Consider the following 57,389-nt stretch of genomic DNA (forward strand, 5'->3'; position numbering starts at 1 on the left):
AAACATTAATAACAAAATAAAACCATATTTTAGTTTCTAATTTTGGCTTTACCTTTTTAATAAGTTTTGGTATATTAAAACACTGAACACTACTTGATCATAATCATATTGTTTATGTTCAACATATGTAATTCATTAAAAGAAATTTTTTTGTTATTTATAATGTCAACACAAGTAAAATATGAATAAAATATATTTATGTCTTGCCTTTAGAATATTTATGGCTTTTAAGAACTTTCATCATTATAAAGTATAAATGTGATATACTAAATTAATTTAAATATATTTTACATTCTGATCAAAATTTTAAAACATATTCTAAATAATTAGCATATTATGTAAATTATTTACTGAATTAAATACCATAATTCAAATATTGAATAAAGTTATCAAGAATTGTAATATTTTATTATTTATTAAGTATTATTTTAAGGAATATACTTAGGGGAAAAGTGTACCGTGTACAATACAATTTTGTTTATACTTGTGAAAAATGATTATTTCATAATTAAACAAATTAATTTGAATTGTGCATTATGATTATTTTAAAAACTAACCATAATATTTAAATTAGTAAAAAACATAAGCTTTTATATATACATTAAAATTATACTGTTTTTATATTTTAATTTAAAATTAAAAAAAATATCAATATTAAAATAAAATTTATATATTTATAATTACAATATTATTTTTAATCAAAACATTCAAATTATTATATTTATATTATATATTAATTATGAGCATCCTATAATAACTTACTAATTTAGAGTAATAAGATGATGCATATTCCAACACTTTTTAATTTAGTAAATTTGTTAATGGAACTATACCCTAATACCCTATATTATAACATAATCAAACAATTTTATAATTATTATACTAATACAACTACAGAAATCTCAGACTACTAAAACGTATTAATATTGAGTCTCATACTTATTCTAAAATGTATAGGTGTTTCTACTAATTAAAAAAAAAAAAAAAAAAAATAATAATTAAATAGTCTGAACAGAGCCTTACATGCAGTAATGACTAATGCGATATTTATTTTGTCTGTTTGCCTACATGCATCTTGGTATATTATAGTTTAAGCATTATAATATAAGCTAAAACCAATAATGTTAACCTAATAACTTTAATTCAATATTAAAAATGTTAACAAATTACTACTGTGTTACAATATCTGAGAAATCAGTTATCAACAAAGGAAAAAAAATGTTTATTTTGGAACTCATTTAAGTTTTATTCGGTATATGTAAAAATATAACTTATAGGCATTTTATGTTCAATATTTATTTTAGCATTTATAAGTTATACAATGTATTTTATATTAATTTATATTGTAAGAAAAACAGCAATGTAGGAAATAATGTCTAAAATATATTATCATATAACCTATTACTAGTTATTTATTTTAAAGTTAAATTTATGTCGACCAATTATTTATCTTTTGAAAAATGATGGACCCTTTTTTAATTGTATAATATACCTACTGTCTTCCATTATTTTTTTATATGTAAATATCCAGTTAAAATATTTAATTTATAATTATACTTATAATTTAATAGATAGCCTGTGATGTTTCATTTCATTGAACAAACATGCCTAATTTTTTAACTATCTTATTTAAATGGTAAACACATTTGAATAATGTGTAAACTTAGTAGTATTGATGAGTTATACAACATACCTAATATGATCGATAAATGGTATATTATAATAATATATATTTATGCACATATCTAATCACTAATCTGTATAATTAATTGAAAATAAAATGGTGTTACAAATAATTATAAATATATGGCATTGTTAACTCAGTTATTAAACTATACAAATTTTTAAAAATAAAATAACTATCATAGCCAGTGGATGTCGTGTTTGTATCATACATATTATTTAAGTGTTCCTCTAATTTGGTTGAAAATATCATATTTTCGCGATTAAATCGAAGTTCAGGATTTTTCACAAAGGTTAGTGATTTCTATTTGTATAAATATTATAGTTTATTATTCATTCTAAGTATGTTTTCTCATTACCTAGAACACCAATTATGATAATGAAATGGCCTTACTTAGTAAAATATGTCTACATCCATTATTCTCATAATTGTTAAGTAGAAATATTTAGAAATTCTTTATTTTCTATTTTCATAATTAACTAATCATTTTATATTTTTAGAAAATATCAATGAAACTGATTTGTACATTTTAAATATTAATTTGCATTTAATAAATAATGAATAAATTGTGATTGTGATGTACTAAAACCTTTATAGCTTATTAGTTAATTTAAATTATTTGTGAAAAATACATTTTTGCCTAAAGAAACTAATCAATTAGGTTTAATAAAGTAAATTACTTTGATGCATTATAACATAATGTCATAATAAGGTGTACACTTCTTATTATTACTATACATTAAATACATTAAGTTAATGTTTACCTATTTCATAAATTTAAAAAGCAATACAATTTTTTATGTAAAAATTATTTATTGATTTTGCATCTCACAATAAGTGCTAAAAAAATCCTATTCATTTTATAAACCTTTATTTTGAAAACAAATCACCAGTATAATACAATTTCAATTATTATGACAGTATTGATGTAAATATAACAGAACTAAAATAATAAAACAATTCAGCTCAATGAAAATAATGAAACTTATTTTAATATTAATTTCATTTGGTATTTTTTAGGTATATTTTTATTTAATTTAATGAAAATGCTTTAAGAAAACACCATACCTGAATTGACAATATTATTTCATGATAATTGTATGTTAGTAACTCAGGTTTAGCTTTGTTGTAGTGGTTTTTATTATAATAAGTAATATTTAAGTTATCGTTCCAATTAATCTATTATTAAATTTAAAATTGAGAACATTATCTTTGTTTAAACATTAATTTTTCACAATATTTTAATTTTTAAATTACAATATTTTACACATTAATAACTTGCTAAAAATTAGTTCATTTTTTTTAAATAATAGCCAATAGGTCATTTCATTTTAATATTTATGTTAACAAATCTGAATCTGAACAGCTATACATGAACTTTTCATAAAATATATGTAACTCACTTGTAAAACAGACAAAATATGGGCGTGGCTTCCTCTTAATTAAATTATTTACTATAATACTACTCAATTTATTTCAATAGCATAACAACTTTATAATAACAATAGCTTTATATACATTAAAACAATTAATAAACAACTGTTTCATTTAAAACAAAATGGTACATATTTTTACTTAAATAACTATTACAGTAAATTATATATGATATTATTTAAGCAAACTATCGTATTACATAAATATTGTATTCAAAAAATATATACATAATTATTTGTTTATTATATTATCAAACCATTAACTGTAAATTATTTTCTTTATAAAATGTTTGTTTTTGTTATGGAGATCTCATGTATAATTTAAATTGATTGTAATGAATTTAAATCAATTTTGATAATAAAGTAAATCATATTCCTGTGTCCAAGTTTATTGAACAGATTATTTTCCTTGGTAATAAAATGTGTAGACAATTAATTAAAAAAAGAAAACCAGAATTAAGTTTTTGAGTTAAAAATTGTTACATTATAATAATAAATATTAAATTTTAAAAGTTGTACTCCAGAGGCCAGGGCTTCTCATGACTACAGCATACAATTAACTATTGTTATCAAGAAAATGAAGAAAAAATAGATTCAAATTCATTGATCAGTTCACTAGTGCAATACACGCAATTATAAAATACCTACCTATTAAAATATATACAATTTTTTTTATACTTAACTGTCTTGGTAAAAAATAATAATTAATCAACAAAAATGTAAATGATATACATTATACATATTTTATAGATTATATTATAGTAGGTACCTAAACTTAAGAGTAGCCACACACGTGACACGTTTTTCTACTGTCATCTGTCACCAAGACGTCAAGGCGTCAAGCACCTCAAGGTCTTATTTGATCTGCACAATAACAAGACAAGTATGTATATAATTTATTTATTTATTCCCGTCTCCGAGTATCATCATTATCGTCACCGTTGACGTTCGTTAGTCTTATTAATTTATCTCACACTCGCTTTTTACACTTTCTGACAGCATATATATATAATATATATTTACATAAATAACGCATGCACGCGGCACGACGTATGCACCGCGTGTACTTTGTATTATATTATTATTATGTATGTACTCTGGAGTCGCACACAATAATAATGTTATGTTATAATAGGTAACGCGTAAATAATGAATCCGGGCACGTGTGTGTATCATAGTGGTGGAGCGTAAACGTAATAATTGGTAATTGAACGTGATTAACGCAATTCGTATCTCGGGGCTAGAAAGTATAAATACACGATGAGAGAATCTGCGGAACATCGGTTTTGAAAAGCGAATCGGCGGAGCTGGTAACAATAATAATAATTAGCGCTCGGACGCTATGTGCATAATATTAACGATACCTGTAGTAAGTACTATATATAGTACGCCGCAGGATCGACCTACTTGTCATTGCCGAATGTAGGCCAGTCAATAAATATGTAGGTATACCTAAATACCTAATACGAGCTCGTAAGAATTTACTAAAATTTTAATTAATATTTTTCTAAATTGTTTAAATAGTTTCAAACGTGTGTACGTACTTATGATTTATGAAGGTATTCAGAATTGAAAAATTTTGTAATCGTGACATTATCATAATACATTATAATATTATATTGTATATTTGTATTATTGTGTCATGTTTTCGTGCCAGTCCTGGGCACCGAAATAATATATTTTGAGCCTCGATACGTTTTCATCGTTTATCGACTCATGTCATACCAAAAACAAAAACATAGTAAAGGTAAAAAATTAAAAATCAAATATTTTAAAACCAATATTTACAATATAATATTTAAAACATTGATATATATTCTATATATAGTATGGAGACGTTAATTTATTCGTATTTAAATAATTAAATGTACCTCCCCTCCTATAAATTTACTAAATATCTATCTATAAAGTATAAATCTAAATTACGAATCGATTAGATACTTATGTGTTGGAATGATGAATGATCAATTCACATATTTTTATCCCGTATATTTCGAGTTTTTATAAATCGTGCGTAACATATACTGACATTGTCGGCGGTTTTGTATACTTTATAAAATATGAAATCTGGAAGTCGGATGTGATGTATATTCCGTATAATTGCCACAATAAATAAAACCAATTCTATAATAAATTCAAAATATTATATTTATTTTCAGTAGGTACCTCACTTGTACACTACTTAGTATACCAATAGGCAATATTATAATTTATAGATGTTGATAAATAGTTGTGTTACTACTTACTTGTTTTTTTAATAGTTGTTTAAAACGTGTTGTATACTTGTATCTATATAGTGTGTATAGTTGTATGTATTATTATAATGGCTGGTACAGCGGTACGATAAGTACGCACTACTATATTCTGAGAGAACCCGCTATTATGAACAATGTTCCATCTCGAATTTAAAAAATACAAAAAATAATTAGTGAATAAATAATAATTAGACATTTATTATATTTGTCGTTTATAAGACTATTGTGGATCATAAATTCATAACATATTAAAACAGTAAATACAGTCTTATAAAAATATACATATTATATATTATAACTATGTTGATACGATCATGGCGTCCATAAGTAACATTATAAGAGGGGGGGTCAAAATAAAAAAATTCTCAAGTGTAAGGTAATAAAGATAATAATTATATCATGGTGATATTTATTGAGCTACAAGTTTTAAATATTTTTTGTCCTGCAGGGGGGCAGTGCCCTATCTTGCCCCTCCCAATCCCTCCCAATGGGCACCCATGGATACGATTCTTGTTTTTATTTTGTAATTTATATAAGTAAGCAATTATTAAAATTATTTGTGATGTATAAATAATATATGCATTTCTCTCACAAAAAAAAAATATATTTGGGCACTGATGATTGACTCTCATATTATTATAATCTGCAAGTTAATAGGTACTATTCAGAGTATTATAGCTTGTAACTTTTACCGGCTTGTGGTACATTTCGGCGCGTAAAATTCAATGATGAAAAATATATTATATTCAGCGATCGTTGTTGGATATGGAATTTGGAACGGATAATTCGCAGACGGGGCGCAAAGTGCGAATGGTCGTGATGCGTATATATAATACGATCTAACTGTAACTGTGTTGTATACCTACCTACACGCTGGTTATAGACCTATAACAACCGTGAAAACTCAATGATAACATCGCAACGTGAACCGTGGAGTGTGCGTAATAGCGTAATTCAATTTTGAAAAAAAAAAATTATTATTAGGTACCTATTATTATTTATTATGATTATTATTACTATTTCGAACCAGTCCCGCGGTTTCAGGTTGTACGCAGCGCTCTGCATATTTTTGTGATACTATGCGTTTAATTTTAATTAAAAGTTAAAACTCATCATAAAGGCGGTCCCATCCGTCAGGACTTAAATACAAGTATGTATATGTTTCTAAAAAAAAAAATAATAACGATGGAAAAATATGTATGGTAACTATATACCTTTCTCCTTAGACGTTAGTTTCATTTATACAATTTATAAAATATAAATGTGTATAATAATATGTATATGTGTGTATGAATGTAGAAGTTATGCGTAATTTGATTTTACTCGATGGTATTTAAAATATCCTACAAAGTCATAGCATTCGTATTAGAAGACCTGTGCGTAAGGACTAGGTTTATGCGGAGAAAGGATTCGATAGACTATTTGATATGATGTCAAGGGTTATAATATAAAGAATCTTATATATAGGTATAATAAAGTGGTTTTACAAAAATGTCGAAAACCGTTTAAAAAAAAATTACAGTACCTATATTATATACATACATCCGCGCGTGGATTACTTTTCTGCGATAATTTGTAGTTAATGGCTGCTTCGTGATGTACATAAAATGCACGTTACAACAAAACGAACTTGGGAATGTTAAAACTTGTTATAATAATGCTCATAGGTTATTCGCGTTCCATAAACCCATGTTCTGTGCTATTCATCATTACGAGTATATTATTATGTTTTTTCATGTTTCTATAGTTTTTAACCATTTTTATCGTGCAAGAAAAAACCTGAATAATTAAAAATGCATTTATTTGCAGTGATAATATGCATATGAATATATGATATTATTAATCATGAATTCAGATTTATAGATCTATCAGGTTATGACGACTCAACTGTTCACCGAAACCGGACTAGTTTTTTTTTATATATATTGGTAGTACACACCGTGTGTATATAATAATTATATTATGTTCCTATTAAAATACCAACTATAAATAAAGTATATATTTTCTTCTAATCATTTCGATTGTTGGTGTGTTGTTAATAAATCTAGATCGTTCGAACTCATACCGGAAACCGATCAGATATCAAAATAGTAATTTCATACTTACCTTATCAATTTTGGGTTTTAAATATAATTTTTACGTTTAAATAACTCAAATATAACGAATATAATAATAATATATTAAAGAACCAAGAAAAGAATTTAAAAACAATATTCAATTTATTGTTTTTCAACAAAAAATTGTTATAACATATTTACATATTGAGTATTTTATGAAAAATTACCTATTAAAACTATGGAATATTGATTTTGATCGTATTTTTTATCATCATTTAACACAGATTTTTTTTATAATTAGTTTAATATTTAATTATTCGATGTAAAAACTATTAGACGAGTGTCTCCACTATTCCAGTATAGTTTGGTTAAGTGTGTTGTATAGAATTATGGAATTAAACATCTAGCCGCATGAAGCTCCAAAATCGCAGGTTTAATTTGTATTCTAACTCACTAATAAGGTTAGATATATAATAAATAATATTATAGATTTATAGGTACTGTTATTTGAGTCTATCTTCTTAGAGAAATTGAGGCTTGAATTTTTTTGAAGTTTACCTAAGGGTTGTTAAACATGGCAATCCATTCGTAAAGAAAATCCATTTTTTACATACATCGATAGAAATGGGTAAAATAATGGCGGATTAAGTTTGTGTGAAATAATGGATACTTGTGCGTAGATTTGTGTAGATATGATTTTATTGGTAGATAGCATACGACACGTGTGCCTAAAATACGCGTTTGTCGTTTGACAAGTGAATTGGCGAATTTTTTACTGCTATCTGAATATGGGAATCTTTATTACCTGTGTAAACACCGGAACACAGTTAGGCGATTGCGGACACAGTAAGATTTTATATAACCGAAATCTTGACTACGAAGACATTGAATTAGGTGATGATTAACTCAGGGATCTTAAATTTTTATTTTTGTCTAATAAACCTGTTCGATTTAAAAAAAAAACGACTATGTATTATATTGATAGCAGAAACTAGATCAAAGAAAAATAGTAGGAGTGGTTTTTAGTATCACGATGTAGAGCATTTGTAAAATATGCTCAAGGTCAGAAAGTTTTTAAATTATTTCTATAATTAAATGATGAAAACTTCTGGTTAGTGATTACTACTCTTTACTACTCTAAATATTCTACCTTGTTTGAATTGGTTTATATGACGGAAAGCATCTTTGTAAGATCTGAGAAGTTTAACAGCAGAACGCGCGGTATTATTCTTACTTCTATAGACTAAGCTAGTAGATAATCATTTTATATAATTGGTGGAACTTATGCATAAGAACTGTTCTTTGCAGCTGAGCTTTATATTAAATAAACAATTTACGCTTTTGTTGGATATTCCTATTATTTCTTTGCTGATCTGCAAATTATAAATAATATTTTGACGTTATACGTATAAGGTCATACGGACAATGTAGGTATAGCCCAAAAATTGGGCGATACTCATCTGTCTAAAAAATAAGGCCAAAATTAACAAAATAGTTATAGTATCGTGATTTTTTTTGGCAATTTTGGCATACGCGAAATGGTCCGAAAAACGTCTTGCACCCCTATAGTTTTTAGTAATATATTATTGCGTGGTTGTATACTTGTATTTCTATTCAGTATTCACTTAGCTCGATGTTTTCATTCGTTTTATTTCGAAATGAATTTAGTTATTATTTATAAGTTATAACCTTAGTTTATAAGTAATAAGACATAATATATATTGTATTTGTAACCTGTAGTTTCAAACATTTGACGCTATCGGTAAAAGGTGTTATGATTTTCAATACTACAGGCTACAGCACCTAAAACTTCAAAGTCCTTAAACATAGAACATATATTTATTAATCTGGCAGTATAATTTTTAAACAACTGACGACTGCAGTGTATAAAAGAAAACTAAAAAAAAAATATTAACATATGTTTAACCACTTTAACCGCCTACCTGCTTTTATATATATTTTTATAATAAGTCTGTATGTATATAGGTATAATATAAAACTATATGTTTTGACTGAGGTTACATTTTCATATAACGCTTTAACTTTGATTTTTAAAGAATGTGGAGTACTAATAATAGCGTTCAACGTCTTAATAATACTTGTCCGTTAGTGATTTGATACTCTTAATTCGGGTAATTGATAGTTTCGTAATAAAAAATATTTTTCATTTAAATATTTATTCCGGTATTTACGCTTTACGCACATTTGAATGTTGGCTTGTGTATAGCTCCGTTTTAATTCATATTAATACTCGGAAATAATACCTCTGTATAGTGTACATATATATAGGTACCATTAAGACCTTAGGGAATTAAAGTAAAACCTGGTTCGCCAATAAACCCAGGATCTCTTTAAATTCTTAAAAATTGTAAACAACGATTGCTGCAATGTGTTCGGTATGAATATTAAACAAAAACCCGTTCTGATGATCCAAAATAATAATAATATAGGTACTCGTGTTTGTATTTAATTCTTTAATGATGCTACTACTTACGTCCTAGAGAATATTTTACAATGGAAAATATTAATCGACTTCGTGATATTTATTTTTGATAGAAAAACATCACGAACGAATAAAATCAACATCAATAGTAACAAGACAAAAACACTTTTACAACTTTACAAGTAAGTATACCTACATTATTTTCCTAATAGTTAAAATGTTACGGTGGTATAAATGTATAATAACGATATTATATGTATATTGTACAAGGGTGTAATTGAAACAACAAATCCTCTGCCAATCCTTTTTGTTGAAATCGCGCTTTTTATCAATATGCTTTTATAACGACAATAATTCACGTTTAAAATTTTCTCGAGGTCACAAAATAATAATAAAAAAAGGTTAAGTGGCTTAACAATGTTGGCTATACATACTACAGAGATACCTATAAAAATCAATCTCGAGGACATAATATATGGATGACATTTCCTCCAAAAGGCCTTGCTTGAAATGTGTATCTATAGTTTAATATTATGTTCTGTAATATTACTAAATACTTACCTACTATAATAATTAACACAATTTGCCAACCTGAACTTTATTTAACGTTACAATCAGCCAACTGCACTAAAAATAGTTGTGATCCTCGGAGAGTTTTATGAGGTTTACAGCTGACATTCGCTAAACATTCATATCCTCTCTCCGCCCATAGTTCTAAGGCAAATTCCTAATCACCCCGCTGATATTGTAATCGAATTATCGACTATCGTATTGTATTATTATGTCTATTGTTTCATAGTGCCTATATAATGTACAGGTATGTTAAATGTGCTAGTTAATATCATAGACAGAAGTGTAGAAAACCGAAGACATGCTCTTCGACGACATTGTGTAATTTAATGTTTACGCCCATTCGTTCAAATGCCGTTAACTATATGAGATTTCAAGACTGAAGAGAGAGAGAGAGAGAGAGAGAAAAAACACCAAACAGGTTATTAAATAAAAATAATAACCTCTATAGCACATGCTTTCTGAATTGCACTGCGCGCGTCATATATACATTATACATATAGAGATAGATATTTATAATAGTTATTATACCTATATTGCTTTGAATTTAATGAAATGAGGATCGTTGGGAATTAATCGATTTAAACAGCTTTTACGATCCATCACCTGATTTATACCGCCGAAATATACCTACAACCGATTAAAACAAAGACGTGCAGTAATTTTAAGGATATCGAATACGTGTATATTATTACTGTTTGTGGATATGTTAGGTATAATATTTAAATCGTATTTAATTCCATCCGGTATAATATCTGGTATATACCTAATACCTATAACATCTATATAACATGTCGTCGATAAAGTGTACAAATTATATTTTTTTCCCCCGTTCAGCCACGAAACGACTAGCGAATTACAATAAAATATAATAATATATTATAAATACTTATAATTAGGTTTCCCGTAATAACTAATAATCATTAATATTTATAATGCCGCGATGTGTTGAGCATAATATCCTATCTATTTAATACTAATTTATACATTTATTGAAAAATATGGAATGGACACTTGAAATGGTACTAAATAGTTTTTTTTTTAAATGATTTAATTTTAATTTATTGCATCAATAATCAGGATAGCAGCCCGTTCGTATAGACAACAGATAAATCGCGACTCATTAGCAATGATCATTAGCCATAAACGTCGTCGTATGGAATATCACTCATTAAAATATCAAATGAGAAAAAAGCAATAACCTTGAAGGTTACACACCACCCGTTATGATGATGATAGGTATATAATCAGAACTATTTCCAATTTAGTCCTTACGCCGCCTTAGTATCGAGTCAATAACCGTGCGTTGTAAATGCGATCAGCTCCAAAGCTAAAATAGCTTTTCGCACATAAGTATTTAAAAAATGTACGTTTTTAATAGGCAAGTTTGCAAGAATAACAACAATAGTAATATTCATATCTACACTCTGATTAACTATAATATAATATTTAGAACGTACCTATATTTATGATCCATACAATACGTAATTGTAATGTACTTCAAAAGTATGCAAATTTTCATCTAGGTTTATGTTTATTTGGAAGTTTGGAACTATTCGAATATCGTATTGTATATTTGTATATATTATTATGTATTTGAAATCTTTAATATTATTCAAATAATTAAAAAATATAATTAGGTACAAATTATTAATTAAGTAATCGAAATATTTTTCTGATAATAACATATGTTTAATCTAATATAACATTTAACTGCAGAATATAATACGAATAATACTCTACTCGGTCTGCATCTCGGATCACATACCTATAAGAATAAGAAATAGGTATACGAAATTTATGTTTAATATTTGAGCAATTCGCTGAAGTATGTAGAATAATATGTCTTATACCACTATCGCGGCAATTAATGATTATTGGCAGAATACGGATCAACCTTTTAAGGTGGATTTCCACTGGACCGTTTCCGTGTACGTGCAAGTTTATCAATACGGTTGTACATACACTTTCTTCATGAAAAATTCTCTGATAAGCACGGTAACTGGTAAGAGCGTAATTTTAGCGGTAAATTAACTTACTATAATTTGGCTCGACTCTTTAGTGTAAACACACGTAAGAGTAATTAACTTTTAAAACAATATAATTTAATATTACAATAACATAACACATTTTTAAGATTTTAAAATTGGTTACTGCTGCTATCGCTCAAATTAGACCGTTTAACAGACGGAAATAGTTGAACTAGATCCAACTTCATGGTATCGTGGTTATACGTGTGGTAAGAACGTTTAAACTTTCCGGTATACTATAAAGCTTACCATGTATACCAACCAATCACAGAAAACTGAAAAGTATTTTTATGCAAGTACGTATGTAGTGGAAACCCGCCTTAATTTGAGCGATAGCAGCAATAACCAATTTTAAAATCTTAAAAATGTGTTGTGTTGTTTTATATTAAATTATATTGTTTCAAAAGTTAATTAAAGTGTATTTACACTATAGAGTCGAGCCAAATTAAAGTAAATAAATTTACCGCTAAAATTAAGCGCTTACCAGTTACCGTGCTTACACCAGAGTATTTTTCATGAAGGACGTATATGTACAACCGTACGTACGTGAGTATTGATAAACGTGCACGTACACGGGAACAGTTTAGTGGAAAAACACCTTTACGCGTCACACATGTAATCGTACCGCAAACTATATCAGGTTACACCACCCTTATTCCCTTATTGGGTCTATAAAATACGAAAAACGATATTTGAGCAAAACACATTGGTTTGAACCTTAAACGGTTTGGTACAATCGCGTCTCAAACTCCTGTGGCAACTATATTCCTTTCGAATCATATGTTTCAGTGTTTGTGTTATACTGTTATATAGGTACTCTGCGGATATAATCTATTTGGCAGTTGAATTCCGAATTTTTTGCAGTTAAGTACCTACATACCAATTTACCCTCGTAAATCATAAAAACTAAAAAATAATTCACTTACCGTTTTTATACAGACTTAACAATAATTAGTAATTACTACTGTACAGATAAGTTGAAAATAATGTTTCTGTTTTTTATATTATTATTGTTGCATGTATTTTTTAATTGCAATAAATAAAAAATATTATGGTATCAGTAAACATCTGTCATTGCTTATCTTAAAAATTGTTCTTTATTAATTTGAGTATTTGTGCGCGCGTTTGTTTTTGAATTGTTCGTTTATCGTTGTTTTATTTAAATATTGGTAGTTTGTAACCTCTCTGAAGAATCAAAGAATTTAAAAATGTTAGGACAGGCATTACTCGCGTATAAAACACCGCCCTGAGCTTAAAACGAAAATTTTCACAAAAATAGTTCGCATAGTAGTAGTCAAGTATTCTGCCCATAATGAAGGTAATAAATGATATTCCGATAATGTTTATATATATATATGTGTATGTTTTCAATATATAATAACTGCATGAGTATATTTATTTTTTCATCTGACGGTTTAATAGATAATAAATTACTTGTGAAACAATATTGATCATCATTTCGTCAAGATGGAGAAACAGTAATACAAAAAAAAATATTTCACTGTACTTGGTTTTCACTTCACTCGCAATAATCAAAGTTAAAAACTTAGTTTTAAATGTAACACGCGAAGAATAGTGAACTGTTTACACTGCACTACGACAATAATAATTGTGTTTGTCTACAATAACGTAACACACAACTACACATTCTACACAAGAAAAGTATGTAAGTTTAAACGTAATCCTTGATACTAAATCGATAATAATATTACAATAATTGTCAATTGATAATAACCAATTATTTTGCCTTTAAACATTTCAAATATTATAAGAAATGAAGACGTTATTTAGACGTTCTCAAGAAAAACTCAGGACACAATTAGTATTATAATACATTTTTATTCGGGACACAATAAGCAGAGCTACAATACCGTCTGTATCATATGTATAACTGTGTAAGTACTGTAAGTATGAAAATATTTAATACGACCTTTCATCGTTTTATTATTAATGGCCAAACCTGCCTGCCTTAATAGTTATTACATTTTTTTTTTAAGTATATGCACTCGTAATCATATAAAAGACGTATGCTTAGTTATTGTACAAGTATACAAACTAAACAGAGCTATGATGTATATTTTCTATAGAGTACATAATACATAAACATAATATACTGAGTGATTCTACTGTTTCGCTTATTGTACAACACGTTCATAATGAATTCAATATTTAATAAAGTTTTTGAAAATATTTATTTTAGTCGAAATAAAATATTTTTTTTAAATATATTTTATCCTTATAACATAACTGTTTCAAATATTTAAATTTTTTGATTGACAACACATTTTTTATTTCATATTCTGAAGCAGAATACTTTTTGGAGTATTTCGATACAAAAAAAAATAATTTTGGACGAAAAGTTTATGAGTTATAATAACACTTATAACTTTTCAAACTATTTCAAGCTTTGGTAAGAAGAATAAACATAAACATAAACTTTAAATATGTATAACAGTTATAACTCATAAACTATTTATTTTTTCCAAATTTCGATTTTTATGAATCGAAACATTTCGACAAATATTCTGCTTCAGAACATAAAAATGAAAATGTGTTGTCATTCAAAAAAGTAAAAAGATTTTAAAAAATATTTAAAATAAATTGATTTTTTAAAAAATAATGTTTGTTGTTCGATAAAAGAATCATTCTGTATATATAGTCATATAGGTCATGTTATTATAAGGTTGGTGATTTTTTTTATTTAACTCACCAGATATGTGGCGGGGTCATCCGACATAATAGATTATTAATTGGAAAAATATACGAGGTTACGAGGAACAAGAAATTCCTTCAAAATATAGATTTTCTCATTGCGATAGGTTTGTTGTATTTTAAATATTGACTCCAGGCGACTTATAACCATATATTCATGTAACAAAACAAAATAAAAAATGATAAACGATATTAAAATACTAGAACTACATTTTCGCATGAATTATTATAGTTTTTTTATAGGATAATAGCTAATACCTATTAATGATAATCATATAATATACTTATATAATATATGCATGATATTATATATCAGCTATTATACCTAAAACGAATTACATGACTTGTATAAAGTATAACAAATTTTTTAATAAAGTATTTCAGATGATATTCTAAAGTAGAATATCTACTATATCAACTAGCTATATAATAAAAGTAATAAAACAACCAGGCTTACTTCTTAGGTAACGTATTTAAATCCCACCAAAAATGAAGAGATTTTTAAGCACACTATTAATTATACTATTACCACAATCTAGCGTAATACTGACTCAGAAACCAAATTTTAAAAACGTTTTCAACACCAATATTAATTTTAGCTAAAAAAATTTTCGGTAGAACAATAATGGTTTTATTTTTACTTATTCAAGTCTATAATATATACATATACATAACTATAATATTATATTTGATTCTTTTTGTAGATGTAGAATACATCAATATTAAAAAAAAAAATTTATCTTGAAATTGTATAATCTTATAAAATTTTATACTTAATTTTCTTCAAATAAAATACACCTAACTGCTTTTACATTGAATTATAATATTTTATTTTGTTGCAGAAGTGTTAATTTTTTTCTTACTTGATTTAATAATTACGACTGCATAAATATAATAATTTTAAATATTGTCATCATTTTCTTACATTTCTCACATTTCTGTAATTCTGTATGATGAAAACTTATACAGAGATTTAAATATAAACGATAAATAACCATTTTATACACATGGGGAATATGCGTAGGTATTATAAGGTACCCTGCAGTCTATAAGTAAAACACTAACACTATATCATAAAACGTGTTGACAATATATTATTTATAGAATAACAACTAAAAATTATTTATTTAATGTCTGAATTAATAAATTACAATTTGATTTATACATGGGGTTTATTTTATCTGTAATTTACGTTCCATACATTTTTATATATGTAAGGTATATATATATAAAAAAAATTATGGTTAATGGGATAATAACACGCACGGGAGCAAATTCATCTAATTGACAAGTTTTTTACATATTATTTATTATAGCCAAAAATTGAACAACCGTGCACGATTTTAATAGTTTACTATTATTTCATTACAAATTATTATCACACCAGGATGTATTTATTCAATCAAATGTGGTTTCATAGATAATCAATATAAATCACTTAAATTGTAATGGTATAAATGTATAATACCTATATAACTACTATATACTTAATACTTATGTATTTACTATTCATACTAGCATACTTAATTATACTAGCTACCTATATACATGTTCTACACGTAATAATAAAGTTTTAATTTTATCTTAGAATTTGTCGCGATCATAATATGCGATCTTATAATAAATATTAACATTATAAATCATTCGTTTTTAACCATAATAATTGTTCATGTTAACTTTAAATAACATAAAATATTCATAACAATTAATTATAATTATTCTATAGTAAAAATATACTCGTAAATCAAAATCATATATATATATAATAATTAATTGTTCAATAGAAATAATTATTAAAAATACTTTACACTGAGTCCTTCTTCTCCTCAAGTATATATATAGAGGTAGTTCAAATTCTTTTTATCCCCTCCTAAAGTTTATATGAAATTCTTTTATTTTTTACTTAAATATTATAAATTTTAGTCTATACTTACATAGGGTATGAATTATAAACTACCCCCTCCCCCTCAAAGGGATGAATTTGGTATCAAATGACTACAAAAAAATCTTATAATTGTATGTATCTTTAAAAATTTTAAATAACTTAAAAAAACAACTTATGAATAACTTGAAATTAAAACTTTTAACCCAGTAAGAATTTTTCTATTATATTTAAAAAAAAAATAAAAACTAAAATATCTACAAAAAGAATTAAAATATTTTGAAAATAATACCATGTATAAAAAATACTAATATTTTTATGAAAATTTTAGGTATTTACAATTATTCATTTTTGAATTACAACAATATACAAAATTTAATTTAGTTGTGAATTATTGTTGTTGCATAATCATTATTGTTTTGTTTTAATTTTTTTCTGATTATTTTAAAAAGTACAGCAATTTTTATTTTTTTACCTCCAGAAAGTACTAGGTATAACTAGATCTAATTTACCAAAAAGGCTATCTTACTTTCAAAGTTAAATATCGAAGCATTTTTTTATTATAATTATAAATCTGAAATCATGTATGTATACACATTGAAATAATTACATATGATAAATGATAAAATATATCATTATAAAATCAATACTTTCATCACTTCGTTCAGAATATTTTATCAGAAATATATTTTTAACCTGACCTAGCCACAATTTACTTTTATAAGTATTTAAAATAAATTTGTTTTACAAAATTTGATGCTTAAATAAAAAATAACGAAGTTCCTCAAATGATTTTAGTTATTTTTTTTTATATTCAAAAAATGTTCATCCATAGGTACTTGAAACTTTTCACAATATTATATTATTGTTCATTTCTATACACAACGTAAAAAATATTTAGACTAATATAACTAATAATAAGATATTTATACTACTGATCTTTGGGAGTACAAATTTTATTGGTATCTAGTATATACCAATATATTATATACTGCTTCACTATATTATTTAAAGACACCTGTATGCATTTATAAATATAAATTAAAACTAATGTATAGACTGTAATGAGTGTATAGGTGTTATGTTACTTTAATTTAATTTTAACGACTCCCACGTACTATGTTGCACACTTGCACATGTAAAAGTTGTATAATGTACCTATTAATTTGTTTCAATTATATAATTATAGATAATATACAATTTTCATGACTATATAAAGTAGATATAAAGTGCATCTTAAATAAAAAATGCTTAATGAATATAAGTATAGCAGTAGGTTATACACCATATTGTATGTAATGCAGTCGTATTTATAAACACAATATTATATATTGTTTTAATTGTAATTTGTAAACCTTCAATGTATCATCCATTATACACAGTAATGTAATTTGGTATAAACAGCATAATAAGCCATAACTCATTCATGTAAAAAATAGTTTGTATACGTTACAACAATGAATAAATGTCTCGATGGCTGATGCAATATATTAATAATTAAAAAACTAAATCGTTTAAATTGCAATAGACAATAGTATTATAGTGCAATTTAATTACAAAAATAATATTAAAACACAGATCTACAAAATCTAGTATCTACATTCAAGTATCTATAAAATGATTTCACTAAAATAAACCTTTGGCAGCTTTATACTTAGTTTTCAAACGGCAAACTTATTTCATGTGTACCTATAGGTATATTTTTGGCTCATTACATACCTAACAGTATCGGGATTATTATTGTAGCACTATTTTCATTACAGAAGCAACAATTTACGATTCTTACATTGTAAACACTTGTTTACTGACTGATATTACTCGTAGATTGCCAACACGTAACCGCTATTCAATAAAACAAGACCGAGATCTGAAATCAGAATTTTAAATCAATATAGGTACTAAAAAAATAATTCGTATTATACATAGCCCTAGCCCATCATAATATACTTAAGTACTATCTGTTGTAAAATACTATATAAGAATCATCTCATATTCTCATGTAACATTATATACTAAATATGCTTAAAATTAAATTCATATACACGTCAATGTTCGTGCAACGTAAAATTTACCGTGGGAATATGTCATGATGTACCTTTAACGTTTAGGTATTTCTTTACATGCAAATACGGTAATCGTATTTTTTTCATATACCACGTCAATGAAACTTGTATTTTAGTTAGGTGTATTATTTACAAATGTATACCTATAGGTATATGTTGTGAATGCATATTGCATATATGTATATTCAATCATCGATTTCTTCTTATATCTACATAATAAGTATAAAGTATGTACTTAATACTTATTATTAGGTATTAGTTACTTTATACAGACATGTACCAACCATATTTTCGTGATAGGTAAGTTTTTTTCATCCATATATTCAGCTTATTCAATACATTATATGCATGTATAATACATAATAACGTTTCGTTATGTATCTTATTCATTGTTAATGAATGTTTAAATATAAGTACATGCAATATAGTTAAGACTTAATATAACTGTCAAAGTAATATGATATATACACATATAAGTTATACCTATCTAACTTTAATAATGATATAACATCTAGCTGTAAATTTAATATTTATACATACAAAATTAGTTTTCTTGTGTTACCCTATTTATAGCCTTATAGGTAATAGGTATGCTTATTTTACAGACAAATATGCAATAAGTCATAAGAACACATAAATTCACATTTTTTTTCATGATTGTGCTGGATTATAATACTAATTACTTTATTGGATTATGGGTGTAAAAAATAATAGATATAACTAGAAATTTGAAAAACCTTATTATTAATTTGAAAAAAGTTATTAGATTATAACTATATATTTTTAATAAATCATTATCAATTCTAATTCTCCCTTAAGTATTTTTTTGGGGGGGATTTAGTATTACGTTTATATGAATAAGAATTAGTCATGAAATTTAGATATATTTTTGATTCAAACCCGGTATTTTTTGTATATGGTAATGGTATTAATTATTAATCATACAGGTATATTATATTTATTTGACCATTTTATATAGTAGGTACCTATGTTTATATAATATGAACTGCTATAAAAAGTAAATAACTGCAGTCTGCAGTAGGTACATGAGAAATATTTGAATATATACATATTAGAAAAACAACATCTATAACTTTTAATAAACATGAGTTATATGAGTGTTTTTTTTTTAAATATAATTCAAACACCTAACAAAATGGTAATACATTAATATGTAAATAAAAAGTAATACATATTATACATTGTCTATTCCTTCTCAGTTCATAGAATAACTAACATCGTAACATTAATGTCAATTCTATATGTATATATTGATATTTATATTTTCGAGCTATCGAGCATACTGCTGTTTCGAACCTATTAGCCAACGGTTCTTCTGGTTCTTCATATTATATCTAGCTGTTTATAATTTATATAATATATATATATATATGTGTGTGTGTGTGTGTAAAATGCAAATAATAGAAAATATAATGATATTTTATAAACGAAAAGCGAATGCTTGTCGTTTAAATTATATTACTGCAGATATTATAAATAGTTAATATACCTATTTCAATTTGTATAAGTATCGTATAATAGTATTATACCTATGTGTATGTATAAGTAGGTAGGTACCTACCAACTACCAATATTATTTATGCGCTTATATTAAATAAATAACAATAATTTTACAACACTTATTGAATTTAATTTTAGTTTAGATTTAAGAACTATAGTATAAGCCATAAGGTAATAAATAACTTGAGGATTTAAATAAATAATTTTCGTACTTTGAGTGTGAAAAACTAAATAGATGTGGCATTGTAACATTTGTTACTATATAATATAGCCTATAGGTACCTCTGTTGAGTTTGTTACAACTTAAAAAAAAACATATGTTTAAATTATTATAATACTGGATATAAAAATTGTGTTAATTTAAAAACCGTTTAAATTTTTTTAAATGGATGACAAATTAGTTTTTAAAACTTATCGAAATAGTAACGACTAACGATAATTACATATAGTACTAACTTAATTTTGGCCATGTTATCAACGATAATCTATATTCTATACATACCATGTAATTTGTAATATATGATTATACATATAGATACTATAATAATACATCATAATATATATGTTGCCATACAAGTAAATATATATAGGTATGTATATGAAGGTGTTATATAGCTGTTGTAACGATCTTCAAGGAATATCTTTAAGTAATTAAAGCCATACGTATATTACATATTATATATAAGGGAAATTAATTAACAAAATAAAAAAAATACATAGTTCATTTTTTAATTATATTTTTAAACGTCTTGTGTGCGCGTATGCGGTTAGATAGGTTTATATTTTATACATCGAGACGTCTAGATAAAAACATAATTTTTATAAATTATTATTTTTATAAGGTGTTTGGAATAGTCTAAATCGTGTTCTGAAGCCGTCCTCGGACCGGCGTTGTTACTCATGTATGCCGTATTATTCGAATATAAACGTACACCTCTATAGTCTATATTCTATATAATAAACGTGTATACCTATTATAAACAGTATAATATACGTATTACACATTTACACCATTTCCAGATACTCGGGAAAAGCTGTCGAGTGTCGGTATATCTGATAGTGATATATAAGTACCTGTTATATGTATACAATAAACACATACATACAACATACATATACTTTAAATTAAATCACTGCAATATAAAAATTATAAGTAAAAATACAGAATTTGTTGAACCGCAAACCGCTACAGCCTTGGTGGGACCTAATTCTTTAAGTATGATGTCTAATATTTACCACAATGCTTGTGACGTCGTGATGACGTCTGGATGGTATAGGTACCTACTTGGTACTGGTACGCGTATTTCGTTTATATTATGAGCGATCGGATTGTTACGTATTAAAAATAACAATATTATAAATACCAATTATTATTATAATTTGTTGGCACGCGACAGAACTCTAATTATAAAAATAACCGACGTGCGGTAGGTATGCTGGATGCACGACAATCTAAGACGCAATATGAGTAGGTATAATGTAAGATTTGAGTGAAGCTTTAAGTCTCTTAAATACTCTATAATGATCTTCACCAAAAATGAGCGATCTTTTTTTTAAATGGGTACCTCATAAAAAATGTGTTTTATCAAAAATTACAGTAATTTCAAATCATTTCTTACAGCCTACGGCTATTAAGAGTTTTTTCGGTAGCTATATCTATATGTTTATAATTCACAGTAAATCCCATGTATCCCACCTCATTATAACACTAACCAATAGGCCTAATTTAATAATTATGTTAATAATATGAGGATTTTTTTTTTTTTAATCTAAAATGTTAACTTATTTTTAGTAGGTAACCTATATTAACATTTAATATATTATTTTACAGTAGCCAGCATAATATAATCCTCTTAGAAATTATTATTTATTTCTACATTTTATTTTCTAGGAATTTCGGAAGTATATAATCGGGGGATATAAATCTGACATGGGTGTTGTGTGGGTGGCTGTGATTTGTGATGTATCTTTGAGTGAGAGAGAGGTATGTACACCGCGGGGATATGTTTTGTTTCAATTTTTCTATGCTTTACAGTCGCCGACTTGCACACGCCGAAATTGCGAGGAACACGAAAAGCGAAATACGAAGAAACAAAAAAAAAAATAAACCGACGACGCGCAAGGATCGTACCGTCCTGCGAGCTCGTCGTCTCCCAGCGCGGCGGCGTTCTCGCGACGACGGGCGACCCTCAATGATATCTGTCCCGACGATCTTAATAAGATATTTAAATTAATGATCAAGCGCGCGTTTTGTTCACCGCGCACAATACGTATACGCGCGAGCTTGTGTGTGTGTGTGTGTAAAATTCGTCGGCTTTACGCCGCCACCCGGGTGAATCAAGGTTAAAGGGAGGATCCGTTTGCGGGGTCAGTCGACCGCATTCCAATATGGCCGACATCGGAATGCGACGCGTTTTCGTGCCCGGCACACACAACGTATTTTTTTTTCGCCCGTACCCCCCCTCGCGGAGAGAGATCACGACGACCGCTGCTCGTCATCCCCACTACCGCGTCACCGGTTAGGACCGGATCGCCGTACCACCACCACCGCCAACGCCGCCGCCAACAACAACAACAACAACACGGCCGCCGAGACCGCGACCGCGGTAACAGCCGTTCTGCAAGACCGTCGCCGGGCCGGCGAAGAAGAGACGACCGCCGTCGTCGGGAGAGGACCGACCGTAATAGAAATAACAATTCCACCGCAGTCCGCGGTCTACGTTCCTCCGAGGCGCCTGATTGCCCGAACGCGCGTGTTGTGTCGATGTGACGGTGCGTTTGTGTGTGTACAGTGTGTGCGACGTGCGTTGAGCGCTCTGACGGCGACGACGATCACGCGCAGCTCTCGTAATGTCAATGGGGTTTTACGATAACGCTAAATAATAATAAATAATTATGTTGTGAACGCGGCGTGCCGTTAAAGTCTCCGCCGCAATATAATCCAATTTTATCGTACCGTGATGTAGATAATTACAATTCACGAGTTCACGGCATGCATAATTTATATTAAGATAAATATGTAAGGATAAATTGTTACATACCGAAATAGTGCGTAAGTTGACGATCTCATGATATTTTTCACACCAATCTCATTGTGCAACCCCATATTATGATATTTATTAGGTATCCCCTATTTATGACCCGATTATCCCATGTTTCCGAAACTATTTGTTTACGACCGTCGTAAATAGCGCTCTGAAACCGATGTATTTATAATTGTCGGGGTTTTATGGCTTTTTCTCTTTATAGAAATGTTACCTAGAAAATTTTTTTTGATTTTTACCGCCTTCACGCCAAATGCTTGATGATCTGCTGTCGATTTTCTCTTTTTAATATTATATGATGGTAATAACCATAAATAATTGTTTAAATTTTCCTGCATGAATGTTAGTACGTTTTATATGATATATCATATTAAATCACACACTTATCATATTTTTTAAATCTGACGGAATTAATTATAAACTATTATTTACATTCTATTATGTTGGTATCTGATTAAATTTAATTATTCTTGCTTAGGTACCTAGTTGATATACTTTCACTGGATTTATAACTTGGGTAAATACTATTAATCAATCAATTTTAAATTATCAAAGACCAAATCAAGTGTATAACTTGTTATGAATACCACAAAATTGATTTCTATTTTGTTGAACGTCAACAACATTTAACTGTAACTTGTCAGATAAAAATGTATGTATGTGTTCAAATTATTAAATTTGCATAACCACATAGGTATTTATGTTTTAAATATAAAATAAGTAATAGATAATAGACATTGGTTAAAACTTAAGTATAAATTTAAATTTAATGTAGATTATTAAACAGTTAGTATGTACAATATATTAGAACATATATTTTAAGTTTTAACCTTATGAATCCATTTTATAACCATCTTTATAATGTTAAAATGTTATTTTTTTAGACCTCTTGAGTAGACATAAAATCTAGCTATTGTTCTTAGTGATAAGGTACTAATTTAATTAGTGGAGTGATTTAAACTCAAAGTTCTAATCAGATTGTTACATTTTGGCTACTTTTGTGTCATTATCAAATATTAAGTATGTTACTTAATTTCTTACTATATCTATTCGTATTAATACATTTTAATAGAAAATTTAACATCCATAATTAAAACACAATTAATTAATTAGTTATAAAAAACTAATTACTATTATCTTTATTTACCATTAGTTACCCCTATTGGCTATTTGATTGGTTTCTATTGTTTAATTTTCAATATGTTGCATTTTGCATGTAAGTAATATGTTTTATTTTTAATCAATGATTTTAGTGTAAAAATATCTACAGATATGTGAATATAGAGATGTTGTCAAAATCATGCCACAAAGAGACCTATCCGAGGTAATTATTTTAAATAAAAAAAGTTACAAAATTAATTTACTATGCAATAAATTGAAGATATTAATAAACGTTATAATTTAATTTTGTTTAGGTGGAGCCAGAAAATGGTTGTGGCGAAGAAGGTTTTATGGAAAAAGTGCGTGAATCAAACGCCGCATGTGAATCTGGTGACTATGCTCGAGCTATACAATTGTATAGTGAAGCTCTGCGTCACTATCCTGACAACCACATTCTATATTCCAATCGGTCGGCAGCTCTTCTCAAATTGGGCAGGTTTACAGAAGCACTGCATGATGCCACTTGTGCCCGCCAGGTCAATCCTAGTTGGCCAAAGGCTCATTACCGAGAAGGTGTTGCTCTTCAATGTTTGGGGAGGCATGGAGATGCTCTTGCAGTGTTTAGTACAGGGCTATCCATTGAGCCAAAATCTACTCAGCTATTAGCTGGTCTTATCGAGGCTTCTATAAAGTCTCCTCTTAGAGGTAATTGTACAAGAAATATGTCACATTTTTGTATAATGTATAACCTAACTTACATAACTTACTTAACTTAACTTTAAATGTTCAATAGGTGTGTTAGAGCCTACGTTTGAACAGCTACGAAGCATTAATCATAATGGAATAACATTGGACAAATCTCCGTTTCTCGTCATGTCTGTGATAGGTCAAGAATTATTAGCAGCTGGACAGTATTCAGTGGCTGTAGTTGTCTTAGAATCGGCCCTTAGAATAGGAACTTGTAGTGCTAAGTTAAGAGGCTCTGTATTTTCTGCTTTATCCTCAGCTTATTGGGCACTGAATTCTTTGGATAAGGTAAATACATATTAAAATTAATTTAAATCTTGATAAATCCATTCAAAATGTCTAAATTACTTTAACATAGGCAATTGGATACATGCAACAAGATTTATTAGTAGCTAAGTCTTTAAAAGATATAGCTGGAGAAAGTCGAGCTCATGGTAATTTAGGATCAGCTTATTTTAGTAAAGGAAGCTATAAAGAAGCACTTACAGCGCATAGATACCAATTAGTTTTTGCAATGAAAGCCAGAGAAATGAAAGCTGCTGCATCTGCTCTCACTAGTTTAGGTAAGTCGCTAATTATTTTTAAATTTTTTTCTATATAATAGAAATTATGTTTCACGTTTTAATTTAGCTTACATAATAATCATATTAGTTATAAAATTTAATAGTTGTAATTAAAAAAAAAGTTATTTATAATTATGTTATGTATTACTAAACCAAACCAATGTTTTGGTTTTTACTAATGACTAATTATAGCTTTATATAATTTGTTAATTAGGTCATGTATATACTGCAATTGGTGATTATCCAAATGCTTTAGCATCACATAAACAATGTGTACAGTTAGTAAAACAAATTGGAGAAGTTCTTCAAGAAGCTAGAGAAATTGGAAATGTTGGTGCTGTTTATTTAGCCATGGGTGAATTTGAAAGTGCACTAGACTGTCATATGCAGCATTTAAAGTTATCAAAAAAATTAGGAAATAAAGTAAAATATAATTTTTATCGCTTGGTATCAATTTCATATGTAATCTAAATATATTATTTCATTCTTAAAGGTTGAAGAAGCACGAGCATTTAGCAACTTAGGTTCATCATATCATTATAGGCGTAATTTTACTCAAGCTATTAATTATCATGAAAATGTGTTAAGACTTGCACAAGAACTTGGGGACAAAGTGATTGAAGCCAGAGCTTATGCTGGACTGGGTCATGCAGCAAGATGTGCTGGAAACTATTCTCAAGTAGGTTTTTCCATGTGAGAAAACTTATTTTCAATCAATTAATCAAACACCATGCAATTTTAGGCTAAACATTGGCATGAAAAACAATTAGACATGGCATTAAATACACAAGATAAAATAGGAGAAGGAAGAGCGTGTTCAAATTTGGGCATTGTATATCAGTTACTTGGAGCTCACGAATCTGCCTTAAAACTTCACCATGCTCATTTAAATATTGCCAAGTCTTTACACGACCGAGCTGCTATGGGAAGAGCATTTGGAAATATAGGAAATGCTTACAGTGCTATGGGTTTCTATGAACAGGTATTAACTAAAATAATTTGATTATAAAATTTTATTTAAGGTTTAATTATAAAATATCTTTAATTAGGCAATTAAGTATCATAAACAAGAATTAACAATATCAAAGGAAGTCAAAGACAGAAACTCTGAAGCATCTACTCATGGAAATCTAGCAGTAGCCTATCAGTCTTTAGGAGCATTTGAAATGGCTCTTTTACATTACAGAGCTCACTTAAATATTGCTAGAGAATTGAAAGATACAGCTGGAGAAGCTTGTGCTTTATTAAACCTAGCCAATTGCTTAAGCACACGAAGTGATTTTTTGCAAGCCATTCCATACTATGAAAACTATCTAATGTTATCTCAAGTAAACTATTATTATATTATTATTAATATGAAATACTTATTGATTATTGGTTTTGAAGGAATTACATGACATTGAAGGAGAAGCAAAAGCGTGCCATTTTCTAGGTTATGCTCATTATTGCTTGGGTAATTATCGAGAAGCTGTGAGATATTATGATCAAGATTTATCTCTAGCCAAAGATCTTCAAGATAAAATGAATATGGGCCGAGCTTATTGTAATTTAGGTCTTGCTCATTTAGCATTAGGCAATTTAGAAACATCATTAGAATGTCAAAAGTACTTTTTAGGTAATTTTTTTATAAAACTTAAAGTATTTTGTAATTATTCTTATAATTTTATTTTATTTTTAGCTATATCACATATGACAAAAAGTCTTCAAGCAAAACTCCGTGCTTTAGGCAATATCGGAGATATACTTATTAAAATGAATGATACAGAAGAAGCCCTCAAAATGTATCATCGACAATTCACGCTAGCCAGACAAATTAGAGATACAAACATGGAAGCAGCAGCATGCAGTTCTTTAGGATTAGCTAATAGATATATAAAATGTTATGACAAGGCTCTATCTTATCATTGCCAAGTAAAATGTTTACAAATATTGTTCTGAATATTATTTATTTACAATGGTTTATATTTTTAGGAATTGGCTCTTAGACAAGAAGTAAATGACTTAAAAGGTGAATGTTGTGCTCATGGACATATTGGAGCAGTGTATATGTCTCTAAGAAATTATACTAATGCAATCAAATGTTACCAATTACAGCTCGAAAGAGCAAAAGAACTGAGGGATAATGCAATTGAAGCTGAGGCTTTTGGAAATTTAGGTATAGCAAGAATGAATATGGGAATTTATGAAGGAGCAATTGGATATTTTGAACAACAATTGGCTACTCTAGAACAGTTGTCATCTCATACATCTTTAATAGATAAAGTAAGTATAATTAATAAATTAATAACAATTAGTTTTGCTTGTTTTTAATTATTATTTGAATTAACAGGGTCGAGCATTTGGAAATCTTGGCGACTGTTACGATGCATTAGGGGATTTTGATGAAGCTGTTAAATGTCATGAACAATTTTTAACTATTGCTGTACAACTTCAAAATCTTCGAGACCTTGAAAAAGCATATAGTTGTCTAGGTCAATCATACAGACGAATTGGACACCTTGATCAAAGTCTTGTTTGTTTTGAAAAAATACTAGTCATTGCCCATGAACTTAACAACTCAGAGATGAAAGCTTCTGCATATGGTGAATTGGGTTCCAATCATGTTATGATGGGTAATTACCAACAAGCAGTGTCCTGTTTGCAAAATCAAATATCAATAGCTAGAGAATTAGGTGATAGAAATATTGAAGCAAATGCAGCATCCGCTCTTGGATATGCACATCAGTTAATGGCTCAAAATAGCTTGGCTCTTCACTACCATAAATTAGATTTAGAAATTGGCAAAGAACTTAACCTACCATTATTGCAATGCAGAGCATATGGAAACATTGGAAATGTAGAAGAAATTTTAGGAAACTTAAATGAGGCTATTAAATATCAAGAAGAACATTTGTCAATTGCTAGCCAAATAGATGAAAAGACCGCAAAGGCTGCTGCATATGGAAGTTTAGGATCATTGCACCATACATTAGGACATACCAGCCAAGCAGTCATATATCTCACCCAAGCTTTACAAAGTATTGATATGACAGGAAAACCAGATGAAGAAGGATGTATAAGATATAAACTTGGAATGGCATTATTAGCTGATGGACAGTCTGATGCAGCTAGAGGTCATTTAGAACAAGCGTCTGAATTATTGGACAATGCTCTTAATACTAATACCTTAGAACATTCTCATTCTATTACTCAACTAAGATTGGAATGTTACCAAGCTTTACAAGTATGTTTATTTAAACTATATTGGGTTATTACTTTAACAGTACATACTAATTTTATCAAAAAGTATTGATGTTTAAAAAATAATTTTTCATATGATTTGAACTCTTATAACTGATATAATAATTTAAATTAGAGCATACTATTTGAGGAAATGTATGTCATAATTTAATATTTAGAACTGGTGAAACATCAATCTTAACTATTAAAAATCACTTATTATTTACATATAATCTTTTCTAAATATTATGTATGTTACACTATGGGAAATAAATTAAAATAGAATAAATATTGTAATATGGTGTTCTGTGTACTCTCGGAAACTAAGTTTGTGGGTAAAAAATAAAATCCAACTTATTAAAAATTTCGAGTTACCAAAAAAATTTTTTTTTTAAAAAAAAAAATTAATTAATTTAATAGTTAACACTAAAGAAATAAAAAAATAAACACACACCTTCATATTATTTTCTAAAAATTGGTCTAAAGTTAATTGTTTATTTTTATTTAAAACATTGTTCAATATTCTATTTTCTAAATAATTAAGTGATTTAAATAAATCTTCCATACCTTCATTGATTTCAATATATTTACATAATTTTTCTAAAGCAAGTGTCACTTTTTTACTTGTGATGGTACAGGGTTCTATTTTCTGGTCTTCAACTTCTTTATCACTGTCCAATAGTCTTATACTTGTATTACTATTACTGCATTTATTTAGTTCTAAATTTGGATAAGAAAATTATAGATATTGAAATCTTATTTAATTAATTTTCAAGTTGACAAGATTATTTTAACATTAAGTGTTATTGTTATTTAAATGGGAATTTTATTTATTTGAGATATTGAGAGTTTCATGTTATCGAGGTTCGAGTTACCGAGAGTCGACTGCAAATACTTAATTATTAATTTGATACTTATTAAATAATATAAATATATACATTTTTTTATTTGAACAATTATTAATTTTAGTTAAGTTGTAAGTTTTTTCTGATTTTTTATCAATCAAATTTTCATTTTTGTTTAAATGATTCATCATTCAAATATTTAACCTATTATGTGCTTTACTTATTATAGGTTAAATATTACTTTAACATACTGTTTTAAATAATAACACACTGTATTTATTTTTAGACTGTGTTAGTGCAATTAAATAGATGTGAGGAAGCTCTTTTAGTCACTGAAAAATATCGTATTAGAGCAAAAACTTCTAGTCATAATACAAGAATCAAATCTCCTCCGGATTACCATAAAATAAATTCCGTAGACAGTATACTGGATATTGTAAATAAACAAAAAGCTTCAGTTCTCTACTTCAGTATAGCATCTGGTTATTTGTTTTCTTGGCTCATTATTCCTAATAAAGGTAAGTGTGTTCAATTTTTACCCTAGAAAAATGTTTATACAAATCTATTTATCATTTAGGTGTTGTTAAATTCCATGAAACTTTAATTCAAACTGAAAATGGCATGGATAATCTATTAACACAGTATCTTAAAGATGTGAAAAATACACTCAATGTTCAGCAACCAATGTAAGTTTACAAAAAATTGTTTACACTAAATATTATGTTTAGTTCACATAAACATAATTGGTGGTTTTTGTATTTCAGAATTGATTCTGATTTGAATGAAGCTTGTCACTTAGATGAACTAGGAGATAGACTAGCTCAAGAAAATGAACGTAGTTATTTAAGAATGGTCAATCGAAACCATTTATACAACTCAAGTAACTACAGTTTGAGTAGTTTATTCAGGTCTTTATTTTTACTTACGATCTTGTTGTATAAAAAACAACCAATAAAAATTTTCTTTTATTATAGTGTTGGAAGTTTAGGCGGAAGTACTGTTGGTTCTGCTAGTCGACCAGGTAGTGTAAGAGCAAAGAAAACAAAAGCTTGGCTAATTCCTGATAGTCTAAACAAATTGTATGAATTACTAATAGCTCCTTTTGAAGATTTTCTCTTTGCACCCTGTGGTAATTATTAAAAACTAAAGAAAATTAACAACACATCAATGTACCTTTAAATATATTATACATATTTTTTTTCAGCTTCTCATAGTAAAGGTTGTTCAGGTAGAAAGGAATTATTGTTAGTTCTCGAACAAGATTTATTGTTGGTGCCTTTTTCAATGTTACATCCAAAAATGGATGATGATAGCCATTTATCAGGAGAGTATTTAAGTGAAAAATTCAGTTTACTCGTTACACCTTCCTTAATGAAATTTAAAGAAAATCAAAGGTTAGTATTATGTTTATTTTTATACAAATATTTGTACACTATGAACTATACAGCATAAAGTATAAAGTTAACTGTGCCAGGTTAAGACTGGAGAAATGAATGATTTTATAGTGTATAAATGTAAAGAATAAATATCTATTGTTGAACCATTAACCACCCTTTAGTAATTTCATAATTAATATAAAAAAATTTAATTTATTTTAAGAGCACAAAAGAAAGCTGGAGTTAATGAATCTTCAAATATGACCACTCTTGTAGTTGGTAATCCATTACTCCCAAATTGTGTTAATGAACAACTTAGTCTGAATGAATTACCACATACAGAACAGGAAGCTAGTATGGTAGCTGAAATGTTACAAACAAAACCTTTAATTAAAGCACAAGTAACTAAAATTTAAATATTTATAATAATGATATATCATATTTAACATTCTATTTTTAGGCGAATAAACATAACATTTTAGAACAACTAGTAAAAGCAGAGTGTATTCATTTAGCTACTCATGTTAGTTGGGAATTATCAGCCATAATTTTATCTCCTGATGAAAGCGTAATAATTTATAATATTTTTAATTTATATGCTATTTATAAGCAATGACTTATCTAATAAGTAATTATTTATTTGTAGGAAACTACTCCACAATCTGATATGAATATATCCGAAGTATTACTAACAACAGAAGATTTATTGTCTCTTAAGTTAAATGCAAGATTAGTGGTATTAAGTTGGTCACATGCGCGGGATGATTGGGCTACATCAAAAGGACTATATGATCTTACCAATGGTTTGCTCATGGCTGGAGCTCAATGTATACTCGTATCTTTGTGGCCAGTACCAAGTACTGCTGCCAAGATTTTATTAAGAGCGTTTTACTCTGCTTTATTACAAGTAATTACTTGATTAAATTAATTTTAATATATTATTATTATAATATTGTAACATTAATTAGGGATCAAGAGTGTGCCGTGCACTATGTGATGCAATGCAAACAGTTCAACACACAAAACATTTTTCTCATCCATCGAACTGGGCTGGATATTTTTTAATTGGTTCAGATGTACGTTTATCAAGCAAAGTTGCATTAATGGGGCAAGCTTTATGTGAACTATTAAAAACACCTGACCGATGTAGAGATGCTTTAAGGGTTACTCTTCACCTGGTATTTATATTTATAATTCTTAAAATTGTCATTAAAAAAACATTTTAAGTTTATTTTGTGTTTTAATATGTTTAGGTTGAAAAATCTTTGCAACGTATTCATCGTGGACAGAAAAATGCAATGTACACCACTCAAAAGAGCATTGAAAATAAAGTATGCAGTCATTTTTTTTTAATAAGTTAACAAATGTATTAATGAATTAAGAATATATGTTTTCTTTCTCAAATTTCATACGGAACTTAGATAAAACATATTTACATGAAATTGTTTTTGAGTAGTTTTATGGCAAAATTATTCTTTACAAAAATTATAGAGGGCAATGTTTTGGTATATTGTTTTTTATTTTATTTTTGTTGACTTAATATTTGGCTTAAAAATAAATTTAAATAAAAATTAAATTGTTTTAAAACAATATAATAAAGAAAAAATTATGTTTTCCCCTCAACAATATTATTATCTATGATTTTTGTAATAAGTTATTTTCCTCCAAAATAACTAAAAAACAAAAAAAATTAATGGTGGTTTGTTTATGATGTGCATTAGCCAGAGAGAGAAAATAAAATGTGTGCTGACATTCCTTAACACTTAAATTTTAACAAAATTAACCAATACTAATATACAATTCCAGAAAAATTTAGTAACACTGTAGAATTAACTTAATTTTTCTTAAAGGTTGGTGATGTTACTGGATGGAAAGAGCTTCTACAATCAGTTGGATTTCGTTTTGAACCTGCTGCTAATGGTATACCTTCTTCAGTATTTTTCCCTCAAAGTGATCCTGAAGATAGGCTTACTCAATGCAGTGCTAGTTTACAAGCGTTACTTGGTATGTTTTTATTAATATTTTGTAAAAATTAGATATTCTTAACTAATAATAGGTTTTCCAATTTAGAAATTGGTATGTTTAATTTGTTATTTATTTACTTCATTTTAATAATTGATTAAAAAACTTAATATAAAAAAACTAATGCATATCTTCACTACATTGAAAAATATGAGAACACATTAATTAATAGTAAAATGTGTCAGCAGATAGCGCTAAATAATAGTATAAAAAAAGGCAGATATTAGATTCAGTACTTTATCAAAACTTTAATTATTTATTAAATTTTAATAAAACTTTACCCATGACATTTCATAATGGACTATATTTATATAGTCTATTTATATTAATTTTAATGCAGAATGTTGGGTGAAGCAATCTATTCATTTTTTATGTAATAAACTTAAGTAATTGACCTCAATTAAGTTTAGCTTGGTATCTTGAGGAAAAAGTCTAATAACTACATGTCTGCCATAAAACAGTAAAATCTTTAAATTATATATATATATCTAATGAGGGAGATGATAAAAAGGTGCTCTTTTAATGAATTGTAACCATAAGTGAACATTAAAAAGTGTAATTTTTAACTACAAAATGTAGTCATGATAACATAGTAGATTCATAACATTATATTATTAATGTGTAGGCTATAATAGAAGAATCTTCTAGCCTTCCTTTTATTATTATTTGTTTAAATATTTAATCAATGTGCTTATATTATAATATACTATTTTATAATAACTGAAATAACTTCAAAAAATATTTTAAAACATATTTATGTAATTAGGTTTAAACAGTTCAACATTAAGTGCAATTTCAAAATTGATTTTGACATCTGATGTTACTGATGATGTGATTTCTGTCATACGGCATGTTGTTGAACAATTAAATAATAGACTTTTATCTGAAAATGAACAGTCAGTTGAGATGCCAGTTAATGTTAAATTATGGCACACTCCTGGATGTCACGAGCTTTTAGCATCTTTAGGTAAACACTGTTATGCATAGTTATTTTAATTTTACAATTATAACTAGTCAAATTTGTTTGTTCCAGGTTTCGATTTGATTGAAGTTGGAATGGATGAAGTCACACTACGTACTGGTAAACAAGCTAATAAACGTAGTATTCAATTTGTTCTTCAAGCTCTGTTAGCATTATTTGGTAAATATCTAAACAATTGTATTATTTTTTTTATTTATTTTTTTATATTATATTTCTAATAATCATTTTAAAATACACAGATACACAAGAAGCACCTAAAAGTCTTTCTTTGTGTTCATCAAGTTCACTTGAAAGTGTAGTAACTGTTGAAGACGAAAGGCAAAAAGATTCTCCATTAAAGCCTACTTCAACCAATGCACTACGAGTGTCTGGTAGTAATGGATCCGGAGCATTTACTAGTTATGTGAGGAAAAGAGGAGAACCAGATGGTAGAACTGCCTCAGATGCGTCCACTCAAATCACTAAGGTAAATAAACTTGGATTAACTTACTTGAAAAATTTTAAATTAAAATATAATGTGCATATTATTGTATTTATTTTGTATGTTAATTTATTCGTTCTACATCAGAATTCTACTGGAGTGTTGATCATGCCTACGATATTGAGTCGCCGATCAGGTGGTACAAATGGTGGTGGAGAAAGTGACGCTGCATTTACACCATCACCACCAGTTCCTGGATTAGGGGATGCATTAAGCAAAACTCTAGCACACCAAACTAAAATTAGAAATTTATACTCTACTCCCGTTAGACCAGATTCATCAAGTTCAGCAAGTTCCGCCACGGATTGGGAAGGTAATTTAAAAATATAAAATTAACAACTTAATAAAAATATTATGTTGCTTTTCCGTTTATTGTTAATATCATCTGTAGAATATACTTACCATACATTTTAACAGTTATTATCATACATATTTTTATACTATAATTAAATATCAAAGGTATACCGAAGAAATTAAAAATAATTTTCATTAAGTAAATGATGTACACTGTACAGTAAATACGATGTTTGATGAAATTTAACCTTTTAGGTTTCTTTTATAAATAATAAAATTGTAAGAACCACGTTATAGCGTTATAGTTATATAATCAGGACCTAATTAAGGAATTTGTCACTAATAGATTATACTGGTTATAAGGTTATTTTGGCGCTCCTACGATGTATTTTGAAAAGGAAGGATCTAGGAAGCCCTTAAAAATCAATATAGACATTAAACTTTTAGTGTTTAAAATAAAATATATTTCATAGTTGATAGAACATTATACAAAAGAAATCAGCATTTTCAAATTTATGATTCATCAAATATTTTTTAAAAAAAAAATTATTTTGATTTACATGAATATTTTTTAAATAATTTGCCCCAAATTAAAAATTTGTTTAAAGTACTTCAAATCGTTTAGAAAATTTTTTTTTCTTGATTTCGAAAAGTTAAGAGATTCCACTACTTCGTTAAAAGAAATATTTTCCATAAATTCACTTTTAATAAACAAAAGTATAAGTGCCTTCACTTTGTTCTTGCTTATTTATTATGTTAATATTATATACTTGTAATAAAAGTTAAAATGTAATTGTAAACATTTTATTTTTAATTGTATTTTTCTTCATATTCCATATAAAATTAAATAGAAATATAGAATCACAAGATTATATTATATTATTATAATAATGTTATTTGCCGAATACTGATTATTTTGGACTATAAAAAAAATTATTCTACCTTTTTTAAGTATCTGTATTTATTCAATCACGGTTTTAAAGTTCATAAAAAAATATTTTGTGGCGCCCCCAAAATTAACTTTAACCGATTGACGCCCTAGGCAAACTCAGTCTATTAGTTAATTAGCCCTGTATATAATCGAATATTTCGCACATTTTCTTCGAGTATTATATTTATGATTTTGTTATTATTTATTAGGTTATTAGCTAATAAAGTAGTATGTTTTTGATTTAATCAGTACAAATTATTTTTACGTTATATTATAATTATATTACGTTGTTAACGTTATTGCTATATATATAGATCACGTAAGAAAGCATACTGAATATTTGTAAGTCATAACGATAAAGTTTTTAGCTCGTATGCGTTCATGTGTGGTCGATCTTGTTATTTAAAAATAGATGTTTATTCGGGTATTCTTGTTTTTTTTTTCGTAAAGTAAATTTAGATGAAAAAATTGTTGTTGCCTAGATTTTTGGTAATTTATCAAATAACTATCATTTCAGCCAACTCTTAATAATACCATTGATTATTAATACTTGTATTTAAAATTATAGTACATAAATCTCAAAATAAGCAAAACTGTTAATTTGATTTCGTTTTATTATATTTTGTTTTTATTTTTAAATTTACAATTAATACAAAAAGCGCAATAAGTTATATGTGAGGTATAGGATAAAAATATTAATTCTAATAATCCTAACCTATGAGGAATGAGGATTGAGAATATTACCTATTAGTGTTGCTAATGCTTAATTTGGGATTAAGTATTAAGTGAGTAGATGACAATTGGCTGGTTGTAGGACACTTTGTACGGTCATCCACAAAAAATGAAAACCGCAGACAGTTATGTGTACTTTTTCAAAAAGTAATAAATTTTAAAATGTACATGAAAGAGACAGTTCGTACTATTTCAGGTTAAAAAAATGTTGAGACATGAAAATATGTAAGACATAACTTGTTATAACAAATTACAAAACATAGGTAGTTAACAAATATAAATAATAATAATAATAAAAGTTATGGTAATAAATTCGTCAATTCGTGTTACATACAGACTTAATGAATTTTTAAAACATTCATTGATTGTCAATTATAAGTCATAAATCATAATATATACATTTAAAAATTAAAAATATGTCAAATTATTTCAAGTAATTGTATATTATTTGTTATTATTTTATTTTCATGCTGTACACAGACTTCGTGTAATTCTATTTTGTGTGTTTCAGTTTTTTTCTTATGTTTTTGTTTAAATGACTAGTTCATTTGTCCAATATCAAAGATGATATATAACTTATAAGTTATAACTTTATAACTCACTGGTTCATAAAGGTTTATAGTAACTTTCCCCATACACGTCACTTTTGAACACATCCAACGAATATTGGACTTGGTATATTCATACTCATTTTTAAAAATTGTTTGATATAGCTTAGTTGTTTAGTTTTTGTTTATTTTATATTATTTTAGAGTGAATATGTTAATATGTAATACTTTTAATACTGTGACACCAAACACATGTCTCATACTGATCGCAATCATGATTTGCAATCTTAAGTTTTGAGAAATTTAATTTTATCTAATCTTTTAAAATATATTTCCCGATTTATTTATACCGTATAAAACTCCGCGATAGAATTTTACCAATTTATTTTCACCGTAAAGTGTCCACGAGATCGCGACATGCAACTCATACAATACGAGTATATACTATATAGTACAAACTGTCCGTTTATCCTATTGGCTAGATTATTTTATTTTGTCTGACGAGGATTCGTATGAAGTAAAGGGATATTTAAAGCATTTATCAATGGATTCTGGTAGTTTTCTAATATTTTAAATTTAAACAATTTTCTTAAGATTGTTTATTCCTCAATTATTTTAGCGCCAATGTATTTGTAAAAAATCAGGTTAAAGACAGTGTCGGGATAATGAATTTTCCGTGTAGGAGCAAATTTTAAAATTGCTCCCTTTTTTATTTATGATATAAAATTAAAAAATAAATTATACTAAAAATGACACCGTTAAAATTGCTATATTTCAAAAATGTAGGGTAGGTATAGAATGGAATAAAATTTTATATAAAACAAACAATGAAGACAAAATGTTTGTATTGTTTTTTTCATTTTAAATTTTAATAGAAACTTCGAATTTTCATTTTTAGGTATCTTGGAAATAATTTGTTCGTTTTTTTATTTTTTGACTCAGTTCGTTTACAAAACTCAGCACCACTTAACACTTTATGCTCTTTCCACTCATGTTGATTGAAATAGAAGTGTTATAAAAAAAATATTAAGCCTGTTTAATTTGTAGTCAAATTGTCTTGACGAGACTATGCCTACGCCCTACGGGGCATAGATAATGTAATAACTAATAACTAATAAAAACAGTTGCTTGGCAGTGTACAAATAAATTATTTGAAAGTATAACACAAAATAATCCGAAGAACTGAAGATTATTCTAGGAATACCTACAACAAACGCGATGTGTCAATGTGTATACTGCTGTCGGTAAACAGTAAACATATTGTATTCTATTTATACTCGAAAATATTATTTGAATGCAAATAGAAATGTGTGCTCGAGTGTAATGGGCCATGACCATATATTTCAATAATAGACTGAACGCTCACTAATTAATAATCGTAATAACTAATAAGTAATAAGTATAGAGCCCGGATTTCAATGCATCGTGCATCTTTTTTTTATTTGATCTTAGATAATGCTTTTCGTTAAAATTCCGTGTACATAATTCGTTTCATGTAACGGATGCTTCAAAGCTAAAACTTTTATTTTGTATCTTTTTGCATATTTCTAGAATTTTTCATTTTTAGAGTATTTTTTAGCATTATTGAGTCATTTTTATACTTTTAATGCATAATAAATTGCTCCATATTATACAATATACATTTGACCTATTGAAAATATTATCTAAAAATAAATTGTTTTCTTGATATTTAAGTTGTTTTCATTAAAGGCCGGGGCCACATATAGCGGTTGAACCGCTCAAAAAATTCTAATTTTTCGATTTAAATAACCGTCTTGATATGCGTTCAGACACACGCGGTTCAATCGCGATGCGCGGTTCGCGTTCGACGGCGTCATGTCGCGGCTCAATCACTATGTGTGACCCCGGCCTTAAAGTATATTGAGTTTTTCCATACACATTGTCAATCATTCGATTCATTTCGATTCAGTTGTTATCTTTACCTTATTATTGTATAATAAAAATGATAAGGCATTTTTAAAGTTATTTTTGTAGTAAATTTAAATTTAGACCTGGGACTAATGACACTGGTAGGCAAGGCGGTAGAGTATTATACTATATCACTATTTTTGTTGTACACATTTTTCAATAATTTATAATTTTCCCTAAACATTAAAATACATTAGAAAACTTTCGTTTTCGCCGTTAAAAAATTTTAACTATATAGAATAACATTTTTGATTTGTTTTAAAATACAAGTATTATCTATATAGTATATATAGGTACTATGAATCTATTTTACTGTTTTACGATATTTACAGAAAATTATTATTTAACTTTGAGCTATAATATAAAAGTTATTACAATATAGTATAATAAATTATTTTAATAACTAATCTCTAATACTATACTTTTAATAACCTAACTTAACCCGTTCGACCAACGAAAACAGATCGGCGGCACTATTCCCAACTATCGGAAACCAATTCAGAGTATTTAGCATCCAACGGCTCAGTATGCATGTAGCATGCTTTAAAGTGGATTACCAACTTATTTGGAATAGAGTATAGACATATAAAACAACTAGATAGCGCCATATGCTAACAGGGCAATGTTTACAAAATGTTACTTAGAAAAATAAATTCGTTATTTGTATTATTATCAATATAAGTATACATACTCTATACAACAATCAAACATTGTCTATAAACTTTATTTTGAAATTCACCCTCCTAAAGGGGGGTTAAACGATTGTAAAGCGTAAAAATAGAAAAAACCGTCTAGCTAAAACCGCTGTATATATTTTATACTTAAACCTGGCAACGACGGGTAATACAGCTATTTTCAATTTACAACTTCAACGTTCCTATGGGAATGTAAACGCAGTTCGCTATCTTTAGTCCACAACACGAAAAAACGAGCTGCGATACCAGTGCTCCGGGTGGCCGAATTTCGCCAGGGTTACTAAAACTTTTTGTCACCGCTCACTTTTCACTTACCATAATACCATACCACTCCGCACCACGCCATGGTTTCAAACGTAGAACCTCTGATCACGCTAAAATTCACCACTAGTAATGCGACGATTACGGCTCATTTTCGCTGGCCGTACTGTAGTTGTTTTATACGTCTATGGAATAGAGAATTTATATAACAAGTAAATACATCACCTGGTGATAAAGGCTAATAAACCGTTACCGCCCAAAATCGTTTTTCGTTCTTCATTTTAAAATTTAACATAGCTATAATATTGATTAGTGACCCACTCCAAATGTACAGCAGAGCGGTACTCACTCTCAAATCTTTTTTTCATGTTTATGTTACAAACAATGAGATCCTTGATTATGTCAATTTAACTGAATTAAGCGCAAATTTAGGTTGTTTGAGGGGGGCAAGTACCTCCCCCTTCAACGGCTTGCATGTAAAATAATATATCATTGAAAATAGGCATAGATACTAAGAAATACACAGATTGTAATAGCCCCCCAAATTGCACCTATGTGACTAATGTGTATTTTTTCCGATTTAACAGGAAACGGGCACTCTACCATACTTCGTCGTGGAACTCACTCCCTACCTCCCATACCACCGATTAAGAAATTACACAAGGCCAACGACATTCTGGACAACATCGTGGTGGTGGACACCGAACCAAACCACCAACCGGACGACGCGGACAAGATGTCACTGTATCTGGCACAGGTGCTAGACATATCGGAAAAAGATCCACCGCCGTCAAAGATACAGCCTAACGTGGATGTGGTAAACAGCGGGCTGCAGGACCATATAAGGACATCGCAGTTACGTCAGCTCAACTACGAACCGAAACCAACGATATCTGACGTGTACCATGAACGTAAAATCGGACTAGGCCTAGCTCCATCCCTGCTCAAGCTGTTGTCACTCGACAAACAGCAGCATAACCATCATCACAGTCATCATCAACAGCAGCAACATGCCAGCAAAGACAGCCGGTCTAGCTGGTTATCACCGTCCATGCTAAAGAGGTTCGGCGGCGGAGATAGCGCACAGGAGACGACGTACGGTGAGCTGAACAAGAGGGACGAGGGCGATGGCCGGTCCGTTGCCGAGTCTCAGTCGAGCACCGGTAGCTACAAGAAGCGGACTGACCATCCGAACATTGCTGCCGCTGCCGCTGGAATGCGCAGTTTCGAAAGCCTCGTTGAGGAGGACAACAGCTCGTGCAAAGAACCGAAAATCCGGATAAAGAAAAAATCGTCTTACGCGCCCCCTCCGCCACCGGGTACATCGTCGTCTTCGTCTTCTTCTTCTGTTATCAAACCCGCATCTATTACCGACTCGTAACGGACGGTGTTGATTAGTCGCAAACACTAAATGGTACAAGTCATCTGTTTACATATTTTATTTTTTGTTTTAATAATCGTTTGTACAATATTTTGTATGTAAAACCCTACTACCGATGTATATAATTGTATAATTATAGTTATTTTGAGCATATCATATGGGAATAGAAATATTTTCCTCTTATATAGTTATTACTATGTATATCATATTAAATTGTTTTACCTATTGAATAGAAAAAAAGTTTTAAGTTTTTTTTTTTGTATTGTTATAAATATAATATATTTAATGATCCTGATGTGTTCAAATATTCTCTATAGTCCATATTATTGTTTCTTTCGTTGTATCTCTATGTACGTGATGTAACCTAACTAAACTTTAAAAATTTTTCTCCGTTAACATTTTAAACACAATACCGTGGTGCAAAAGTCATCTGTATTCTGTAATACATTCGTTTGAATGTTTGATACTCAATTATTGAAACTTTGGACTGATATTTTAACATAATAACACATGTATTTGGATCGGATACTTGTTTTTTTTCATAGTTAACCATTTCTATTTATTAACTTTAAATATTTTCTTAGAATATCAAATATCAACAGTATATATAACAGTCAATTGTCGATTGCAGATAACGATAATTCCCATTATTAATATATATTTATAGTAAAGTCTGTCCAGCGAGAGACCACGCCGATTCTACGCATCATCCTGCACCTTCCTGTTCTAATGATATATACATTTGATATATCATTATTTAGATTTATAAATTATCTGTACCACTCCACAAACATAAAATACCAGAATATACATTATCATGAACTAAATTACTTTTAAGATTAAAGAAATAAATAGAATATTATTTGCATGACTATACAAACATTAATCAACAATAAAATTACAAATAATTAAATTACTGTTAGATTTAAAAATTATCACATTCTTTGTAATTATACAAATATGAACTATTTAGTAAATAAGATACTAATGATGACACACAAAGGAGCAAACGCCGCTATCTCCAAATTCAATCACAAAGGCGGCGTATCATGTCTATAAAATGCAAACATCAATCAATTCCTTGCTCAGTCGATTCCATTCCGCCCAGTCAGCCCCATTCGCCTCAGTGTTTTACCTAACATTGTATACTTCTTTTCACCCCAGTCATCCAGCATCCAAGTACATCAAGTTGCATAAAATACAATTTCACATTTTGAGTCATTCGAAAGGTAAGTGATAATTCATACAATAGATATTTTCCGTTCTTTAATTTATTCAAAAGGAAAAACTCTTTCCCAACCCCATAGTTTATCTTACGAAGTGATGAGTTAAAGATAAATATTAAAAATAAATAACATTTAAAATACCATCTCATAATAATAATTATATATCATATTTTTAACTCATTACACTGCTATCGAAAGGTTAGGTTATTCTGGGAATTTTTAGGAATCCTGCAAACGACAACTGGACTTCTTTTTTTAACGGGTTAAAATTGTTAAATCAATTAATTTAAGTTCACTTATTTTGAGTATTTAGTTTGTATTAACTAATTTGTTACTACAACATAATTTACAGACAGCCGTGATACAGGCAAGTTACATGTTAATTTTACATTTTACATAAATATTCTAGTATTTCTATGGAATTCTATTCAGTATATATAGTAGCATTCCCTCAATACAACTTGATACTATTTTTACTTTTTGATCATTTTCTATTTAATAACCTTATGTGAGTAAATAATATTCTAAAGACTCAGAGCTTCCGGCTTTATATAGTATTCTCTGAAGTTATGAATGCAACAAAAATTAAATTGTCCAATATGGTTCACCTCTTTAGTTACACTCAGGTAATAACAATAGGCAACAGGTGGTAGCTGGTAGCGGGTAATTCATAGCAGGTGATTCTCTGCAGATGTCTTTCAAAGCATTTTAGGGTAACATTTTTGTAATTTTGTTAATATTATAGGGATGTAGTATAGTTTGAACACGATACCAAATCGGCAGTTCAGCTGCATCAATAAAATATAATTTTTTGTAGTTAGGTTATAATAGTCTATCATCGTGGTTTGCGTTTTATACCTATTCGGCGTGATAAAAATCGCACAGAAATAAGACGCGAACCAGTGACTTAGTAACCGCAAAGAAAAACAGAGGCAGTTGCTTCGAGGTGCTTTTATAGGTAATCATTACTGACGCTAACATATTGAATATAACATAAGTCTTATCACTAGTAGTATTTAGATTACTCATAGACTGATGAAGATTAATAGCTTTTCATAAATTAACGCAGATGAGTTATTAATGAATTATGAGTTCGTAATAGAATTTTTTAGCTATAACAATCTATAATTCCGGCCAGCTAGAGAACGTTACTCTTCGGCACATCTAAATGAACAAGCTACGCGGTTTCATTTTCACGCCCAAATTTCTCCCACTCTAACCACCTACTAGCAGCTATAAATTCCCCCCACTCACTACGTGGTCTGGTGGCGGCGGCCAGCGTTTAGACAGGTTAAGTGGTGAGAAATGCACGAGAACGGACGAGTTTTGGTCGTCACCTAATAGCTAATAGTGTTCTCTCTCTGGCCGGAGCATAGTAGTTTGCAACGCTTACGGTATCCTGAGGACATGGCCCAATCAACTAACAGACCTGACTTGTTAATATCCCCAAACGTAGAACCATAAAATGTATACTCTGTTCAGGTTATAACTAGTTATAAGAGTGCCCAAATTACATACGTGAACAGAACTTATTTTCGTCGTAACTGGACACTCTTAACTTGAACAGAGTATACGAAAAACGGCCGATAGTTGTGACAATCATAGCCTGCTTATCGTTAGCCGTACGCCCATATACTATGGTGACAGTGCCATAGAACATTATCATATTCTATATTAAGCGACAGTCAATCAGCTAATCGATTTGCTCACATTTTACCGGAAGCTCAGCATGATGTCGTATCTGTTTATTGTCATTTGAAATCCGTATTATTAAATTTAAATTTGTGTGAGGCGCCGGAACGTGTCTTAATGCGGATTTTAAATGACGATATGGTTACCGTATGCAGAGCCTCCAATGTCAGTCAACTGAAATATTTTTCAGTGATCAATGGGACTTTGAAAGCTGTCGTTTCTATAATGTTAAATGCGGTTATAGTAACTTAAAATAACTTTTCAAGATTAATATAACCACGAGCTTAGATATTATAATATCTTAGTTCGTATTAATAATAAATACATATAATACAAGGTAGGAATATTGAAGAATGTTCATGACTTTTGCATTTTTTTCCTTTTGATTCTAGAAAATTTATCTTATCTGAAAATTCATTTAATGCCCCCTTGATCAGAATATACTAATTTCATTTAACATTTTTAACATTAAATGCATTATTTTTTTATTCTTTACATCATTTTTATTATAAATGTAAGTCATTTTCTCATATTTTTAGTACGCCGCAAAGCAATGTGAAAACAGTCCTCGTGGCATTATCAAACGGGGTAAAAAAGATAAATTTTAGTAGTTTTTGTACAAATATCCAATGTCGAGCATTTTTCTCGAATTTTAAATTTTAAAATTAAATAATAAATAAATAAAAAATGTTGATATAATATTGTAATGATAGTCACTTCTAATAACTATGTAATACACTAATACTGAAAAATGTGGCATCATCATAATCCTTAATATTATATATATACAGTATACACAATATTATTAAATATATATTATATTATATACAGTCGCGCGGATGGTCATAATATGAACATCTGTGGTCATATATTGTTGTTATTTTCTTCATCTAAAACTGCTTACGGTGTTAAAATATAGGAAAAAAATCCCACCACTTCTAACGACACCCATAATGACCTTCAGACACTCGGTCACAACTACATTCTCCCTGCGTGCGCCTTTGGTAGCGGACATACGTTAAGGGTTAAATAATATGTATCACCCGAATAGTATTTTACATGTTCTAAATAATAAAAGTGTTATATTATTATCAATAGTGTATTATTTGTTTTTAGATTAATATTAAACCTATTCATCGAACACCTGAGAAGTCAAACCTGACAATCAAATAAGGGTAAGTTAATTTACTTTCTAATAAAATCCTTATGTGCATATAACATGTAGTGTAATCACGCGTGTACTTCATACATACGAATTATGAGAGGGTAGTAATCTAGACCGTATGCGCAAAATCTATTATAATGATTGTATAAACACTTATAAAAGTGAAAAGAAGGTAAATACATTAGTAGTATTTAGTAATATTAATTTAATACACGTAGGGTTATAAATGTGTATACCGTACGTGCCGCACGGCGCTACTTCTTGATATCTGGGCAGTCGAATGTTCTAGAACATTCGACCGTCACATACATATGTATTACGTGGGCGTGTCTATTTCGCTTTACTACAATATCAGTAAAGTCTGTCTGTTTAATGATTATAAAAATGTTATGTTTGTATGGAGACTGCGCATTTATCACAATCCAATGTCGATCTCGCCCGGTTTGATCTGTTATGAGTTACTATAAATTCACGAATTTACGACTATACATATTTCGTAATATCGTAATTATTTTTATATCTGATAATATTTATAGGCATTGACGCGAACAATGCAAACAAACTGCCGCTAATAATAATATTATCAAATGGCATAAAAAGTGTATGCATAAATGCACAGCTCATAGCTGGTGTACATACGGGATGTGCACTATGCGGCCTTGAGATTAGCATACTTCAGAGACAGATGTTTTTTTTTTCGAGTGCATCACATTAACAAAATCCCACAAAACAACACTACTGGCAGAAAAAAATAACAACATATTTTTTGCGTTCGATCTACGTTCACGGCTGCTTAATATAACGCAACAAGAACTAAGGATTTATTGTATACTATTAGCACGGAATAGATTAAATTGCTATTACTTATTAGTTATTACTAAACAATATTATATTATTATTAAATTATTAGCGCGATACGTTCATTGTTGTAAATGGCGGGCAAATACGTTGCTCGCCACTCACACATTGTTAACAATGGTAACGTTGTCATTTTACGCGGGAAAATATACGTTTTTTAAGAAACCGAATTTTACATAACCTAACAAATAAAAGAAACACCCTAGTCACCCGCCACTCGATCGATTCAAGTACGATTGCGATCAAAATTATGTCTGTTACATAATGGTGTATGGCGGGTGTGATGCTCATGGTAGCCAACGTGTTTTTAAGTATTCGCTTCCGAGGGATGTGATGTAATAAACCAGCACCGGGACTAGTGATTTTGTTCTATCGCGAGTGCCTTTGTGTGAAAAAACACATTATTGGAAAATCAATACATCGGTTCAGCGACCGCTCCGATGATTAGATAATATGCAAATATTGTTAACATGTTTAAAAGTACGATAAACGGACGAGAACTGCCGTCTCATACTCCGATCAGCCTTATTACTCGTTCCAAACTTAATTTTATTCATTGACTATAAACCGCGTTTGGTGGAATGATAACAGCGACGAGTCTATACAATCTCACGGTGCATACATTACGGCGGAAAAGTTTCTTATAAAATATTATATGCTTTTACCGATGGCGTACGCAAAATTCATTTATGGGGGGGTTATCATTTATGTATATGTATAAAATGTTATTTATGTAATATTCCAAAAAAGAATTATGTCTGCGTGTTTCACTTCTGGGAGGGTTAAACCTCCCCCCCTCGACGGTACGCCACTGGCTTTTATATACTGGGTGCCAACAAGACCAATCACTAAATCATAGTGCCAAAACCCAGAATTCCGAACGGCATTTTACTATCTTCTACACCACAGAATAGAAAATAAATATAATTCTATTCTGTGAGACTGTGAACATACTACTTAAAATGTAGCAATACGGGCTACACATAATACACATAATAAGATACAAAGGATAATATTAATTCGCGCCAATTCCATCAACCACGATATTATAATAATAATTAATGTAATTATTATGAATCTTTATCTTAATCTGACGCACCTATATTGTATTATTAAAACGTGAAGCGATTTTTTTGAACAACTATATGTGAAGTCTTATTGGACCGGTTTTCATGACTTTTATTCAAACGCAAATTAGATCTTATGAGAAAAATCCGAAAATGTATTAACTTAATAATTTTTGCCCTTTTTGAAAATAATTAGTTTTTCGTGTAGTCGCATGCATAGCGACGGGCGTTGCTTCATGCTAGCCGTGCGCACACACACACACACACACACACACACTACCTTTACAATCTCTACTATAGCACAGAACAAGGTCTATAGTCCGACTATAGCTATGTTTACAGCAGTACCGCAGCTGCGTCGTTGTCGACGGCGATGTATGGTTATTGTCTGCCGCCCGGGGTATAATAATTCAAAATTCGTTTATTCTACCTAAAGAAATAAAATAAATGCAAACACTAAAGGCAAGCGTATTACCCATTATTTTACTGGAAGACGTGAATGAGAAAACCGTAATGAAAATCGTTTAAACCAAAATCAGAGTGCATTTAAAATTTAAACCAGGATAATATGTTAACGTTATTTCCTATAATGTGGTAATTTGACATATAAATGCGAGCACGTTATTCGTTGTACTTTGCGCGTGAAAAAAACGTCTTGGAGACATTTTGGTTTATTTTGTAGTAATAGCAAAATACTTTTACCGGGGTCCCGTTGGCAAAATGAAATATTTAATTTGTTTACTGATTAAAATGAAAATGTTTCAAAAGATTTTAAAATTGTTTTACTGTAAAACCCGGCATCAACGGATAATTCTGCTTATTATAAAATCGTTGTGAACCATCTGATAATATTGTTCTACGAAGAGTATAAATAAATTAGAAACAATTATGTTTATAGAAAAATTAATATATAATAATATACGTATTGAAGCAATATGTGATTCATGTCTGCATAGTTAAAATAACAATGGAAATATTAATTATGGGTAAAACCTAATGGTTTACGATCGAAAGACATAACTGGTATGAATGCGGTGTGTGCACTACGTTATTCGAGAATTCTAAAATCAAATATTTATAAATAAAAATATTAAATATTGAATTAAAACCCCCAAGATAGAATTATTTGCCGAACAATTAATATCTATTTACGGGAAACAGAATATCTTACCAATAATTATTAAAGAAATTACTCACGATTATCTATAACATTATAACAATAAAGTAATAAAATTAACTAACCTAACCAAGAATACAGAAATTTTTCTGGATAAGTACAATTTTTTTTATCTAAGCTAGATATTTAGGTAGTCATAGTTTGGTTATTTGACAAATAAATGAATGACGATATTACGATAATATACATAGAAAGTCCTAACACTGTTCATAAAATGTATGAAGTACAATTTTTAATTTGAACTACTCTTGAAACACTTTTCAATGCATTGCCTACATATTACTATATCCATGTAATTGCTAAATTTAATATTTATACTCGTCGCTACTAATGAAAACTATATGATACGCAACTGCATATCAAAATATATAAATATTATACATTGTTCGTAAAAATTTTTAATAGTAAACAGTCCAAGACTGATGATTTAATGTGAGTTTTATAAATTATGTAATAGAATAAATAATATTCTCATTGAGTATTAAGCAACGTTATCAAAATTTTTCTTTTCATGGACCCCAGATCCTTCATCTATTAGAAATAAATAATCTCGATGCTTTGCTTATTATTAGAGCATATTGCATGTTAAATGTTTATGTTTGATACTTGTGCAACTTGGAAAAAATATCCTAAAATAAGTGGCAATAACAAAAATTTTAGGAATTACAATTTAATAGGTTTGCTAGAAATGACATGACACCGAAAATTCCCATAGGACTTTCATATAATTATAGAATATATTATTGTAGTTTTTACTGACTGTAGCATGACCGCCATGACCTTCAGTGTACATGCGTATGTACATTGTAATAAATGAATATCGAATATAATATTATAATTTATAATTAATATTTATGTATTATTTCCGTGGATAACATTATTAGTAACAATTATTTTTACAGCTGTAGTTATACTATAGTATTTAAAAAAACAGTTCAACGAGTTATTGTTATTACTTATGGTAATATTATTATTTACCAAAGAACTGTGTATAAAATGTTGGAGTATAAGGGGACGCGTACGAAGTGTATATTTTTATCGTCTGATTAGACATTTGGTACAACGACCGCAACGGTGGCTCGTGTCTGCATCAAAAAACCTTGGAACATTAATCGAATAACGCACCGTATATAACGATGGTTTTTATAAGTATTTGCTGCGCCAGCTATATATTATGATTGTTACAGCACTGTGTTGTCGCCTTGTCGGGTTTGTAGTTTCTGTTGACTCGGTATTTAGACATTTATTTTGAATTTTTGTTAGCGTTGTTCAATTTACTCGGAGCCCAATGTTACGATTTGAATAACATTTTTCTCGAATAAAAATCGTTAATAAATTATCAGTAATGACTAATGAACTATTACTTATCATAATATGAATTATGAAACCCGTGTATATTTTGAGATAAATAATTTTATGGCTAGTGGTCACCTTATCAAAACATTCAAAACGCAATAGGTTACGTTTGCGATTGTCAATCCCAGCGGGATGTCACTGAGATAGGACCGAGTGACAAATCCTTCACCGCAGGCGATTTCGTCTATAAATATTTTATGTTTCGTCTTGGTTTTTTTTCTCTGAAAGGTATATTAGCTAGTATATTTTAAATAATAAATATTACGAATATCGGAATATTATAAAAATTTATAATTGTTTTCTTTATAAAGTTTTTAATATTTATATTTTACACGTCATATTGTTTACAATGGGCTTCGTTCAACGTTAACGGAAGAGAGTTAACCAGTTAACTATTATTATGACATACATCTAACACATTTGAATATTGGCCATAAAGCGTGTACATATAACTACGACTTGATGAATTCTAAATAACTATCATGGTAATAGAATATAATGGATATGCTTATTGTGTATGTCGAAAATTGACATATTTAATACTATACGGTATACACGATACACCTACATGGGTAAATACAAATAAGCATTATATATTCGATATAATCGTACAAAATTGAACAATGCAGACAGGTAGTGTAGTATATAATATATTATATATCTCTAGAACGTATAGATCGTAATATCGTATTATACGTTTTTACCTGGGCAAAGTTCACAGACCGTAAAATTATATACAGCGCACTTATCGTCATTTATTTGTACATCAGTGTTGAATAAATATTTGAAATACCAACTAAGTAAAATGGTATATTATTTAAATATTATATAGAAATATAGAATAAAAATACTGATAATAATCTGATTAATGTGTAGGTATAGTAAGTATATTTGCACAATCGATATCTAGGTTTATATTAGTGGAAATAAAGAGTAGTTACGTCCGTATGTCATACATTTAAGGTGCCCACACACTGCAGCAGTAGCGGTGGCGGTAGCGTTAAAATGAGTCCCCGGACACAATTTTACCGCCACCGCCGAGACAATAGAATTTTACCGCCACCGCTGCAGTGTGTGGGCACCTTAATGCTTCAACATTCAAGGATACAAATGTAGAGCATAATATTTTACTGTATTATAATATCATTATAAATTTATCATGTATTATATTTACGTCATCGAGATATATAAACTATACATAGTATATACATCTCGATGATTTACATACTATTTACGTGTTGTCGTGTTGATTGATAATTATTATGACCATCACCATTTGCGCATAATATATGTATATTGTATATTATTATGTATACCAAATTGATTATTGATTACCAATACACATAGTTGGCTACTGGCTAGGTACTTTATATACAACTATTTACTATTATGGTACATTTTTCGAACATTAATCGTTTATGTTTGAATTACTAACCAAGTACTTCGATTATTACTTTTTATTTACATTATTACTTAAACCGAATACTTTGAATTCGATTCTTTGATTAGTACTTGGTGCATCATTATAATATTCTTCGTATAGATTGTAGGTACCTTCTAACAGTTATAAGTTAGGTCATAATATATTTATATGTAATATAATACCCATACTTTTAAATTGTTTACATTCTATTCATACAAACAGTTGCATATCACTCTACTATACACTAGAATATGTTGAGACTGTTGAGTGGGTGCCGGGTGAGTCACTGTAATGGATGTGTTAAATAAGAATTAAATGATATAGGTACCTACCATATTGTATACGAAAAATGATTACGAGCGGTCTGTTAGGTTATACATACAGGGCCGGATTTAGGATTTGTAGACCCCTAAGCTCAATTGTAGTGTGGGCACTAAGGCCCCTATCAGAGGGTTTTTAGAAAATAGGAAGGGCATAATACTATATAGACGGAGCTATTTTTTTTTATTTAGTTGTGTGATGTATGGTGAGGGCCCTGTTGTGCAGTCTACAGCCTATATATGAAGCCTGCGCTTAAATCCGGCATTAAAATAAGTTGATTTAATTTTTGCGGAAAACATTGCATCAATTGTATTCCTTATTAATAATTAGTATTTAAATTTAATTATTATAATTTTTTAACAATACATATTTTTACAATATTTTATTATTATAATTAACTTTTGAATCAACGTCCTACCCTAAAACTATGTGAGTAAGTTAAAATTAATTTAAATGTTGAAAAAATATCATTGTATAAATAAAACATTATAATAGCGTAATAGCCAATAGGTATATAGAAGTTCCGAGTAGGTATCCACGAATTATGTTATTAAATTGTAATGAAATATTAATATAAATATGTAATTTAAATATTTTTATTCATTTATAAAAACAAATTATGTGGGCTGGGCGGGGGAATGACTATTGATGAGTATGATCGTCAATCGTCATAGTCTTAAAAAAGTACGGGTAGACTACTTGCACACGTTAACTTTTGGTACCACGGCGACTGGCGAGTGTAGATTGTGGAAATAGTCGATAGGCATGGTTAGGTTACGTCGTGGCGTTAATTTCGATGTAGGCCGTACTGTAACTCAGCGACGACATTTCAGTTTTTTTTTATAGGATAGAGCAAAATATATTACAAGTTTATGACCAATCCATATAACCCATAGATAATAAAGATATGGATAGGACATATCGGTCTTATCAGTGGTATTTAAGGGGTCCAGTTGAGGCCAAACAAGTATACCTATATCGAGTATCGACTATCATTATAAAAACGCCTCAATTGCCTTCCCCTCCAGGCACGCGGCCTCAAATATATTTAACATAGGCATGGCCTATCCATATCTTTATTATCTATGATATAACCACAAGAAATAGTTTGTTTTATTTAAATTTTTACGCCCATGTTCGCGTGTCGCCGCCGCGGCCGGGCCATATAATACAGAACTTTTGTAAAAAGTCATGCGGAATCAAATAAATATGGTATCTATACCTGTTATCTTAGTGGCATCATTTTAGACTTTTATGTATTATCAGTTTTTGAGAAATCAAAGACGTACTTTTCTACAGCCCACACTTTTTAATAAAATTTAAAAGTAAAATTTTGTGTACCTATATCGTATAAACTTAAATACTTAAATAAAACTATAAAAGGAATGTGCAGGTATAATAGCTATCACGAGTCACGCCCAACATTTTGTCAATATTATGTTAAAGATTTTAGTCCCTCCAAAACAATTTGGTTATTTACGCCTATGCAGTCAATAAACTATAATATCATGGTAGTCGTAGTATACCTACTACCTATCATCCGATTTTATTTCAAATGTTATTTCGTTGTAAGCTTGTTAAGCTGTTAGATTTTAGCTATAAATGTTATAATAAACTTGAGTTGAAAAAACAAAAACCGGCTATGTAACTTTTAACAGTATAATATTATGTAGGGTTATGAATTTAATTGATTAAAAAATTATTAAGCACACATGCTAATATGTAATAGAAAATGCCAAAATGTTCAAAAAAAAAAAAACACTAAATATTATATTTAAATGTTTTAATTGTTATTTAATAAATATATTATAATAAAATTAATTTTTTTTAATAACATAGTGATTGAAATTTTAGTTTTAATATTACAAATGTATATTTTTGAATCGTAATCCAGGCTTGATCTTTATCGTTAACAACACCTATAAAACAAAAAAAAAATATACTTCGAACAAATTCCATTGCTACAAAGAATTTAATTTTTTACTTTTAAAGTTATTATTGTAATATGCAATCAATAATTTCTTGAGATTTTCGAGTTAGAAAAACTTATTTTTGCTAAGATATTTATATATAAAGGAAATGAATGTTCTAAATCTTATTCTATTGACGTTAGGTATTGATGCAAACTTTAAATATGTAACATAGCTACTAATTAAATCTAATCTTTAATCTTTATCACTTCTCTTCTTTACCAGTTAATATTTTTTAAATATTAACAATTTTAAATATTTTAAATATCTTTATATTATAGACCTTGTACCAGTTGTACCTACACTGAGTATAAGTTATCATACCTTGTTTTAGACTAGATTGATTGGAAAAATATAAATGTTAAGGTAAAAAAAACCTTAATACGAAGAAATTATTATAAAACTATATGTATTTATTATTTATATGCTCTAACTAGCTGTTAAATATGTGATTATAATATATTAAATTCATACTCCTCATATGTTATCGCTGTCGACACAATTATATTGATAATATAAGTTATATTATAACTCATTTAACAACATTGACATTTGACACTAATGGTCAATGGTCATATACTCATTTTCAGTTTTCACAGATAAAAAATGTATGATAATACGATATGCAGATATGCATGACCTAACCTTTAATAATATTGACCCAAATTAACATCTAAATCCCAAATATGGATGTCCGATAATGCATAATAATATTATTTGTATTGATAAAAAAAATAGTAAGAAGTAAATATATTTTATAAACAGTAATTTGGGCTATTTTGTCGTAATTATGATGTCGGAGAGCGCTTAGAAGATAATCGTTATTTCTTTTTACTATTCTGTAAAATTTATAAAACATGTATAATTGATATTTGATATGAAATGTAATATTATAATTATATTTATTGATAATGTATTGTTATTTAGTCATCTCTAAAATTGAGAAACGAACAACGCCTAGCTCGGTATGAAATGTAATATATATATATTTTTTATCATAACACGAGATACAAGTAACCATGGTGTGTCTAATATTGACGAGCATAAAATAAAAACTTGCCACGTTTCGTCGTGTCAAATGCAGGTGAAGTGAAAACATTGAACATTCGGGCGAAACGCGTTTACTAGGTAGTTATTGTGTGTCAAATTGACAAATCTTCAATTCAGTATGCTCACATTTGTTTTAGTATCAGAGACTAGAATATTTCAAAACGTACAAAAAACAAAATCTTATTCTTATTTTTAGAAACATCGTATCGTGTCAATTATGTCCGTAAAACTGTTTTCTTGTGTTCTACCAAAATTAAATAAGAATAGTAATTACTTAGGTATGTGTTAACCAGTGTTAATAATATACGCGATTAACATTGATTTGGGGCTGGGTTTTCAATTGACTTTAATAAATATGATTTAGTTTACATTAAAAGGACCAAGGACCATAAAACTCATCAAATTTTCTTTGGTTAAAATTATAGTATACTAGCTGACCCCGTGCACTTCGTTGCCCGTTAAAAATGCAAATTCTATATATATAGATTCGAATTTTGATTAATTTGTTATTTACTATTCGGTTTAACGGTGTTCAAAACTTAGACATTTTCATTGACTGTTTTGATTCTCAAAAATCTTGTGAAAGCACCACTTTAATATGCGAATTTTGTAAAATGCTTTCTTATTACACACTAAATTTGTGATACGATTTTACGAATGTACCGTGTAAATTGTAAGCATCGATCTATCATTGTTCAGGCTCTACGTTTATCAGTCAGTGAGTTACTCAAGTCATAATATTATAGTCATTCTGCTTACCATTGCCGTGAGACTCTCTTATGATTATGAGAGCAGTAGGTATATTATCATGTAGGCAATCCACACGTGGTGGATTGCGGACCCCGCGAGATGTGTATAAGAAGTTTATAATTTCTAACACTTAAGTTTCAAAGTTATGTCATTTTTTTTTTTACTATAGTGGGTAAAATACAATAATGTGCCATCTCGTGGTTTTTTTATTGTTGCCTGTTGGTAAAACAATAAAACTTAGTATAACTTGTTATGTTAGTCTATTGCTGTGAATTTGAAATTTACTGTGACAACGAATCATCAGTTCCAGAATATTATCGGCGCTCGCCACATATTATTAATAATAAATATTGAAAAAAAACTATCCTATCTTTTAAGTTGGACCAAATTACACGCGTTGTAAAAAATTTCATCAAAATCGGTTAAGTGGTTTAGGAGTCCATTGAGGACAAACATTGTGACACGAGATTTATATATATTAAGATTGTATATACTATGGCGAAAAAATTACACTAAAATTCGTTTGTGTTCGTTCGCTAGTCTGGTGGTTTTTGACGTCACAGATTTGTTTTCCACGGCGGCGGCTATAATGTATAATAAGTACCTACGTCCTACACAGCAATATTTATTCGTATATTTTGGTGTTTGGTTTAACGTAAACTGTAAAGTAACTGATAATAACTTATTATTTTACAAATAACCTTTTTTTTTCTGGTTGGAACCGACAATCGGGAGGGGACCGATTTCGCAATACTTCCTCCCGGAATTTTACAAATAACCTAACTGTATAAAATAGTATATTATATTCTTTCTATTCATATTAGGTATTATATCACATCTTGGTTTAATATTAACTAAATAATTACAATTATTATTATTATAAATTATAATACAACACTGTCATAACTTATAAGAGTACTGCTATGAGTTTCTTTTTCATTTTATATAATTTTAACAATGTTTATTTTTCATAACAATATAGTCTTAAGGTTGTATTAAAGTTTTTATGATTTTAATAATAATAATAATAATAATAATAATATACGTTTTCGGCAGTTGCAGTGAATGTATGTAAATTCGTATTATAATTTATTCGAGCGTTATTTTTTCCAAAAGATTAAACCAAAATGTATGATATAGTTATAGAAATTTAAAGATTATGAGGTATTCTTAAATAAATTTGATTAGTTTATTCGAAAAAAAAAAGTACATTAGTAGTTATTTTACGTTAAACCAAAAATGGATAAATATTGCCGGGTATTATATTATATATATGGCCTCCGCAGCGAATGAATCCGTAATGTTACGCGCCACGTCTAAAAATCACCGTGACTAGCGTACGAATACCAAGTCACAAACAAATCATACTATTTCAGTTGTATCATTATGCTAGTTAAACTATTCTATTTATTATGATAATAAAATAATTATTGATTTTTTGAGTTGGATGCTACAAGAAAATAATAAAACTTTGATCCAAATTTAGAAATAATTTTATTTCTAGGTCTGGTCAACAAAGGGTTAATAGCAATG

At 28.7% G+C, this 57,389-nt stretch overlaps 2 protein-coding genes across 2 annotated transcripts in view; both read left to right on the forward strand.

Moving 5' to 3' along the window:
• LOC114125329 (ras-related protein Rab-35) overlaps positions 1-40 on the forward strand; it is a 3,173-nt gene extending 3,133 nt beyond the window's left edge. The window contains exon 5 of the mRNA XM_027988933.2: positions 1-40. This exon is cut by the window's left edge and continues 265 nt beyond it. The gene's annotated coding sequence lies outside the window, so the exon portion shown is untranslated.
• Positions 41-23,277: 23,237 nt separating this feature from the next.
• LOC114128114 (tetratricopeptide repeat protein 28) lies at positions 23,278-42,091 on the forward strand. The gene is made up of 29 exons (XM_027992546.2): positions 23,278-23,702; positions 24,948-25,018; positions 25,110-25,500; positions 25,589-25,830; positions 25,901-26,105; positions 26,320-26,528; positions 26,599-26,784; positions 26,848-27,087; positions 27,155-27,433; positions 27,492-27,720; positions 27,784-28,016; positions 28,077-28,367; positions 28,435-29,328; positions 30,456-30,687; positions 30,747-30,855; positions 30,934-31,077; positions 31,144-31,298; positions 31,374-31,563; positions 31,769-31,946; positions 32,006-32,113; positions 32,192-32,452; positions 32,514-32,723; positions 32,799-32,876; positions 33,396-33,549; positions 34,334-34,534; positions 34,601-34,708; positions 34,789-35,015; positions 35,118-35,343; positions 41,008-42,091. Exons 2-29 carry the CDS (start codon positions 24,995-24,997, stop codon positions 41,799-41,801), a joined length of 6,798 nt encoding a protein of 2,265 aa, XP_027848347.2. The 5' UTR covers positions 23,278-23,702; positions 24,948-24,994; the 3' UTR covers positions 41,802-42,091.
• The last annotated feature ends 15,298 nt before the right edge of the window (positions 42,092-57,389 follow it).

The sequence above is a fragment of the Aphis gossypii genome, chromosome 1 (genome assembly GCF_020184175.1).
Source record: "Aphis gossypii isolate Hap1 chromosome 1, ASM2018417v2, whole genome shotgun sequence".
Taxonomy (NCBI): Eukaryota; Metazoa; Arthropoda; class Insecta; order Hemiptera; family Aphididae; genus Aphis; species Aphis gossypii.

Bases quoted from the DNA above. Each gene is read 5' to 3' on its own strand.
- LOC114128114 (XM_027992546.2), top strand. From the start codon at position 24,995: ATGCCACAAAGAGACCTATCCGAG. The intron at 25,501-25,588 runs GTAATTGTACAA...AATGTTCAATAG, and splicing joins TATAAAGTCTCCTCTTAGAG to GTGTGTTAGAGCCTACGTTT. The intron at 34,535-34,600 runs GTAAACACTGTT...TGTTTGTTCCAG, and splicing joins CGAGCTTTTAGCATCTTTAG to GTTTCGATTTGATTGAAGTT.